We start from the raw sequence: 55,635 nt of genomic DNA, 5'->3' as shown, positions 1-55,635 counted from the left end.
ATGTTTACAGAAATTACTAATCACGTATATAGTTGTGCAAAGCCCAGACCCAGAAAAGCACTTTAAGAACATGCTTACCTTTAAGCATGTAAGTAGTCCCAATTGATTTCAGTGTTACTGCCCACATGCAAAAGTGCTTTGCAGGATCAGGGCTTAAATATGCATAGCACTATATAGATAGAGGGTAGTGCCAAACAGACAACAGTCTGAAAAGAAATGCAAGACCAAATGCATGCAGTGTGGGGTGTGTCAGAAGTGTAGTCACTGTAAAAGAATAGAAGTTTCAAAACCAGATTCCTATATACTTGCTTATTGTTTTTAAAAAGCTATTCAATATGGTAACTTATTTAATAACTAGGTCGTGAAAACAAACACTTTACCTACTTTGTCCTTTCCTCTGCGAATGCATTCCAATTGTCTATCCCTTGTTGCGCACCAGTCCTCCTGGAACCCAAAAAAGATCCCATATTTAGCACACTGTGATTTTTGGTCTAAAATTCTAAATGTAAAATCAAAACCAAAATAAATCTACATTTTGGTTTAAAGAGCAAACCCAACTGCCCCCTTCATGGAGATTCCCCTAGCAGTGGTGCTGGTGTGATGCCACTGCATCAGGAGAGGGGGCTAGATTTAGGAGTTACCCCAGGGGTAAGTGCCCCCAGAACACAGACCCCATGTAAGCAGGGGCTTTCTGATTGGGCTGGGCAATGAGTTCCTGGATTTGGCCTTTACGGAAGGTCTTTGGGTTGTCACGTGGGACACAAGATGCTAAAAGCACATTTTGAAAATGAATTACATCCAATGACTTCACTAGAATACTGTAGTGGAGGTCACAAAGCACAGGCAGTTTCCCCTATAGACTCCGCAACATGCTCAGCCACACCCAAATCCTGTAAATTGTTCTGTGTGAGCAAATGCCTCACTTTCATTGGGGTTTTGCACAGGCATGTAGAATTCACCTACATGGAACAGCTTACAAGATGAGGGCCCCAGTTTATACAGAAACCCCACAGAACACACAACTTCCTCATCAGAAGGCATGTCTTTCAAATCGGATCTAAATTTATAAGCCTCATAATATCTTGGTGTCCTTTCACTTCTATTCTTGTAAATTGTTTACATAAAAAAATGCCATATCACAAAACAGGTTTCATGAGAGAGGAACCTAAAAGAATCATTAAACCCGCTTCACTTGAAGTCAATGAGAGTTGTGGGTACGCAGCACCTTAAAAATTAAACTATTACAATCTAAAGGCACAAATCAGTATGATACAGAGCTGCACAACAGAAAAAATAATACAATGCTATCCAACAGAGCTAACTCTGAGTGGCTGCAGACTTTATAGATTTGTATCTTTCATGGCACAGCTGTGTCTTCAGTTTTAAAAACAGGAATTACAAAGAGATAGGTAGGCAATGACTGATGCATATTACCACCTTGAACAGAGGTATCTATTTACCTTGGATTTATGAAAATATTTCAACAAAAATAATAATCGTGTTGTGTCATTTAGGTCATTGTTCCACATGAGGGCATTGGTGGGTTGAGATGCAATCTACAGTAAGAGAGCCAAGAGGTTTTAAGTGGTAGTTACTGTGCTGCTAACAGCACCCCTGAGGTTTTATAACCCATAGCTTTATCACTAACTAAGATGACTTGGGTCCTGATCCTGCAAGGAGGAGAGTAAATCAACTGAGGTTCTGAAAAAAAACAACAAGGAGTACTTGCGGCACCTTAGAGACTAACCAATTTATTTGGGTATAAGTTTTCGTGGGCTAAAACCCACTTCATCAGATGCATGGAGTAGAAAATACAGTAGGCAGATATATATACACAGTACATGAAAAGATGGGAGTTGCCTTACCGAGTGGAGGGTCAGTCAACTCCCATCTTTTCAAGTACTGTGTATCATAGAATATCAAGGTTGGAAGGGACCTCAGGAGGTCATCTAATCCAACCCCCTGCTCAAATCAGGACCAATCCCCAACTAAATCATCCCAGCCAGGGCTTTGTCAAGTCCGACCTTAAAAACCTCTAAGGATGGAGATTCTACCACCTCCCTAGGGAACCCATTCCAGTGCTTCACCACCCTCCTAGTGAAATAGTGTTTCCTAATATCCAACCTAGACCTCCCCCACTGCAACTTGAGACCATTACTCCTTGTTCTGTCATCTGCTACCACTGAGAACAGTCTAGATCCATCCTCTTTGGAACCCCCTTTCAGGTAGTTGAAAGCAGCTATCATATCCCCCACTCATTCTTCTCTTCTGCAGACTAAACAATCCCAGTTCCCTCAGCCTCTCCTCATAAGTCATGTGCTCCAGCCCCCTAATCATTTTTGTTGCCCTCCGCTGGACTCTTTCCAATTTTTCCACATCCTTCTTGTAGTGTGGGGCCCAAAACTGGACACAATACTCCAGATGAGGCTTCACCAATGTCAAATAGAGGGGAATGATCATGTCTCTCAATCTGCTGGTAATGCCCCTACTCATACAGCCCAAAATGCCGTTAGCCTTCTTGGCAACAAGGGCACACCGTTGACTCATATCCAGCTTCTCATCCCCACTGTAACCCCTAGGTCCTTTTCTGCAGAACTGCTGCCTTAGCCACTCGATCCCACGTCTGTAGCAGTGCATGGGATTCTTCCGTCCTAAGTGCAAGACTCTGCACTTGTCCTTGTTGAACCTCATCAGATTTCTTTTGGCCCAATCCTCTAATTTGTCTAGGTCCCTCTGTATCCTATCCCTATCCTCCAGCGTATCTACCACTCCTCCCAGTTTAGTGTCATCTGCAAACTTGCTGAGGGTGCAGTCCACGCCATCCTCCAGATCATTAATGAAGATATTGAACAAAATCAGCCCCAGGACTAACCCTTGGGGCACGCCGCTTGATATCGGCTCCCAAGTAGACATGGAGCCATTGATCACTACCCGTTGAGTCCGATGATCTAGCCAGCTTTCTATCCATCTTATAGTCCATTCATCCAGCCCATACTTCTTTAACTTGCTGGCAAGAATACTGTGGGACACCGTATCAAAAGCTTTGCTAAAGTCAAGGAATAACACGTCCACTGCTTTCCCCTCATCCACAGAGCCAGTTATCTCATCATATATCTTCCTACTGTATTTTCCACTCCATGCATCTGATGAAGTGGGTTTTAGCCCACGAAAGCTTATGCCCAAATAAATTTGTTAGTCTCTAAGGTGCCACAAGTACTCCTCGTTGTTTTTGCTGATACAGACTAACACGGCTGCCGCTCTGAAACCTGACGTTCTGAGCAATCTCATTTCCAACTAAACTCAGTGATGCTCAACATTTTGCAGCACCAAGAAGCAAAACATACAAAAAGGTCCTTACTTTTATTGTCATTACAACATGCACTCATATGCATTAAGCACATTGAACCCAATCTGGCAAACTCTTACTCATGTGAATAATGATAAGTAGTCCAACTGCTTTCAACGGTTCTACTTACATAAGGGCCAGTCACAGGAGTAAGAATTTGGCCTTTGCTCTACATTTTCCCAGATCTGAAAGGTCCATTATCATCACTGAGCACTACACTGAATTTGTAACCTCTTAAGTACAGTGCTCAATATTCCTACCGGAAAAACTTCACAGCCAGTTGTAATTCCCCAGATCATAGGAGTGAACATCTATCTCATACTAACATTTGCAAGACATTGCTTTGTTGTCTTTAAAGATCTGAAAATTAAATTTCAGAAAAAATATAGCCTTAAGCAAGACAGGTTTTTTAAAAAGGGATAAATAGTTGTTCAGCTTACACTGGCTATTTCTCTTGAGATGTCATTCAAATCAAGTGCAAATATAGCATCTCTGGCTCCAACAAATAAGATATCAGTTTCTTCACTCACCAAGAGTGTGGAAAAATTGGATAATCCTGGTTTCATAAAAGTTTTTATATTTCCATCTAAAAACATACAAGTTATAAAGTTATTTTAAAAATTATTTGCTGCTAAAATACCATTGCCATGAAACAAAAATACCAGACTGAAAAAGGGATAGCAGTGAGACAAAGGCTTATATTTTATTCACATTTTCCAGGATCGTGTTTTAAATAATTTTCATTATATATAGATATTTTATTTCCACTGTTATATAGAAACATAACCAACACAAAATCATTATTAACTGGACACCAAAGTCTCCAGCCACGAGATTTAATGTTAGGGTAAATCACAGCAGAACATGCATACAAGAATCTGGGGGAGAAAGAGTGACCAATGGTGTTGAAAACTGTGTTGTCTTCAAGATTATCACAAAGGGTTCTTTGCATGAAAAGCGAAACTCTTCTACCTGTTAGATCTCACAAGTTAAGTAGATTTGGAATGTGTCAGTACTTGGATGGGGAAATGCTAAGGGATGACAAAAGATGGGTTGGTTATGCAGTAGGTGGCATTCTTTTCTCTGAGCCTTTACTGAAAATCAATGCCTCAACTTGGTGTTAGGTGACACTGTGTTATTGAAAGTACCATCTTTCAGATGACACATAAAGCCTAACATGTGAAAACATCTTGTGGGGATTAAAGATAGGATATCATAGCATTCAAGAGACTGGAGTTCATAATACTAGTATCCTGGTCCTGGTCAAAAGCTAACTGAAAATAAAGTAATTGTTGTTTCAGTCAGTTTAGCTGGCAATTCTTACATCCCTACCACACAGAGGGAACCCTACTACTCTTCAGCATGTATCTTTAACACAAGAGTTTTATCACACTTACTTTGGTATGTTACTGTTTTTCTGGGAATGCAGCTCAGGACAGAGGCTTCCATCTGTTGCATTAATCCATAAACAAGATAGAGACAGAGGACAGCGGTGGTGCCACTCATTTTCAGAAATCCAGTTAGAATATAATCTATCTAGTTTTAATTCCTTGAAATTTGAATATTTACAGTCAGCATTTTCTGTATGGTTCTTGAAAATATCTTGTTAGGAGGTCTCAGATGTAAATATCTGTAGTTTTTAACATTTTATGAAGCTTGTGCAAATCAAAACAGCCTTTTAAATTGTTCTATTTGCAAATAAACTTTTTCACGAACATCCAATAGACATACCCTAAAATTAAAAGCAGTTTAAGATCAATTCAACTGATTACCTTCGACTGATTAAACAAAGATCAATTACCTTAGCGTTCATAACAAAAATGCATTCTGCACTCTTAAAAGGCTTTTTTCGTTTGTATTTTACAGCTACCTTGTACATGGGTAGCCATTCCTACCTGACACTAGTCAACCTTTGTCTGTATGAATGAATGTTTTGATCAGATCTACTGCATCCTGCAATAAGCAGGCACAACAGAGGTAACGTAACAATGTGCGCAGCTTTCGTTTAGATTATTTTTGCTTTTGTGTGTTTCTGTCTCAGCTGTGTTTCAGGTCTTTGTTCCACAGTGGTAGACTTTATCTGAATCCATGGTCTCCTTTTGGGAGAGAAAGGATCTGAAATATGTTCTTTGTGCAATTGTACCAAAGTGAACGGAAAGGCGTGTGGGTAGGTGGGAGGCAGGGCCGGCATTAGATTGCTGGCGCCCAGGCCAGAAACTAAGGAGTCCAAGCCCGAACCCCGCCACCCGGGGCTCAAACCAAAGCTTGATCATCTAACCCTGGCAACTGCCCCACTTTCTGCCCCCTAATGCCACCCCTGGTAGGAGGGCATCACTGGACAGAGCTCAAAAGCCTATGTTGTGTGAAGTCCACAAGGTCTCAGTTACTCAGTAGAAGTTATAACAAACGATCCCAGCCTCCAGTTCCTTCTCCCACCCATTTACTCCTTCACCAGGCTGCACCCGAAAGGGGCTCTGGGCTGTGGGAATGACGCTCGCCCGCAGGATGGGGGCATCTCCAACACAGTTTTCCCCTCGCAGGAGAAAGGAAGGCCAGGGCACGCTTGCCTTCCAGCAGCCAGGACACTGCCTGGTGTGTCTGGGGCCTTCGCCATCACCCAGCTCCCCCAATCCAACCCCTTCTACGGCTCCTGGGGTGGGGGCCGCTGCTAGACGGTAATGGAGCCTCAGTGACTTGCAAATACACTGCAAAGCAGGTCCCAATGGAGCCTGCTAGACCCCTCCAGCACCCTGATACCCCCCCTCAATCCCCCAAGAACCTCCACAGCCCCACCCCTCCCTCCAGGAAACCAGGGCCACCCCCCATCTCACATCCTGACCCCCCCAAGCTCCCCTTCCAACCCTCAGGGAACCCCCTCAGCCAGCCCCACCTCACTCCAGCACTGGAGCAACCCCCGCCCCCCAACTGCCGCATTACCCGGGAGGAGACGGTTGGGCCCCCCCACGCGCCCCGGCGGCCCAGATTCCCGCGGCGCCCTTCCCTGTGCGCCACAACCCCGCTCCCAGCCCCACTCCCCTCGACACGGGGCCCCCTGCCCTGCCCCACTCGCCCTAGCCCAGCCCCCTGATTGCACCCCCCTTCCCGCCCGCTTCCCGCCCGCAGCGGCGGCTCTCCGGCCCCGCACACGGCGACCCCAAGCCGCTCGGAGCGCTCCGGACGGGACAAGCTTCCCCCGGCCCCCGCGGGAAAGGGCAAGTCATTTCCGTTCGCCTCTGCCAAAAGCAAGATCGAGGCACCCGCTGCACGTGTCAGGGGAGCAGATTGAAGGGTTGGCCGACTGGCTCTTAAAAGTCTCCGAGCCTCGCAGCAGCCCCGCCTCCTCCTATTGCCCTTAAACCCGAACAACCCCGCCCCCGAGGGGTCGCTGTTGGTGCGGTAAAGGGTAAGAAGGTGTTTTCAAATATTAATTTGCAAAAATAACATCAAGGAGCATCATAAATGAGGTTAACATTTCAGATTCACTTTTTTTTTTTTTGGCTTGCTGGCTGCAACTGCCACATTTAGGGCACCTGCACGTTTCAGAAGTGTTTCAGCTACAATTTTTGCTTTTAGTCTGCACTTTTAAATTGGTGACACTACCAAACTGATCAGTGCTGAAGCATTGTAGGGAGGGGAGGTAGGTAACATACTACATTTAACTAAGTGGAGCTTTGCTTGAGCGAGTGTGAATTTCTTTTATAATTCTTTAAATACCCTTTTTTCCTCCCTCATGCCTGGTTGCTGTACCCATTCTGTAGGAAAGAACACTAGAAAAGCACCGGGGAATTATACCAAGAAACAAACAACAAAATGGGACAGCAACTTAGACCGTCAACTTGTTTTGTATAATCTTTTTTAGTACTCATGGAAAGCAACTAAAATACACGTGATGAAATAAACTTTTATCCACTCCAGCTTCATCTCAGAAGAGCCAATGGATAGAAAACCTACTTTAATAGCTGTTTGCAGTGTGGTTGTAGCTATGCTGGCCCCAGGACATGAGAGAGACAAGGTGGGTGAGGTAATATCTTGTATTTGGACCAACTTCTGAGAGAGACAAGCTTTTGAGCTACACAGCACTCCTCTTCAAGTGATAAATCCAAATACCTTCAAAGGTTTAGTCAACTAAAAGGGTACATTTTCTCCCACTTGAAATAGAACAATAGAGTAACTAAGGAGTCCCTCAGGAGAAACTGACACCATTGCATTTATATTTACCAAAGTTTCCCTAAAAATTTGCGGTATTAGAACCCAAGGAAAATCAATTACAGATAAGAGACCTATTAGTCATCCACTCCACTGACTTAATAATGTAGAATTTTTTTCTCCACTGTACTATATTGTCTAGTGTTTTGACTCTTCCAGTTAAGTGCTTTAGTAGATGGTATTTTCCCACTCACTTCTTGTAAGATATTATTAAAGTAAAGTAGACAGAGTGGAAAAAGTTTTTCCTAGTATTTAGCACATTTCCTTTTCAGCTTTATCCCATCTCAGGTTATACACCTGAAATAGTTTCTCTTCCTTTATATTTACACCCTTCACATTTTTTTAGATTACAGCAATACATATAAATGGTTTGTGCATAGGTTATGCATTTAGATACTCCTAGTCAGCCAGACCTAATGTGTTACAGAATAGGACAGAATACAGCTGCAATCTGTATTTGATATATGGGGGTATGTGTGTTGAGTGGGGGGTGTTGCACGTCAGAGTTGACCATGCATTACCAGCACAGAGGAAAAAGATAATATGTAAATAACCTAGCTATTGATCAGACTTAAAATAACACCATAGCAGGTGGCTCTTATTTTCCACTGATTGTACTGTGATTTGACTATGTAGCCTCCATAAAAGTCAGGAAATTTTTTAAATAGATTATGTTCCTAATGCTATGTATGGAAAAATGGTTGTATTTTCTGAAATAACAGGTCCTACAATTCCTTCAAATGGGGAATGCTAGATGATTCCGACTGTCTAAGATGTTTCCACCATTAGCTTCTGCCTGAGCTGGTCTTTTTTAAACTAGGACATGTAGGCAAAGTGACAGAATAAAAAGATACATGCAAATCATTTTTCTTTATTAATACTCAATGAGATAGTAGCTGGATAATGCTTCCCTTAGCTACCAGCCCTTCAGAGTTAAGGCTTTGCCCATGCAGTAGTTCAAGGGCAAAACTGCAATCTTTTAAATACATTCTTCTGGCACAAAGCTAAAGAGAGCACACTAGATGTCAATGCTTTTTAAACAGCAATGACTTTATTGCCCAGAGCTAATGCAAACATTTTCCACACCTGCCCTCATTTAGCAATTTATCCAAACAAGGTTCACAAAAGCTATTTATTTCAAAAGTAATCACATTATGTTGTCCTTAAATGTATTCTCATTTAAACTGATTACTGTTCAACCCTGCAATCTGGCTGTGACTCACCAGCCACAGCCATGAAATACGGTGAATGAGGAGGATAGTACAGAATCTTCATGCATGCAAGATAGAAGATGAAAAACTATCTAAGAATGTATTTTTATGCATCAAAATTTGTTATATTTAGAAGAGGGCCAGACTTATTTTGGGCAAAATGAACCACAACTAACTTTAGCCACAGCAGAACAGAACATCAATACAAATAAAAACAGTGTGCTGTATTTAAGAAGCTTAATATTTCTTCATTTTTAAATATTTATATATTAATGATGCTGTAGATTTTTGTAAATTTTATAAACAGGAAGAAAATATATTATTGGTATTACATACCATTTAAGATATGCAAGCAACAGAATAAGAACAGTTGTATTAGTCCCACACATCTGTTTCAAATAACAGTGCATTATTTGCACAGGAGATTCTTCTGCTCCATTAGGGCACCTTTCAAGCAAACAAATGAGGAGTCTCCCTCCCCTGACCCTACACTTAGTACTCCCCACCTCCGTACAGCTACCAGGAACTGTCAGTACCGGAGCAAGGGACAGCTCTTATACTGGGGTTTGTATCTCTTTCCCAAATTACCAAACACTGAATAGGCTTTACTTCTCCAATGACTCTTGTACAGCAACTATTACTGATGAAATGTTTCACTTTGCTGTGGCTCCACCCTGCCCCCCAAATGGTCAGATTTTAGTTATTTTTTTATATATATAAAGCTATTTTTGCTTGTTGTTTGAAACAGCTCAATGCTCCAGCGATAATCACAGAGATAAGGTTTGGCTCCTGGGATGTAGGAGCCCAGAACATAACTCTCACATTCTGGCTGGTACAAACTGGAATTGGCATTCAAGTCAGAGGTAACACCATGGTGCCCTTGTTTAATGCACTGGAACCCTAGGAAAATCAAATAGCTCTGAAATAATCCCAAAAGCAACCCTGTAAATGGGTGATTTTGTAGCGATATAACACTATATAATCCCAATTTCATGTATCAGTACCAAAGAAGTGGTGCATATTTCCCACATTCACAAGCAAAACATCATTGAAACCAGAAGGAAACTGTTTACCTCTACATTTATTGCAGATTTTAAAAGATTAACAATGCTAACATCTTTACTTGTACTAAAAAGAAACTTTAGTTATCCAATAATATAAGCATCTACTTATTACTAGCTTAGCACTACTGCCAATTTGCACAGAACAAAAACTAACAAATTGCTCTACAAGATCATCAACAGTAAAAACAACCAAAAGACAGCAGACACACCACTGAAGTTAGTTAAAATGTTCACTGATGCTTGTAGTCTTCATGGAAGAGAGCCTGGAAACTAAAATAACAGAAAAGAAACTAGTAAACAAGGCAATGTATCTGCACAATGTTTCACATATGTACCTGTATTTAAATTTTCAAATCAGAGCTGCCTGCAAAAGCAGGTTAAAATAAAGGGGGGAGGGGAATTCCTTTTGCCAAAGGAGAGTAAGGTCATCTCTTGGTAAAACAAGATAAAAGTGGTACACAGAAACCCACTTGAGAGCAACACTGGAATCTTAGCACCAGTGCTGCTCTGCTGATATCTTGTCCAAAATTAACGCTTGGCACAAGAAAGATTGACCATACTAGTTATCCAGGGCAGCAGATTAAGATTCCCTTAGGAACTACTGTTCACATTCATTTTCAAGAGTGCATAATACTCAAGGAAATTGCTCTAAATTGAGTTGAAATCAGCAGGGAATGTACCATTTTCCAATCTGGATACTGAATTTTTCCAGACTGGATAAGTAGGTGTTCAGCAAATGTACCCCAAATGGTACTGTGCCCAATCTGTTTAAACCAGAACAGCCCAGAATGGTGATCAGGGTTGAGGGGGCTGAGAAAATGCATCCCAACATAGTGTGAAGCCACACATTGATTTGTGTCTTTTTCTGCAAATAGCACAGCATGTAGTCAAGAGATTTTCTTCCAAAATGTAAATGTGAAAGAAGAGGTGAACTGGAAGCATGTGGGAAAAAAATAAAATAAAATAATTGTAAAACAGCAACAATGGCAGCTTCATCAATGAAACAAAGGAAAGTTAAACCCATATTAGTGGGTATGAGAAATAACTCTGGGGCCAACACTATTGGTTCCAGAGCATCATTCTACAACAGACCATGAATGGTGGAACTCCTCTTTTAAAAAAAAAACAAAAAAACCCCTCCGTTTTTGCATTCAACACAATGTCTAATTAATCATGGGAAAGGGAAAAAGTGCAGTGGAAAACATCTCCAAATAGGAACCTATCAGGTAAGTGTAATACTGCCAAATATTGTACCAGCTGAACTTAAAGGCAGCCTTTCTCCAACATGATTGTGCGGTTTATGCTTCTAAACATTTCCAAGCAAAGCCTATGGGATAAATCTTTGTAGTATTCAAATATCTTGAATAAAGTATGATGAATCAGGCAAGCTTTGAGAACATACATTTGTATTTAAGGTCCTGGATGCTCTAACTTCTTGTAATGTAAAGGTGGAGAAGCGTGACGTTCATGGAAAAATTTAACTGTACCAACATGACAATCATTTCTCTATTTGCTGTTTTTAGCGGTCATGTGCTTTCAAGCTACTGAAATTGAGTGATCAGAAAATTACACTGTGGCATGATATTGTAGCTTATTGCTTTCACACACACACACACAAAGCAAAGAGAAATCTTGCTTTCATAAACTAAGTAAATTGATTTTACAGGAATGGAAAGGTTTTGGTGCTAAAGAATGAAAATTAAGATACTCCCTTTCAATTTCAATTGGCAGGTTTTTTATTTTTAGAACGAGGAGATGACTGTCCTTTGCCCAATAGGCACAGGTGAGTTGATAACTAGAGATCAAGTTTTCTTGCATATTCATCATTTAGGAATGCCAGACACTGCTGCTTTACTGTAAGGTACTTGTATTGACTGTACCGTAAGCTGTTTGCATTACAAGCAGCATAGTGCCAGATGAAATCATTAACAAACCTGCACACCTAGTAAGCCAAACATACATCAGATCAAGACAAATTCTCTTTCAAGAGGAAGTAATCTGCCATTGTCACATTAAAAAAAAGTGAAGGCTCAACTATTTTTAGAAGTGGAACGATGGAGAAAAAGTGCAACTGATATTATTAAATTGTCACTTCGAGCAATCCAGTCATGGATTCTTTACTGACATGCAAACCTGGTGAAAGATAAATGATCAACTAGACCTTGAACATTTGTCTTCAATACTACTGCTAAATCTTCCATCATTTCTTCAGAACTGCTTCACCAAGAATGCTTTTTTGTTGTTGTTACTGAAGCACAGAGTATACTACTGGAGTCTCATCTTTGATTTAAATAAAGAGAGAACAATGGAATACAAAGTTCTTTAACAACTTCAGGTTTTGTTTCATTTTCCTGGAGTCCTGCAGTCAAAGAACTTCTGAAGAGCAATATTCAATAGGATTAGAAATATGCTGACTCCCTAAAGTGATGCTCTGACTTACAAAACAGATGTTCGGCTTCCAGATGATCGTCTATATTTGACTTCCAATACTATTTTAAAACATAGTTCCAATCTTCTGCAGAATCCAAGTTACACCTTGTTTGCAGATTTATTTCTTTGAGGGAAAGAAACTATACAAGATTTTATTGAGCAAGACCTGTAAAGTCACGTAAAAACAAGTACACTTGAAATTGGTACTGCTTGCTTGTTACCGTGAAAATCTGAGCAGCTGAAATTTTTGTTAGGCAGTATAGTTGGGGTGTTCTTATATGGATTCATTATGTTAGTCCTACATAGGTAGGCATGGATTCCTACATGCCTGCATGCTTATTTTAGAAGGTTTTGTTCTTAAACTGTTCTATGAATGGAAAAAAATATCAAGAACTGCTTTGTCCAGATCATAGCAGCAGTTCAAAAGATGCAGCCATTCAAAAAAAGCTTAGTAAAATAAAGCAACATCTGGTAGTGAGGAAAACCGTCTCTCAAAGAGATCTGAATTTGAAAATCTTCTCAGCCTGAGAAAGGGGCAGACTGGTTTTCCAGCTCATATTTTTTGTGTTGCTTACATTGTTTGGAGCAAACCATCTTGTCACATAGTAGGCATTCTTGGCCAAAGCGAAAGGTAAACAGGCACATCTGAGGAAGAAACAACTGATTTGCTCTCAGAAGATGACATCCAAGTTGTCAGCTTGCACATCTAAGTACAAGGCTAACTTTAATCTTGGAAAATGTTTTTGGTACAATAGTATTCAAGTTCACTGCCACAGCACAAAAACTGTTCTTCATACTGGCAGCATGCCGAAAACCTTTCACACAACAGCTTTTGCATGTCCATGTTTTCTAGCAAATGAGTCTCTTGCGTCAAACCTAGAAAGTAAGATGTTGGGTAATTCAGCAGTCCAAAGTAGTTCTGGATTTTCATGAAATAATAAAAACCCAGGTGCATTTGTGGAAACACAGTAACACTTCTGTTCAAAGGAAGGCTTTTTAACTGCAGTATTTTAATATTTGCAGGAATTCATAAACCAGACTTGTCCATTGCACATACCTATTTACTTGCTCTTTTCTGCCTGTACATTTGTATCATTCTTTGACGGAAAACATCAAATGTATCTTCTTTATTTTCTTCCCCTGCAGCACCCAAGCCCTCCCCTGCAGAGGTAGTACCCCTAGGGAGTAAAATGGATAGTTAGCACAATTTGATTCAAATACATTATTTGACAAAGTGCAGCAGAGATGTAAAATAACAATAGTTTCAAAGAGAGACAGTTACAGAGTAAGGATCTAATTCAGTTTCTCTGTGTCCCTTAATATGCCAGGCCAACTGTGTATAGCTTTTCCTCCCCACAGACAGAAACAGAAAAAAGCCAAGGTCATGTGATATTGCTGAATAAATGGAAATATAGGTAGTTCTCTCGATCAATTTCACAAACTCCTCTGGATTGATCACCTGATTCACGACACACATGGTCCCTATTCAAAATGATGGCACCCCAAAGTAGCATTGTTTCTAAAATCCAAAATGGCACAGAAACCACCAGATCTCTTGGGAACTAAGCCCCCTTCCTTTATGTTGGAGAAAAAATAATTAAAGGGCAAGTTATCAGCCCTGAACACAAACACAGGGTCTGGTGAGCTGTAGTTGGGCTTGCTGTGCCACAAGTGGAAACTCAGGTGGCATCAAGAAAGAAACCATCCTCACTATCTAATTTCTGTAACTATATAGCCATGGCCACATAAACCAAGTATATGGTCATATAGCCCTGGAATATTTGTGCACTCTTAATAGTAGATTGAGCCTTTGCAGTCCGCAGGGACTTCTGTGCCTGCAACCAAGTCCTAGGAAGATGTTTTTTTCCTTGCAATCCCTGCAGTATTAGAATCTGCCTTGGGAGCTGCAAGATCAAGTTAGAAAACTCTCTGTAGGAAGAGCATAAAACCAATTCAACAATTCTGTGGCTTCCTGGCAGGGATAGGCCACTGTCCAAAATGTGCCTTTTTCCACATGCCCCACAGAAACATGCCATTCCCATCCTAGTTCACTAAGTCACCACTTTAAAAATCTTCCCAAAGATATTTCTGTGATGCCCACAATAGGGAACAAATAAATGTGTCTGTAACATGTCATAGCTTAATCATTCCTCTGGACCTCCCAATGCATTCCTTCTGTTTCATCTTTTAGGTTGTCAGCACTTCAGGGCAGGGACTGTCTTCATTTTCTGCCTTGTACAGCGCCAACCATTGGTGCTTAGGTAATAATGGATTTGTGAACCAGGAAGACTTTATTGTAGATATGATAAGTATTGTAGAGTCCCCCTTCTGGGATAACTTTCAGGGCAAGAGTACAAGTGACTAATCAGAGAAGGTAGAGATTAGACTGGTTATAAGAGTGATCATCTAAAGCTCTTCTGCCTTCACATTTTCCTTCCCTCAATTCAATCTCAGGACTGGCCAAATCCACAGCTGACACAAATCACTTCTCTGAAACAGAAAGAGGAACGCAAGACCAGCAGGGGCTTCCCATAACTGAACTTTCTGTAACTACTGGCTCCAGCAGAAGGCATCATGTTCCCCATCTCTTATCTCCGCTATGGAAGAAGGAAGAGAAACCCAAGAGGAGAAAAGGGATGTTATTCTGAACCTTTCCAAGACTAGTCATTATCTTTTCCCTGTCATAGGCAGGCCTCAAGCTTCTGTTCCATCTCCACATACAAGAAGACTGACATCTCTGTGTGCATCAATCCTGGAGGCAAATGTTCTTGTTGCTGTAACACAGCAATAAAAGGCTATGCTAACATTACATTGGACTGCCTCTAAACCTTCACACATTACTTCTGTCCATTTCTCTTTGGTGAGATAAAATGACCCACATCTCAGCTAGTACTTGTCCACAGAAAGGCTGATGGTTTCTAAAGCCTGCAGCATTTCCAAAGGGAGAGTCATGGATCACCTTGAATAAATGAAAAGCTGCACTGGACAGCAATTAAGGTCACTACAGTGATACACAAAAAGGTGAATTGCCCAGGACAGCCTCACTCACATTGAGATAATCTCAGATTTGGGCCTGAGACTTGCCTCCAGAGAGAAAGGAAAGAGCACTGGAGACCATTAAAGAATCTAGTGCTTTGGAGTTACCTAGAGACATAGCTGCAACTCCCTCTGTACATTAGACCAAAAACGGCAGCACAATTTTCCTGAGAGCTGTGTACAAGGAGTACATGCACAAACAGTTCTCACTTGTCTGTTCTGGGCAAGTGCCTTTCCATAAGTGACAGAGCAGCTAACTTTAGTTGGGGAAAAAAAACAAAAACCAACAGCATATTTTCATATCTAAAACACTTCCCTTTAGAGAAGATCTAAACCTTCTTCAGAACCTGGTAGGTTCGCAGCTGGATTGACCAAACAGGCTTTAACACTCAGCTATTAATTGCGTGCTGGGGAAACCAAGGAACTGCATGTGCTCTTGGCTTCTCCAAGTGTGTTGGGATGAGGAGTTCTGGAAGCTAAGGATCCAGTATCTTGGCAGAGAGTAGAAAGCTATAGACCAGATGGGGTGCTTTCCCATAGGGCATTCCCATCTGAAGGAAGGAGGTGGGAGACTAAGGTGGTAGGCCACCTAACCACAGGGTGTCCCAGAAGTACAAAGAAACACACACTTGGCTAAAAGACACCCAACTAAATTAACTAATTCTGTTGGAGAAAGATGGGAAAAATTTTCCCTAAGAAAATAAACAGTAAACCAACAAAGTACTTCAGTCAGCTAGAGTTTTTCCCATGTAGTTGGTGGAGTGAAATCACAATTTTTTTTGTGTTCTGTGTTTCTATTTGCAGCTTGGAAGAACTATAACCTACTATCTGGGCTGGAAGAGGACACTGGAGAAGACATCCTTAAAACTTAGAAAAGACTGTAAAATAATAATGTATGCATTTCAAGAGAAAAGCATGCTTACCTTCTAGGAGATGCACTTACCTCTTTGCAGGATGCAGTGGAAAGAATCTTATGTTTACAGTGGAGATGGTGTATTACCTTAACACGTAAGTACTGTGTGTGGAACTCCTATGAAGTCTATTTATATATTACAATGCACACATCACGGCAATATCCAGGCACCAATTGGAATTCTGCATGCAAAGAGCTTGCAAGGTCAAATCTATTTGTTTTCCTTCTAACGGAGCACCCCTATGTTATTACAAGGCTTCCACACACAGCAGGGTGCTCTCCAGAGTTTAGGTGGTGTAAATAGAGAGCCTCAGGAAGCATTTCCTCCCAGCCTTCAGCAATGTCCATTCAGATGGCAGGAAACAGCCTCCTCTTAGAACACCAACTTCCACCCAATCTGATTCGTAGAGACACAAGGCCTCCAGTCTCAACTCTGACCAGCCCAAGGAGCAGACCAAGAGTGGGAATAAGACACAGGACCGATCCCATCAGGACAGGGATCCACAATTGCTACTAGAAGCATTTTCCAAATATGTCTAATATTTCTGCAGTTTGTTCCCATTACATACACTTTCACAGGCTCTTTGATTCCTTTTCCTTGTGAACCAAGACCACGTCCTTCTTGCCAGCCCATCTTCTGAAGCATCTGGAAACCCACATTCTTAACTGTTAATTTCTTGTGTAAAAAGTCTAAGTCTTTTGGTTTCTGCAGAGAGAGAAAGTAGGGGGAGAGTTTTTGGTACAGAAAGCAGCCACCAGTTTGATCTCTTCACCAGAAACCTTCTGCAAATTGAGTGTGTCCAAGTTCCTGAATGTACAGAAACAGATTTAAAAGTATATGCTTAAGTGACAGGTTTCTTCATCTGGATGGAAAATGTCTTCTGAAGAGTAATTGTTTGTGTAGCCAATTTACAGAGTACTACACTAATGTACCTGACAAACTACCTTTATTTTGTGTCATTGATTTGTTTAATCACACTATCAAAAATAGGAAAGCATTAGAGCACACTATTTTCTTTTTTAATAGTTGTTTTCTGATAACAAAAGCAGGATGAAAAATTTGAAACATTAACCCACTCACTATTACAAAAACTCCATTTGAACACATTTATATCAGCCTTACAAAATTATTCTAAGAGGTAAGAGAAAGCTACCAGATTAACAAATGATTTAATTCTTCAAGAAGGGCCCTAACCTGTGGGGGTGTTGAGCTTTGTCACCTTCCACTGTCTGCCCTGGGAGTGGAGGGAAGTTGGCTACTCTCAAACAGTGCACTGTTCTTTGCAGGATCCAGGCCTAAGGTTCAGATTGCCATGAAATCAATGGCAGACATTTACAAACTGTTTTCACAAGATAGAGTGAAATTACACATAGAGTTTCCTCACCTTCTTCTTCTTTGTAACTGGGCGGCCTCGGGGTCTGTCATAAGCAATTCTGACAGGTTCATGAACTGGGAATTAAAGCAAAGACAAAAGTCAATCACAAAGATGACCAATTTTAATATGGAACTAGCAAAATACATCTTCATATGCATGACTCCCATTTAATGCCTTAATCTAATACTACTACTACCACCAAGGACATTAAGGTTAGAGTGCACAAAAAACAAAGATTTTCAAAGGCACAAGTGGGAGCTAGGCAATTAACTCCAATGGGAATCAGGCACCTAACTGCTCTTTGTACATTTGACAATCTCCCCAAAAAGTAATAGTCCAAGATCAAATTCTGCAAGGACTTCGTATCTGTTTCAGCTCCACTGACTTTGAAAATGTTTTGGTGGAAAGCCAAGTCAAGACTGGCACATAAATCAGTTCATTGTGTCTCGTTCCCACAGCACATATGGAGTCATCTATTCATAGACCATTTTTATTTATGTGTGGTAAGACACTCATGAAAGTAGTTAGTGAACATGTGCAGTAGTCAGTTTTCAACATAAGTATCACTCAACTGTTAGAATTTGTTCTTTTAGAACACAAAAGAGATAACATGGCCATACCGTCAAACTACTTGACAAATTCCACTTAACTTTTGAGATACAAATATCAAACCAAAATACTTCCTGATTAACTGTTATGAACATTTTACAATGTGAAAGTATTAATCTGACATTCTAAATACGTTCATTGCCAGATTTGAGACATTGCTCAAAACTAGAAACAAGTGATGGAAATCCCTCCCAACCCACCTTTTTATCACTTTGTTTAATCAACAGCAGAGAGGTGTGTGGGTATGCAATAGCTACATATGCTCACTGAATACAAGCATTGTTGAGTCAACCTTACAACACACACAAGTTAGAAGCAAGTTTTACTATTGCACCAGAATGCAATGATTGTCCACCTGTTCACTGGGATGTGCCAATGGCTACTAGTAAACAGACATCTGAAGTGCATATTTTTTTAATTCACTTTATTAAACCAAGAACTACAAATATATAGGAATTCAAGGACTCTTGCCGAGAGCCAGAAAACATCCTTGAAATAATACTTACCTTTTGGTTCCTCTATGAGGCAGACCCTCTTAGATGCAGGAATCATGCCAACTTTCAGAGATTTGCTGCTGATTCTTTTGCGAGGGAAAGGGGTACCAGGAGCAGAAGCTGGCACCTGTGTTGACAGATTTGGTGTAGTACTATCAGAAGCTGAGCTTGGCTGCATTTCACCTGTTGAAGTTTCTTCTCCTGTTTTGGACAGCATCTCTTTGGATGCGATCTCCTCAGCACCACCTGCTGAGACCTCTTCTTCCCCCTCCTCTGCATGCTCCATTTCCACGTCTTCCAAGGTCTGGGAGATATTCTCAAGTTCAGCTTCTTCTTCTTCCTCCTCATTGTCCTCCTCCTCCTCTTCTTCCTCCTCCTCTTCTAAATTATCCAAATTTCTTTCTTCAGGTTTATCACTTTCCCCAGGTGCAGCTATTTCTGAAACAGCACTAAAGTTGATAGATGGGCACAATTCATAGACTTTCATTCGATAAAATTTGAAAGCAGAACTGTTTTGGTCTTGCAGAAACCTGGAAGCATTGCAGAAACAAATTGCATTGAAAAGCATTTGAATTCAACAACTAAAAGAAAATTCCTATGAGTTACCCTAAAGTTAGATATTAAAAATGGATTTAGTAAAAAAGATTAGATGTAGTCATTACACTGGTACTTTTGTACTATTATGAAATACTATAGGAACTCCCAACCACATGTAAAAAAATGTCTCTTGGTCCAATTAGACAAACACAAATGGCATTACACCAACAAAAGATTTGGCACAAACTGGCACAGCCCCACAGAAAGCAGTAGAGCCGTGCCAATTTACACCATCAGAAAATTTAACCCATTGTGTTTAAAGTCCTAAAAAGAGTTCAGAACATAAGAATGGCCATAATTGGTCAGATCAATGGTCCATCTAGCCCCGTATCCTGTCTTCCCGTGCCAGATGCTTCGGAGGAAATGAACAGAACAAGGCAATTTATCAAGCAATCCATCCCGTCGTTTAGTCCCAGCTTCTGGCAGTCTGAGGTTTAGGGACCCAAAGCATGGCGCTGCATCTCTGACCATCTTGGCTAATAGCCATTGATGGACCTAACCTCCATGAACTTTTTTTTTTTTTTTTTGGAGTCCTGTTATACTTTTGGCCATCACAACATCCCACGGTAATGAGTTCCACAGGTTTACTGTGCATTGTGTGAAGAAGTACTACCTTATGTTTGTTTTAAAACTATTGCCTATTAATTTCATTGGGTGACCCTCCCCCCCCCCGCCCGGTCTTGTGTTACATGAAAGGGTAAAGGATACTTATTCACTTTCTCCACATCATTCATGATCTTATAGACCTCTGTCATATCCCCCCTGGTCATCTCTTTTACAAGCTGAACAGTCCCCACTCTTTTTAATCTCTCCTCCTATGGAAGCTGTTCCATACCCTAATCATTTTTGTTATCCTCCTTTGTATCTTTTCCAATTCTAATATATCTTTTTTGAGATGGGTTGACCAGAGCTGCAAGCAGTATTCAAAGTGTGGGCGTGCCAGGGATTTATATGGCAGCATTATGATATTTATCATCTTATTATCAATCCCTTTCCTAATGGTTCCTACCATTCTGCTAGCTTTTTGGACTGCCACTGAACACTGAGCAAATGTTTTCAGACAACTATCCACAATTACTCCAATATCACTTTTTGAGTGCTAATCGCTAACTTAGACCCAATCATTTTGTATGTATAGTTGGGATAATGTTTTCCAATGTGCATTACTTTGCATTTATCAACATTGAATTTCATCTGCCATTTTGTTGCCCAATCACCCAGTTTTGTGAGATCCCTTGGTAACTCTTCACAGTCAGCTTTGGACTTGTAAAAAGCAACAAAGAGTCCCGTGGCACCTTATAGACTAACAAATGTATTGGAGCATAAACTTTCGTGGGTGAATACCCACAGGTTCACATCAACCTCCCTGTACACACAATAGCAGATTTAAAGGTAGCCATCCTACAGCAAAAAAACTTCAGGACCAGACTTCAAAGAGAAACTGCTGAGCTTCAGTTCATTTGCAAATTTGACACCATCAGCTCAGGATTAAACAAAGACTGTGAATGGCTAGCCAACTACAAAAGCAGTTTCTCCTCCCTTGGTGTTCACACCTCAACTGCTAGAAGAGGGCCTCATCCTCCCTGATTGAACTAACCTAGTTATCTCTAGACTGATTCTTGCCTGCATATTTATACCTGCCTCTGGAAATTTCCATTACATGCGTCTGACGAAGTGGGTATTCACCCACGAAAGCTTATGCTCCAATACATTTGTTAGTCTATAAGGTGCCACAGGATTCTTTGTTGCTTTTTACAGATCCAGACTAACACGGCTACCTCTCTGAGCTTTGGACTTAACTATCTTGATTAATTTTGTATCATCCGCAAACAATGCCACCTCACCATTTACCCCCTTTTCCAGAACATTTATGAATATGTTGAACAGTATAAGCCCAAGTACAGAACTTTGGGGGACCCGACTATTTACCTTTCTCCACTGGGAAAGCTGACCATTTATTCCTACCCTTTGTTTCCTACCCTTTAACCAGTTACTGATCCGTGAGAGGAACTTCCCTCTTATCCGTTGACTGACTACTTTGCTTAAGAGCCTTTGATGAGGGTCCTTGTCAAAGGCTTTCTGAAAATCCAAGCACACTGTTATCCACTAGATCACTCTTGTCCATGTTTGTTGACACCCTCAAAGAATTGCTCTGGGGTGCAGGATGACTGGCTGTGGATGTAAAAAAAATTACATCTCCCATCTATCACGACAACTGTGCATTCTGGAGAGATTTTGGCCTCCTCTCAAGCGTCAGATATTGTCTCCATTAGTGGTCAATAAGTTAAACCAGCAGCTCTCAAACTTTAGCGACCCGAGGACCCCTATTTTGATTTAAAATGTTTCGTGGACCTCCAAGACAGCTTCTAGTTTTCCCCGGGGCTGCTCAACTCCCACTCAGCCCCAGCCCCCAATCCACTCCCCACCTCCACCCCTGAGCGCGCCCTGTGCACGCTTCTCCCCCTCCCCCTTAGTACCTCCTGCATGCCATGGAACAGCTGTTCAGCAGCGTGCAGGAGGTGCTAGGAGGGAGGAGGAGGAGGAGTTGATCAGCGGGACTGGTGGCCCTGGACATGACTCACGGACCCCAGTTTGAGAATCGCTGAGTTAAACAAGATGGACAAATAATCTGACTTGGTAAAACAAATCCAAATCCTACATTCCTAAAAATATTTAAACATTACAATTTATATCTTCTTTAGGGACCAAAAGACAGTGATAAACAAAAATCTATGTAATTTAATGCTACCAATAGCCAAAAGACAGATCTATATGTCAAACAGTAATTCTACATTAAAAGCTTGGTGTTGTAATTTCTCTTATTAGACTATTTACACAGATGGATATATAGGTTACTCACCAAAGATCTGGGTTATCTGCACTATTATCTATGCTGAACTGCTCAATTTCTGGTCCAACCTGAGCAACAAACTTGGCCAGCTTCTCAGCAGTTTCCATTGTTTTAGCATCCACTGCAAGTAAGAAAACAGTATGTTTGTATAGTGCCTAGAACAATGGGATCTAAAGTAACTGAAATCTCAAGACACTATGACATGGTAAATAATTATACCAAGTAAAGTATTTTACTGACATCTGAACTAATGCCTTGCTCATACTACTAGAGCTAATAATTAAGATCTGATTTCAGACCTTCACCTACCATCAGGAAATTGAGACAACAGTGATTGGGACTGTCCAGTGGATGCCAATAAATCCTCAGTGTCTGCCACTTCTTCCAGTGACAGAGAAACTTCTGGACTGGTGGCATGCTGTGAGGATCCAGCTGTGTCCAATGATGAGTTCTTCTCAGACATGCTGATTTCTGATATGGAAGATTTTGACTGAACCGAACCTTGGGTGAGCTTGTCTTGACGTTTCAGCATCGTACCAGCTGAAAGCACAGTCTGTGTCCCTATAGTTGATTTTCTCACTTTCCTGCCTCTAACTCCATGTTGTGTAAAAATTCCAAGTCTTTTTCTTTTAAAGAGCCTTTTCTTGATACTTGCTACTTTCCTCGCATACAACATTGCCCTCACTGATTCTGTTGCAGATTCTTCTGGTGTTTTCCCCTCTCTGCCTCCCTCCTTTGTAGATGATGTCAATCTTTGCATCTCTGATAACTTCAGTCTGTAATATTTGTATTCTAGACTATCCTCCTCAGACAAGAACCTACATTAGAAAAGAAAAATGCATGCAGCATGTGTAATGAAAACATATACTGAAAGCAACCTTCGATATTTCAAGAACATCATGGTAGTTGGTAGTATATAGGATGCCCTATCCTGGTAAAAACAACCTGCAGGTATGGGTTTTCCTCCGATAAGCAGTAGTTCCATTTCCTAAGCAATAAGCAAAGATAAGTTGTGTCAAGCTGCAAAATCACAGATTGCTTTAAGATAGAGCTCAAGTTGCCAGTAATGAAACAGCTATACTGTGGGGATCATATTCAAAGGGGCACTATCACCCTTCCAACCCTGATATTCTATGATTCTAAATTGATTTATTAATTTTTTCAAAGTTGACTAATTTAAAATAATTCCATTTTAAGAAAGAATGCTCTTTAAAGAGTATGTCTCAGATTAAAAAAAAAAGTTTTCTTCTACTTCACACGATGTTTATAAAAGGTCTTTTCAGCAAGAAAAGAAACTGAGTGCCTGTACAGAAGCAACAGTTAATTAACGATACACAAACTATACTTCCTGGATTTAGGAAAGTACTTAAGCATGAGTAGTCCCATTGACATTAGGGCTATTCACATGCTTAAAGTTAACCATATGTTTTAAGTAACTTCTAGAATCAGCGCCGAAGTGCTGTCCAAACTGCAAAGCGAACAAACTGGAAAAGTATAGAAAAATAATTTTCTCTAGCTGTAATTTGTGACTACAGAAGCCAATTCTCAAACAACCTTCAACTAGACAGTGTCGCTTTAAAATAAAATGACATTGTTAAAGATCTGGACAAACTGACTGGATTGGAGTGATTCAAGTTCATTTTTGCTCATATGAAACCTAAACCAGGATTTAAATTCAGATCTTTTCTAACCTTCTGTAATTTAGACCCTAACCCTGCAGCGAGCTCCCCGCAAGCACATCCCTGTGCCTGTCTGGAGCCATGGGAACACATGTGGGGGCACAAGGATCTGCTCACATAGAGGTCAATGCTGAATCAGGGCCTCAGCCCTCTTCATCTTCAAAAATAACATTCATGTTAAATTACTGAAATTAAATCAACTTCATATAATAGGATTTTAACCTGGACTAACAAACTTTAATAGAGCATTACAAAACTTTTCAATCTCAGTTTAATGCAAGTTGCAACTTAAATGTCACACCCAAATTGCTGTTAAAACAAAATTAGATTTACTTGAAAAAAATTAAGACTATACCATGCTTATGCAATTATGTGTCTCAAGTTCTGTTTTCAAACATTGAGCATGGGACTAAATACATAATTAATACAAACATACATTCATTATACCTAAATGTCTTATGGCTTTCTACTCAAATTGTTTTTGCCCTCCTGCATGTGGATTGACAGATCAAAAGGAGTCTAGTCTGTTAGACAAAGCAGGTGATTATGAATTAGGACTCCTGGGCAGATATCACTTACTTTCCAAGTATGTTAAAAAGCTTAATTAGCATTTATAAAGTGTTTTCAGCTATTCAGATGAAATATCCACTATGGACTTGATTTTAAGTCCATTGAAATCAATAGCAAAGTTGCCACTGACTTCAATGGAGCAGGATCAGACACTAAATAGGGCAAAGAAGTATTATGCTACAGTAGAACCTCAGAGTTACAAACTGACCGGTACACCACACATCATTTGGAACCGGAAGTACACAATCAGGAAGCAGCAGGAACAAAGAAAAACAACCACCAAATACAGTACAATACTGTGTTAAATGTAAACTAATAAAAAAAAGGGGGAAGCAGCATTTTTCTTCTGCATAATACAGCTTTGAAACTTTACTAAGTCAATGTTCAGTGGTAAACTTTTGCAAGCAGCACCACAATGTTTTGTTCAGGATTACGAACATTTCAGAGTTACAAACAACCTCCATTCCCGAGGTGTTCATAACTCTGAGGTTCTACTGTATATTTGGAATTAACTTCACCAAAATACCTACCAATATTCAGGGCAGCTTTTTTGAGCAGTTCTCTCTTTTGCTGACAAAGTACCTGTAACAATACTGTTCACTAGCTTTTCAATCGTCTCTACAACTCTCCGATCAGCTCGCTGTGGAACTGTAACAACAAAAAAGCATGGTCATTGTATTATTCTTGTCAATAGGATGTAAAGATGTCCCCCCTCCTTTTGGGGGGAGGGATAGCTCAGTGGTTTGAGCATTGGCCTGCTAAACCCAGGGTTGTGAGTTCAATCCTTGAGGGGGCCACTTGGGGATCTGGGGCAAAATCAGTACTTGGTCCTGCTAGTGAAGGCAGGGGGCTGGACTCGATGACCTTTCAAGGTCCCTTCCAGTTCTAGGAGATGGGATATCTCCATTAATTATTATTATTTTTTAACCATTTTTATAGCAATATTCCAGGAGTAAGCCAGCTATTGTTAACACACTACACAGGCCCATTCTCGGTAGACTGACATTTTAGGTGTAATCAGCATAATAAAAGGGGGAAGTGATCATGCAATAATTAAAGAATGTCGGGTTGGGACATACATGCCAGGATCATATTAATTATACTAGTTTTATAGCATGACAATTACTAGCTGTAAGTCTAGTTTCAATTCCCAGTCAAATACCGGAGCAAATATTGAGGAAAGTCTCACAACACATCCATGATGATGAAATCAACAGCAATTGGTATTGTAAAGAACAAATCTTTCAGAACTAATAAGATAACTTTTTATCTTAACAGAAAAGCTATTGTTTGCAACATAATCAAATTTTAGCACATAATTTGATAGAAAACATCTCAGAATCTCACTCAAAATTATTTCAAGTTCGCTTGGATAGGAAGTGTCTCATGAACTAATATTTGGCTGAATAACTAGAGCCCTGCAAATCTGCGGATATCCACTTTATATCCATGAACCATTTTTACGTATTGCGGATCAGATGCAGATTTATCCAGGCAGGGCTCTATGAATAACCATAAACAAAAGGCCATGACAAACAGCAATGTAATAAATTGGTGAGAAGCGTCTACTGGGATACTGCAGGGATTGGTGTGAGGTCTCATTTTATTTAGAGGAATCTAGTCCAACTTGAAACTTAAGTCAAAAGTAGCTTCAGCTACTATATTTACCTCTTTGTCTGCCTTTCAATATTTGTGGTTTTACAGTTACATTTTCCTATCTTTTAAAATATTAGCAAAAAAGATGCAAGTAGAAATTAAGAAAGGGAAAATTAAGGCTTAAAAAAAAAAAAAAATCAGGAAAAACTTCAAGGATCGATCTCTTAGGTCTGGAACAGTGTCATTATGAGAAGCAGTGTGGATTAAGGGACTGAGCATGGGGCTGGAGCCACGACCCTGCAAAATCTAATTGTGGATCTGTCGCTGACCACCTACATAGTCTGGGCAAATTAACTCTTACACAAAATGAGAAGTACTTATATGCATCAAAAGGGTGTTGTGAAGACGAGTTATATTTGAATACTACTATGAAAATGTGAAATGTAAGTTATATGTAAGTCAAGGCAAGTGTTGGAAGTCCCACCATTTGGAACATTTAAATCTAGACTAGACAAAACACCAATGAGTGAATTATAGGGAATAGTCTTGCACTGGAGACTACATGGTCTAATAGGCCTTTTCATCTCTAACTTCCATGATTATATGGGGAAAACAAATCTAATAAATATGTATCAGAAAAATATTTTATGGCATTTTACTTACTCTTCATTTTAGGTCTTGTATCAGGAGCAGTTTTTTTAAGCTGTATTGTGGACTCAGGTTCTATTTTCTTCATCTGAATTGGATAGCCACTTTTCTCAAGCCAAGCTTTCAAGTTCTCTATGTACTCTCTTCCAAATAATGTTGAATCATCAAAATTTGGGAATGACGTTGGTGCTGGAGCCATTTCCTGGAGACCAACAGCTTCAAGTATTTTCTCTTGCCTGAAAGCAGAAGCTAATGCAAAGGTTTGGCCCAAAAGTGCCAAGGACTTACGACACAGAGAAATGGTGGTCTCAAAAGCACCTGCCATTTCTCCAGAATTACTGAAACCACTTGTCTTGATGCTTAATTCATAGGCATTGCAGGCCATAAGCAGAGGTGTGACACTCTTTAGAAGACGATCTTGGAGCCTCATCATGTACTTATCAAAAGGCTTTATTATTTCAAAGAAGCAGTTCTTAGTCTTCATGGCACCCTTGTCCAACAACATATTTAAGAACTCATTGTCTACTTTGGGAGTCTTCAAAGCAGCATGTTGTAAATTTTTGATGGTAAAGAAACAATAATCTCGGTGTTCTGGCTTTAGTGAGCATTTGAATGAAGCAAGCATTTTTGCACATGTTTCTGTCTCCAGCTCGAAGAGGGCCCCAAACAGCTGTTGAAATTCTGCATCATTTTTTATTGTGTGAAATCCAGCCCATTTTATTATTTCTATTCCAAAGGTTGAGAATATGTCAGACTTGTCCACAAGATCAAAATTAAGATGTCTGAGAACATGCTCAGACTTACGAACTCGGATGACAGGCCTTTGGGTTGTCACAGTTGACCTCTGATTAGGTCGTAGGATTAGCTTCTGATTAAGGCGCTGGGCAATTGCAGACCTCTGGTTAGGTCGGTCTGTAGTTTCTGGCATCTGATCAGGTTGCAGAGTTGACTTTTGATTAGTCACCGGTAGTGTTTTTTTAGTGTTCCATTTCTTTAGAGGAGTTTTGATATCTCCTTTAAATACTTTATTTTTAATCAGGCCTCTTGTAATATTTTTTCCTCTCAGAATCCTTCCTCTACTGATGTTGCCTCTGCGTCCTGGCGGTCTGAACTCACTCTCAGATTGAAGTCCATATTCCAGGTCATAATCCTGACTTTCTATGTTCCCATACTCCTCTTCCACAAGTCCTGGTGACCTAAAATCACCCAAGAGCTCAGAAGAGCCAAAGTCAGTGTCATGCAATCTGGAGGATTCCCGAGGGTGAGGGCGGCCATAGTCCCGGTCCCGAGAGGCAGGGCGGCCATAGTCCCGGTCCCGAGAGGCAGGGCGGCCATAGTCCCGGTCCCGAGAGGCAGGGCGGCCATAGTCCCGGTCCCGAGAGGCAGGGCGGCCATAGTCCCGGTCCCGAGAGGCAGGGCGGCCATAGTGGTCATGGTAGTAATCATCTTTCCTCATGAGAGGGCTACTAGATCTATAAGAAGGCCCTGGATAGTCCTCTCGAGTGTCTCCTCTCCAGTCGTCATGCGGATGGTGTTGGGGACCATCATGTGAATATCTTCCATCATCATGAAAACTGTCTTCATACCTGGGTCTTGAAACTGATCTTGAATGAGCTGCAAGAAATAGTTTAAAAGAAGAAATGAGTACAACATAAAATGCGTTAATGTACTGAGAGGTCAAGCACATTTAGAAATCTGAGCAACCAGCACTCCTACACATCTCCTTGAATTAGAGCCCAAGTCCAATTCTATGAACTATTTCTCTCTCTCTTCTTGCACTTTCCACCTTGTAATAGAAAAACAAAAAATGTTAAAAAAGTCTGGGTTTTTGCACAAGAAATAATTACTTAAAATATCTGATTCGTAGATTCATAAATTTCAAGGACAGAAGAGACTACTGTGATCATCTAATCTGACCTCCTGTATAACACAGGGCCTAGACATTCCCCAAAATAATTCCTAGACCATATCTTTAGAAAAATATCCAATCTTAATTTAAAAAAATATCAATGATGGAGAATCCACCACGATGCTGGCAAGTTGTTCCAATAGTTAATTACTTTCACTGTTAAAAATTTATTCATTTCCAGTCTAAATTGATCTCATTTCAACTTCCAGCCATTAGACCATGTTACACCTCTCTCTGTTACGCTGAAGACCACATTACTAAATATTTGTTCCCTGTGTAGATACTCAAACTGTAATCAAGTCACCCCTTATCTTCCTTTGTTAAGGTCAACAGACTGAGCTCCTTGAGTCTATCACTATAAAGCAGGGGTAGGCAACCTATGGCATGCGTGCCGAAGGCAGCATGCGAGCTGATTATCAGTGGCACTCACACAGCCCAGGTCCTGCCCACCGGTCCGGGGGGCTCTGCATTTTAATTTAATTTTAAATGAAGCTTCTTAAACATTTTAAAAACCTTATTTACTTTACATACAACAATAGTTTAGTTATATATTATAGACTTACAGAAAGAGACCTTCTAAAAACGTTAAAATGTATTACTGACACGCGTAATACATTTTAAATCAGAGTGATAAATGAAGACTCGGCACACCACTTCCAAAAGGTTGCCAACCCCTGCTATAAAATGTGTGGGCCACGCCTCTTTGCCCTTACACAAAAAAAACGCAGGGAAAAGCTATATTAATGAAAATTTAAAGTAGAAAATTTAAAGATATAAAAAAATTATGATCTGTACAGCAACTGCCATAATCCACAGGTGAGGCAAACTGAGCATTGATTTGGGCCTTACCTTTAAAATGATGGATTGTCTCTTCTATAGCATCATTTCGGTCCATCCGATACCTTTTAACTTTATCTTGCACCACAGCATCAAAAGTCTCCCGCGTAATTCGTCTCGAGGCCATTTTCACTCTGTAGCAAGAAAAATGCTCAATCTCTGACTGAAATACATTCACTGCCTGCAAATGTACTTTCTTTGCACAAGGGAGAGCAAGCTGCCTCTTGTAAAGGCAGGGCTAAGTCGGGTGCATTTACAGTGCCACAGAAGAGTGGCATGTTCCACTGAGAGAAGGGCTGGGCAGCATTTTCATAAGAACAGTGTGTGTGTGTGTGTGTGGGGGGGGGTGTTTCTGTCCCCCTTGGGCACAATTGGCCGACCAGAACGTGAGGCCCCATACAGGAAGGGACGTACATACAGACTGAACTGGAAGGGACGTACATACAGACTGAACTGCTAGCCTGGAGGAAAGTGATAAGTGCCTCGAAAGCAGCCCTGGGTGGCTTCCCACCGATCGCTCCACAACTCCCTGAGGCTGCCCCGGTCCCCAATCCCCCACAAGCGCCGCCGGCCGGGGAGAGGCCTCCAGACACCACACTCGCGGGGCAGAGGGAGGAACGCTGGTCACGCGTCTCTAAAGGGGGATTTCCTAAATTCCCGCTCAGACTGCCCCCCCCGCACCAGGTTTCTCCACCGCAAGCCCCACCCTCACCTCGCCCCACTCCCGCAGGCAGGATGCGCCCAGCCTCCCGCTCGCGCTCGGTGCGGGACAGTAAACTCCCAGCAGCCTCTGCGGGTCACCTGACGCAGGCCCCCCGTCGCGCATGCGCCCTGAGTATTGCCCCCCCCCAGTCCCTCCCTACGCACGCGCAGTCACTCCCCCTCCCCTGACACGAATTTCGGAGGTTGGGGGTAATTTTATTTTTTATTTAAAAACTGAAAATTTGAAACCCCAGGGAACTCCCCAAACACGGGTAGCTGAGGTGACGGGACTAACTAAGAGCTCGCGCAGCCTCTCACCCCCGGGCGGTGCAGGCGGCGGCTCGCCAAAGCCCGGCAGCAGCGATTTATCCACCAGCTCCGATCAGCTCGTCCAAGTTGCGACTTTTCTCCACGGGGCGCCTGGCCTGGCTGAACGGTCGCGCACCGCGCATGCGCTGGAGAGGGTAAGGCGCTCGCTGAGCACGGAAGATAATAGGCACGCGCAGGACGGTTCTGCGCGTGCGCAATACCTACCTGGTTTAACGCCGGAGGAACGCGCGTGAGTTTGTGGCGCACGCGCACTGAGATCCCTTTCGGACGCCTGCGCAGTCCGCATTCTCCGTGATCTTTTTGTGCAGTGTGGGATGGGGTGAATTTCTTCATACTGAAGTGGTGCCCGTGGTGCGCATGCGTACTCTGAGCTGTGTGGCGCCCAGCTGAGTGGGGCCGGGGAGAGCGTGGTGTGGTGAGGTTCTCTGCGCTGTGGAGGGCGTATGGCGGCCGAAGTGGGTCAGTGCGGTAGCCGCGTTCTCAGAGCGTCTCTCGTTCTTTATTGACCGGGGCGGAACCTAGCTACGGCGAGCAGCGAGGCCCACAGGTGAGGGGGGTAGGGATTGAGATGGGCTTCACCAGAGGACCCAGTCCAGTGGTCCCCCGTCCATGGGGAATCGCCCCCCTCCCCGGGGTAGCTCCCTTCCCCCTCCCCAGTCCATGGGGGATCGCCCCCCTCCCCCAGGGGGGCGCCACAGCCCCTCATAAACCCCCACCCAGCGCCCTTTGCGTTGTACCTTAGCAATACCCCGCTTGCCTTGCACACAGCCCTGGCCAGCCCCTCTCTCCCCTAGGCTGGCACCCGTTCTTTCTAATCTCTCCCCCGGGGCCACACGTGCCTGGCTCCTCTGCTCCTGCTTCTCCAGCTTCCATGCAAGCTGCCCCCCCCGAGGGGGGGGGGCATCCTCTCCTGTGCAAGGCTTGAGCTGCTCTTCATTACCGACCAGCTGAATGGCATTTTCGCGAACACCCCATTCCTATCCATCCCAAGCTACAGGGCCCGATAGATTGTGGAGACCCAGGTAGGGAAGCTGGAGCCTAGCACAGAGGCTTATCTTTAAGCTAAGGATAAAAGCTGAGCGTACCTGCTGTTAGTGACTGAAAGACCAGTCCTGGGGGCCAAGCACTGGCTTATCCCAGTTCTCCTTGACCATCCTTTGCATCCTGGTGGATGCATCTGTCTTATGGCTTTTTGATAATATAAATATCTGCCCAGGCAGGTACTCCGAATGCGGTGTCATATCTTCATGCAGTCCGCTCTTTCTCCCATGACTGGTTCGCCAGCGCAGCCTGGCCAACTCCGCAGTTTCTGTTCAGAGCTGTGAAGAGGTAGAGCTGCAGTGACATCCGTGCCATATGAACCTTCGCATCTGTAGTCAGGAGCAAAGACCCCTTGTTCCAAGGCTTGTGGCTTTGCATTTCTCGCTGTCTCTCTCTCTTTTTTTTTAATTGAATTTTAAATAATAACTTATAAAAGCACAGCTTCTCCTTGGAGATTACTCTTACCTATTGAGTGCCATGGTGCAATGGAAACTCTACAAAACAGAGGAAAACCTGGTGCCTGCTCCAAAGAGCTTACAATCAATAGGATAGACATGTTACCCTGCTAATGTTTAAAATATGTAATGTTGTAACTGCTGGGATCTGGTGCCATGGTGAAATGGCTAGAATACAGGACTGAGAACCAGGACCCCTCAAATTCTGATTCTGTGTCTGAATCAAATTAAAAATATTTTATGGAATGGTAAACTACACAAATGTTGCCACAATACTTTAATTAAAAAAAAAAAAAAAAAGACACTCTTGTGTTCTGAATCAGAGGTATCACATACAGAAACTTTCTGGCTTTGATCAAGTCACTTATCTTCATTGCCTCCGTTTTTTTTAAAATGCTTATAAATGGACAGTGTCAACTTAAAAAAAAATTAACTCGTGTGAATTTGATCCATCAGTGTTACATCCAAGTTCAATGTAACTAAAAGAGATAAAGGAAATATATATCTTTTTCTCTCTGTCTTGAACTTTTAGTGGTGCTTTCTGGGTCATCTCTTTCGGTATAGTCCATTTCCCCGGTTGTTTTTTTGAGGCTTTCACACAGCAACAGGAGAGAAAATATGTTTTAAAAAATGGGAATATGTGATTGTAAAACTGCAGAAACTGATAAGAGGATTCAGGAGCTGAGTGAGAATTATAGAATATCAGGGTTGGAAGGGACCTCAGGAGGTCATCTAGTCCAACCCCCTGCTCAAAGCAGGACCAATTCCCATCTAAATCATCAATTCCCAACTAAATCATAGAAATAGAGTTTAGGGAGCCCTGGTTCCCAGTCCTGAATTGTAGTCACTTCACCATGGTGAATCTAAACCTGCTTTAAATATTTTTTTAATTAATTAGATTTCAAGTTGATGATGGCTTTTTAAAAAAAACACAGAGCAAATCATGAATTGTTGGGGTGATATCAGGATTGGTAGGCTGGTGAAGGAAGATTAGGGCAGGTTCCAGATTGAGAACCACTGGTGACTGAAATCCTTTGTGTATCTCCGCAATAGATGCAGAATAGGTAGCAGCAAATTAAGCTTCTCCATGCTCCTCTCTGACGGTATGCCTGGCTCTTGAGCATGAAGAGCTCCCTCTAACAGAGAGATGGGCGTTCAGTCTCCATGGTCAATAAAGAAACTTGGCCTCCGTTGAGACTGCCAACAAAGGGGCCTCAATTAGCACCAAATATGATGGTTTGCTTTGTGGCCACTCCATTGGGAACTGGAATGAAAACCTCAAACTCCCTTCAACCACAGCCACTGAACTGGTGTCAGATGGTAATACCTTCTGGTCATTACCAACTTGGGCCAGATTTGAATTGAAGACCTATATAGGTGAGGGGCTCTACATCCTATTCCCAGTCCCCTTAGCCATCTTCATCACAGCACGGGAGGTTTAGGCTGGACACTAGGAAAAACTTCCTAACTGTCAGGGTAGTTAAACACTGGGACATATTGCCTAGGGAGGTTGTGGAATCTCTGTTATTGGATGTTTTTAAGAACAGGTTAGACAAACACCTGTCAGGAATGGTCTAGTTATTATGTAGTCCTGCCTTAAGTGCAGGGGATTGTACTAGATGACCTCTTGAGATCCCTTCCGGTCCTACACTTCTCTGATTCTGGGTTCTGTGCTCACCCTACTATCTGTCAAAAGGAAACATTTTTGTTTCTTGCTGTCAAAAACTTCATAATATTTTGGGGCAAGTCTAATTCTGTGCTTTCCTGATGACAGGTCAAGAAGCCATTCAATTCCTGTTTAATAACCAAATAAAATGGCATCCAAACGGATCACACAGGAAACATTTGATGATGTGGTGCAAGAAAACATCACGGAATTTGAAATGGATCCAGATGAGGCTGCGAAAGAAGCTGTCCAGCAATTTGAATCTCAGGGTATTGCAAATCCATCTCACTCTGAAGCAATAAGGATATGACAGATATGTAATTAAAATGCTTTCAACATATTAAAAATCAGGGGTCTGCTGAGCTTTTGGGTATGTGTTAGAAATGCTAACTTAGCTCTCATATAAGCCAGTTATGGGTGTTAAAGAATCCCAAAATATGTCCTCAGTTCTTTCTGGAAACTGGCTGCTAATAAAGGGAAGCACTTCTCTAAACCATTTTGTTCTTTTTCCTATGGCACTTCAGTCTGAAAGATCCCAAAGCTCTTCAGAGAATCTGCATGTAAGGGTCAGTTGCCTGCCTCTAAAATGCAACCTCTTGTGAGGTGGGATGCAAAGTTGTTTACAACACCCCATTTTTAAGGAGTGGTCATGGTAGGAAAAACTGCTCAAGCTGAAACAGCTGGAGGGAATTTAGAGAGGCAGAATGAACTTTTTCCAAGTTGGAATTTAGCCTGAATTGCCCCTTACTTTTAAAAAAAGGTATTTTCTGATTGCAAATGGCCAAGACTTTGGTTTTGTATCCCTTCCAAAGGATATAACAAACATCCTAATAATCCATGCCTGTGTTTAACCCTCAGTAAAAAGACATAAGCCTAATGTTCTTCACAGTTTTCACCAGAGTTCCTGTACACCTGCCTCCTTACTTCTCTCTTGCTTTTTAGGAGTTGATCTGAGTACTATTGTAAAAGCTGCACGGAAACCCACCTCTGAAAATGGCCAAGAGCAAAAACACGACATTTTGCAGGTAGAAAATGTTAATTGTAGCTTTTCAACAAGCTGTGTGGTCTAGTGGTTCGAGTAAGGAGCTCTGGCTTCCACTTCTAACTCTGCCACTGACTCTCTATGAGCCCTGAGGAAGGGCTCACCTCACCGTGCTTTAACGCTTCCTCACTTGTCAAATGGGGATATTCATGTACCGGGTTAGCTCTTGAAGCACCTCAGGTGGAAGGTGCTATGTAAGTGCAAAATGATATTTCCTGGCCAGCAGGAGCAAGGAGTGCCTGGAGTAGCTTTCAGGCAGCCCCCTCTTGGCCAGAAGGAAGGGTCAGCCTGACATGAAACCTCTAGAGATGTTCTGAAAAGGGCATGAATAACATACATGGGATCACTGGCTAGTCTGAGGATTGGTAACATGATGTGGAGCCTTTCCCCTCTCGTCTTCGGTTCCAGTCTAGCCCTAGGTCAGCAGTGAGTATAACTTTGCCAAGAGGTGAACAGTGGGGTCCCTCAAGGATCTATGTTGTTCAACGTATTCATAAATGATTTGGGAAAGGGAGTGAACCGTGAAGTGGCAAAGTTTGCAGACTATTCAAGATAGTTAAATCCAAAGCAGACTGTGAGGGGTTACCGAGGGATCTTGCAAAACTGGGTGACTGGACAACACAATGGCAGATGAAATTCAACATTGATAAATACAAAGTAACCTACTTGGGGAAAAAATAATCCCAACTACACATATACAATGATGGGTTCTAAACTAGCCGTGGCTTCCCAAGAAAGAGATCTTGGCGTCACCATGGATAGTTCTCTGAAACCTTCCACTCAGTGCGCAGCAGTGGTCCAAAAAGGCTAACAGTGTGTTAGGAACCCTTAGGACAGGGTAGAAAATGAGACAAAGTATCATAATGCCCCGTTTAAATCCATGGTGCACCCACCCCTGGAATATTGTGTCCAGTTCTTGTCTCCCTATCTCAAAAATGATAGAGTGGAACTGGAAAAGGTTCAGAGAATTGCAACAAAGATGATCAAGGGTAGGGAATGGTTTCCACATGAGGAGAGACTAAAAAGATTAGGGTTGCTCATCTTAGAAAAGAGAAGCCCCGGGGGGGGGGGGGGGGGTGGTAGAGGTCTATAAATTCACGAACGGCGTGATAAATAAAGTGAGCAGAGAAGTGGTGTTTGCCCTTTCTCACAATACAAAAACCAGGGCTCGCCCAATGAAATTAGTAGGCAGCAGGTTTAAAACAAACAAGAGGAAATACTTTTTCACACAACACACAAATTGTTGTGAATGAAACCCATTGCCATGGATGTTGTAGTGGCCAGAGTATAACTGGGGTTCAAAAAAGAACTGGTTACATTTATGGAGGATAGGTCCATTAATGGCTATTCGCCAAAGTGGTGAGGGATGCAGCCCCATGCTCGGGGAGACCCTACGCATCTGACTGCCAGACGAGGATAACAGGTGGATCGCTCCATAATTGCCCTGTTCTAAACACTCCCCCTGAAGCTCTGGTACTGGCCACTGTCAAAGATGCGATACTGGGCAAGATGGACCATATTCGGACTCAGTATGGCAGCTCTTATGCTCTTATTTACTGATGCCTGTTTGTTGGCCTGAGTGAAATGAGTTAGTGGGATCCAGTCCACTTGCTAATGGGCAAGTTCGTCCACTTTACAAAAATCACCATTAGAAGAGGCATTTTCCAGGCAAACGCTGCAGAGAGGCCAAGAGCTGAATGGGCCGTGGGGACTGAATTCCCCTTTCGTCCCTAGAGGTGGTCCCTGCAGCTCAGGAGTGAGGCATGCTGCAGGGGGAAGAGCAGTGCTAGGCCACCTCTGACCCCATTGTAGGGATGTAAATACCCATTAAAAAAGTTAACTGTTTAAACTATTAAAATGATCATTTAGTCGGTTAAAGGGAAAGGGGTTGGGGCTGCTCGGGCTGGGGTCGACGGGGCTGGGCCAGGGCTAGGGGTTAATGGTTAGGGTTGGTTAACCAATAAGATTAATGCTTACCTGTTAGCCATTTAGTATTTTACATCTGTACCCCATTGTGTGCCTAAAGACTAATGGCTATCTCTTGGGCTGTCTAGTGTTTCTCATCATGCCAAATTTGCTTAAATTTAAGGGGCGAAATGGTTATAAATATGCAGATGTGATGATCCAGTGGATTTTTTTTCTCAGGAGATTTTGGGCAGAACACTAACCCCCATTTTCCTTCCTTAGACATTAGACTCACTCAGAAAATCCATTGCTGACTCTGCACTCAGTGAGGTCGGTGAGCAGCTAGTGCGCTTCAGTGAGCAATGCAGAGAACAGCTGGCTGTCCGCTACTTGGCTGGGCAGAAAGGTGCCTGTCCTGTGGTGCTGTCTGCCTGCAAGCTGGCCTCAGGAGACAGAAGTGCCATGCTCAAAGCCCTGCATGCTTTTTCTGCCCTCATGGATGGGCAGCCAGACCTGCTCGACTCTGCTGGCCAAGAGCTGTTGCTGCAAATGCTGAAGGAAAATGCAGATGACGCTGAAATGACTCTAGCTGGGATCCGGTGCATCCGACACGCCTGTCTGAAACATGAGCAGAACCGCCAGGAACTGGTGAAAGGTGGCATCCTGCCATTGCTGACGGGTGCCATTGTCCGGCATGGTGACTGTGCTGGGGTGGTCCGAGAGGCCTCCTCAGCGCTCAGGGTCATGACATTTGATGATGACATTCGTGTGCCCTTTGGCCAGGCCCATGATCACGCCAAGATGATTGTATCAGAAAACAACGGTTTAAGGATCCTCATAGAGGCTGCCAAAGGTAGTATTAACCCTTTGACTGCTGGTTCTTATCTCACGCCCTCTGTGCTCTCCTACCCCAAGGTCATGCTGCTTAACGGCAGGTTTAATTTTTAGTTCTTTGTGTGGCTGTTTAGTGGTCAGAGCAGAGGCCTGGGAGTTAGGACTCTGCGTTCTTTTCCCAGATTTACCGCCAGCTTGCTGTGTGTGACCTTAACCTCTCTGGGCCTCAGGTGACCCCTTTATAAAATGGCAGTAATAACTTGCTCACCTCCCAGGGAGGGTTTTGAAGTTTGCTGCTGCTAAAATGCTTTCAGATCCCCTGAAATGTGCTGCAGAAGGGCAGAGTATGGTAATTGCTCCAAAGGCAGCTGATGGGTCAGGATTTCAGTTTTCAGAGCTAACAGTCACCTGGCTAGAGAGCAGTGAACAACCCAGGCAATAGCTGTGTAAATTTATTCCACACGTGACATCCTGCCAGTGTGCCTCTCCCTAGGCCTGTGAGTCAAAAGGGAGGTGAAGCTCCATGGCTCATTCAATTCCTAGTCTGCGGTTTTTGAGTCTCAGTCAGTGTCAGTTATCATGGTGAGTTTTGGATCATGGACTCCTGCCCCACTAAGAACTGGCCTGAAACCTACCAGTTCATGCTTGGTCCTTCTTCTAAAACCCATGTGAAACTGATTCTGTCAGCTCCTCCTCCCCAGCTCCTATTTATTTTCCTCCCTTGTCTTCCTCCTTCTGCAGCATTCACAGACGACTCCAGTGTTCTCCGTGAGCTTTGTGCCACCTTGGCTCGCCTGTCCGTCCGGAACGAGTTCTGTCAAGAGATTGTGGACCTTGGAGGCTTGAATTTCATGGTGGCCCTGCTGGCTGACTGCATTGACCATCAGGTACTGTCCCTCTTCAGTGAGTGGGACCCTCTCTTCCAGGAAAGCATATTTATGGGTGGGGGTTGGGAATAATGTTGCCTAGTACGTAACATGGTGCTTTTCATCTTCAGTGCACTTTCCAAACATGAATGAGCATTAGGCTTTGGTAACCTCTACCCGTGGGCTCTTACCACACAAATGGCACTGCTGATGCCCACTTACCACCTTCTACATTCTGGCACGCAACCCAAGGTTGCATGTGCAGAGTTGGAGGGAGAGCCAAGAAGAGAACCCAACACCCCGGTTCTAGCCTCTGTTCTATAAAGCCTCCCCGATCCAGGAATAGATCTAGTTCTCAGGAAAGCTGGAACATTGGCTATGCTCTACATACTCCTACTATCGCTGATTTTTCTAGGGAGTTGGGTGCCCAAATCCCACTGAATTTCTATGGATTTGGATATTTAATTCTCTTAGGCTTCTTTGAAAATCCCAGCTACTCTGAACGGGGCAACTTGGCCATTCTGCCTGGGGCCAGTGGAAAATGGCATCTGGGATGTGAGGGGCTGGGAGTCCTGAGGAAAATGTTGCTATTCAGGTAGAATCTTTGACCCCCATTGGTCCTGCCTGGGGTTCTGAGTTTGAGTCTCAGGGCTGGGAGTGAGGTGGAAGGTGCTGCCTTTCAGGCTGAGTGGCAGTGATCTGTTTTGCCTGGCTTACACGGGATCTGGTGGGTTTTGTTCCTCTCTGTTCTCTTCGTCGTTGAGTGCAGGAGCTGGTGAAGCAGGTGCTGAGCGCCATGTGGGCCATCGCAGGGAATGATGACGTGAAAGACGCCATAGTCAACACTGGAGGAACAGACCTCATTGTGCTGGCTATGAGCCATCATCTTGCCAGCCCTCAGGTATACACCAGTATGTGTGCTGCGGACTCCCTGTGCTTTGGAGCTCTGCGTCTGTCTGGGTTTGGAGGTCTGATTTTTGGCCCATTATTTCAGTTCTGATAACAGCATTAACGGTTCCCTCACCTGCGTTTCCTCCCCAGGCAGTGCTACTCGCAACCCCCAGAACTACTTCTGACTTGGAGCAATGCCCTGCTGCTGCTGGGATCAGAACTGTGCTAGCTGCAGTCGTAGCGAGTAGAATTCTGCTCCCAGCATGGACAGTGTAGCAAGGCATGCATTAACCCCTTGAACGCTCCTGTTTTCTAGACCGGTTACATGTCTACTTTGCAAGCGTTTGTATGACATCCAAACAGTTAACCACTTTCTACCGTACTCGTACATTTATGGTCCTGGACCAGATGGCCGAGGGATTGGAAACTGGATACTGAGCTTTATACATCTAGGTCAATAGTTCAGATCCAGCCATCACTGAAAATCATTCTTCTCTGATGTCTGTGTGCTGGCCTCTGCGTCAAAAGAATATATGGGACTAGTTACCGGCCAGCAAATGTTACCATCAAAACCTCCCACGTCTTTCTCCAGTTGCCTCTTTTATTGGCAAAGCTGAGGTCTCTGTGGACAACAGGGGTGGCGTCAGAAGGGGGTGTTTGCCTGGCTGTTGGCCACGCTGTACCTGTTCTGTGATAAACAGGCTGTCGTTCTCTAGGCCCATCAAACGGATGTCTCACACCAGCACCAGACTCACTGTGTAAATCCCCTGGGAGATGGCATGCTGGCTCGGTGGGAGACTGGCCTCCTTTCTCCCGGGGGAATGAATTGGGGGTAGGGAGGCTTCAGACTCTCTTTTCTGGTTGCAGTTGTTTCAGCCAATGATTCCCCTCTTCCTCTTGGTCCCGCAGATATGTGAGCAGGGCTGTGCAGCCTTGTGCATGCTGGCCTTGCGCAAGCCAGAGAACTGTAAAGTCATCATGGAAGGTGGAGGGGCCCTGGTAGCTCTTCAGGCCATGAAGGTGCATCCAAGAGAAGTGGCTGTGCAGGTACCTGCCTCGGAGCTCTTTATTACTAATCCAGTATCATAGGGTTCCCTGCCTCCCTGGGTTTCTCTGTCTTTCACCCCGAATCTGTACAGAGTTTGCAGCTGTGTGGTGAAGATAATGAAGAAGTTGCGGGTGGAGCAGCGTTCTGTAGTTCTTTCAGAGGCATCTGTCTGTCTGAGCTGCTTGATGCCAGATTCGGACTGGAAATTGTCCTTTGATTGTGTTCAGTCCCAAAGACCTTGCTGTGCAGTTTGCATTCTTCAAGCCGTACCTGTGTCACTAACACCTCTTCCTGCCTGTGTAAATATAGCCCTGCGCCCAGCCCCGTGGATGGGGTTACATTCCTTCCAGAGTCTGCCAACCCTGCTCAAATTGGTCACAGGAAAGGCAGGCTGCCTGTCCCCCAAGACAAAGTGAGACCCTTTAACAGGAAAAAATCAACCCCCATCTCATTCCCTAAGCCCTGTAGGATCCTGTACCTGCTCTATAGCTTTTCTAAATATTTTACATCATTTAAAAATGTTTTATTTAAAACCTTTTTGCGCTAGAGTGTGTTATGACCTCATAAGAATGGTCACACCAATGGTCCATCCAGCACAGTATCCTGTCTCTGACAGCGGCCAGTCCCAGAGCCTCAGGGGGAGTGTACAGAACAGGGCAATTTGGAGAGATCCACCTGCCTTCTCCCCAGCTCTGGCCATCAGAGGTTTGGGGACACCCAGAGCAAACCTAGTTATACTTTTGGCCTTCACAACATCCCCAGGCAATGAGTCCTCACATTCCAAAAGTATTCCCAGCGCTCAGTGAATTCAGGGACCAGAATGGAAGGCTGATCGTTTTCCCTCCTTGTCTGATGTCCTCACCCATGTTGCAATCAATGGGCTAACGTCTCTGGCGGAAGGGTGCTCCTGGGCCCAGCTCCCCAGACCGTGCCCTGTGTTCCTTGTTTGAGGGTGGCTGATCTAGAATTAGGAAGTCACTTTGGGATGTTTGGGTTCTGTGTGTTAAGGGAAGGATTTGTTCAAACTGGATTTAACCGTGTGGTCAGACCCTTGTGCTTATCTCTTGAGTCTGCCAAAGAGGCAGTGAAAGGTCCTAGGGGTGGTGAAGGAAGCAGTCAGGGATGACCCTGGGCAGTTGGCTAGTTTTCCCACTGAAGCAGGTTTTAATCTGTGATCTGAACGCAAAGTAACTGCCACTTCTGTATCTGTGGTTGCTACCCGGCCAGGATCCAACTCGTGCAAAGCAACTCGTGCAAAGCACGTTGGAATCTTTTGCATAGGAAGCAGGCACTAGACTAAGCCCAGCCTTGCTGTGCGTGCACCATCTGATTCCCTTCTGCTCCTCCCCATGCTCCCTCCATGAGCCATGAACCGTTCTCCTGTCCCTCTCTCCTCAGAAACAGGCCTGCATGCTGATCCGGAACCTGGTCTCCCGGAACCGGGACTTCTCTCAGGCTATCCTGGAGATGGGAGCTGAGGACTTGATTGTGCAGGCTCGTACGGTGCACCAGGACTGTGACGACATAGCCAAAGCTGCCTTGAGAGACCTTGGCTGTAAAGTGGAGCTCCGAGAGCTGTGGACAGGCCAAAAGGGAAGCCTGGCTCCCTAAACCACTGCCCCCGAGATCCCTGGAAGCTTGGGACATCTCAGTATGCAGCATCTACAGGCAAACGTGGCATCAAATAATCTGCACTTAAAACTGGCCCCGAGCAGCTGAAGAGAATTCCTGGCCTGTGAGGCTATCGTGGTGTGGGCTGTACTACACAGGGGCATCTAAGCTGTTGCTGAGATGGCTTTGTCTGTGTGTATATAGGCTACAGATATACAGAACTTGTTGTAATGATCTACTCTCTCTACAACTTGATGCCTGGGAAAGACCTACTTCTCCCGTCCCCCCACATTGCTGTGTTACTTATTTATGGGCTGTTCCTATGTGTGTCTGTCCATGTTGTGATCCAAAGTAGATCTCTTCCTGCAGCAGTTTGGCATCTACCATTTTAACCAGCCTCGTCCTACCTCCTGACCCCTGCTCTGTGCCACTGGTGGCTAGCTGTCCCAAAGACTATTTGGGGGAGATGACACCAACATAGTGAATGTCCCGTCCTATCCCAATGCTGTTACTAGCGTGCTGTGCATTGTCTCACTGGGTTGGCTATATCCATTTCCATCCGATACAGCATTTTAAACAAATGCAAGGTATTGGCTGGAAACGTCATGGCCCCGTGCGTCACATTTATAATCGCTGAGCTTCCAGAAACAAATGTAAGACGATAGGATTGTTCCACATGTGAACAATCAAATGATAGGTGTGAGAGAGAGCTTTGGGGGGAGGGGAAAAATAGCTTGGTGTGCCACAGTGTTGTGCTACCAGAGAGCCAGCCACATTTTGAGTCCTTTGCTGGGATCACCAGACATACTCTCCCAGAGCCAAGACTCTTGTAGCGTAGTTGCCTGCTCTTATCAACAGGCCGTAGCTCCCCCGGGAGAGGGAAGACACTATATTTGGAAGAAAGGGGGGAGGGTGGAAAAGATGACTAATGCTTTTGGGCATTTTAAACTGATTATGCCAAGTGTGTAAGTAAATGCTGCTGCAGCTGTGTGGTGTCTGCCTGTAAAGCAGCAAAAGACTTGACAGCTTTGAAAGCCCTACAGGCACTAATTCCATGTGCGGTGTATGTATGCAATAAGCTGCCTACATCCCTTTCTCAATTGCTTTTTCTGGCGAAAGCTGCATCCATCTGTCTGTCTCTCTGCAATCTCAGTTCAATAAACCCTGCCAGGCTGCACTTGATCATCTCTCCCTAGGACAGGCAGTGACTGGGCTTAACAAAGACGCCAGAATTCAGCTGTGACCTGGACATTCTGCATGTGAAAGGAGGCCTGGGAGCATTCTGAAGGGGGCATTTCTCTGATGCTGGCCTGCCCTTTTGATACTGCTTCAGCAATGGGTCTGGGATGGGCTGGAAGGGCCAGAGTTGCATCTGAGCACAGCAGGGCATTAGGAAGGATGGATTGGCCTGGATGGATATGAATTCTCCTTCTGTCTTAGACAAGTGTTGGTATGATGACTCTTTTCTGCAGAGTAGCCACAGTCTTTCTCCCTTTACTCCTTCCTGGGTCTGAGTCCCTGGCTCCTATTCAGCTGAGGAGGGCTAGGCAGGGTCTGTGCTGCCCTGTGTTAGTTACGGGGGGGATTCCAAACATGAGGTGTTACACTTCCCTGGGGAATGAGTGCATGCAGCAGTGCATGAGGGCCCTGGATCCAGGGTGGCTTTGAGAGAGGATACCCAGGCCCCTCCCAAAAAGAAGCAAAGCAGAGAAAATCAGAAGCTGTTACAGAAATAATATATTTTTAAAAATACCCAGCCCTGGGTGTGTGGCAGTACGCGTTCATCTTCCTGAAGTTCACAGAGGCCAGTTACTGGTGGGAAGGTGGATGTGAGGTGCTTTAATGGGGGTGAATGCGGTTCTGCCTGCGGGAGATCCACCATCTCAGCCTACTGCCCACTTGTCCCCTGGCCTCCTCTGTCCCCCAGCTGCTGCCAGCCTGTGGCTTCACCGTAGATGACCTCCTGAAGATCTTTCGTACCCAGCTTACCAAGGAGCGCAGGCTGAGCCGGGAGGGGGTGAATCGTGGCTCTTCACCACCCCGGTTGCCAGAGGTTGTGGGACAAGAGTGTGGTGATGGCTTCCCGTGCCCTCCTTCCTGTCCGCTTCCTGATGCTTCAATCTGCAAATATCAATGACAGGAAGGAGTTGATGGGAGGAGCCTTCTCTCGCCCCTCCTCCTGCACATGGGCTGGACTGTCAGCTGTCACTCTTGACAGCAGGGTTTTGTGGGACCATTACAATATTCCTTAGCTGGAGCCATCCTCTAACAGTTCCTGTTGGAAAGGCGCCTTGTGCCCCAATGGCTTTGGGCTGGACACAGGCACCAGCAGGGGAGGTTTCATGCTCCTGCATTTCTCTGCAATCTTTCTTGCTTCTAGGGAAATTGAGAAGCACTATAGTCCCCTTATTTCACTGCCAAGGGCCCTTCCAGACTGAGGGGCTCTGGGAGGCTTTATTTTATTTGCCAAAGAATCAGTTTTCTTCTCATCCCCTGTAATAAAGGTGTGACAGCAGAGAAGTGCAGTGACGGAATGGATGTTTATTTCCTGGCCCATGTCACCTGCCATGGGCTAGGGCTACAGGATGTTAATATCCTGCTCCATGGCAGGGGGTTTGCACTTTTAGTAGGGAGTCAGATGTCACCAGCTATGGAGCCTTGGGCTGGGTCAGTACTTGGAGAAGAGCCCTTTAAAGATCAACCAACTCCTTCAAAACTAGAGTGAGTCTTCCCTTGGCAACAGTACCCCAACACCAGGTTAGAAGGCCTGAAACGGTCTATGGAAAAGGGGTGGTTTTGACAAAAATCTCCCAATCCAGCGGTTCTCAAACGGGGGGGTCGCCAGGGCTGGCATTAGACTTTCTGGGGCTGAAGCCGAAGCCTGAGGGCTGAAGCCCTGGATGGTGGGGCTGAGGTTACAGGCCCCCCACCTGGGGCTGAAGCCCTTGGGCTTTGGCTTGGGTTCCCCCTCTGGGGGTCAGGTAGTAATGTTTGTTGTCAGAAGGGAGTCACACGGTACAATGAAGTTTGAGAACCCCTGTCCTAATCCAACAAAAAAAGTTTTGAAATGATCAAAATCTCCCTTTTTGACATTTTCAAAATGATTTTTTGTTTTGGAATTTTATTTAATTTACACTTTTAAAAGGCCAAATTGAAATGACCTATTTTAATTGACCTGTGAGAAATGTTTTTGGCTGATCGGTTTGTGTAAAATTTTGATACGATTTTTGTTCATCCTGGTTCAACCTGGGAAGATGATTTTTTTTTTTTTTTTTGGAAACACAAAAATTCTTAGGGCATGGGAAACCATTTCCCTCCCAGCTGTATTCTTGACTCCACGTGGTTATGAATGAGCTCATGCCACTTCTAAAAAGAGTCAGGGTATTAACCCTTAGCATGCTGGTCCATATTCCAACTCAGGTCACTAAACTGGGCCTCCCTCAATTCTTCTGGCAGTTTTTCAGTTTGAAGTGCTATTTTCTTCACTTCCTGCCCTAGAAGTACTGTTCAGTACTGCTCAACAGCTGCTGTGCTCCACACGGGCAATGGCAGTGGAGTGCAGTGTGATCCCGCTGTCTTTTATCTACCTTGCCGAGTGGTTTGGGAGGCTCACTCTGTTTTTAAAGCACTCAAAATCTGTGCATGAACAGTGCTGTAGAAACGCAAAGTGGTGTTATTCCTTGATGTGCTTAATATTTGATGTGCTTGATTATTCCTTGATGTGCTTAATAATACCTTACATTTCCACTGCCTCTTCCATCCAAGGATCTTAAATCACTTATATCTTAACAAATGACTCCTCGCAGAGCCACTCAGCAAGTATTATTTGCACAGAGAGATTGTACTTTCCTTCAAATCACACAGGGAGTCATTGCCAGAGCTGGGAATGGAACCCAGGAATTCTGTCGTCTCTTCCTCTGCTCCAGCCATGAGCGTGCTCTCTTTCCATGCTCTCTGGATGGAGAATGTGCAACAATGGGGCGTTACCCTCCCATCCTGTTCAGATTTGAGAGCAGGCTGGCCCCTGACAGCACAGATGTTCCAGCACTCCAATGATTAAGTACCATAAGTTGGAAACAACCCAGGAGTCTGGGGCTAGGGAGCATTAGTAGTTATTTCTAGTGTGGTGATGCTGATGGGCCCCAGCAGTGTATCGGAGCGCCATTGTGTTAGGTACTGTACCACTGGAACAAAGACGCTGCCTGCCCCAGAGAGCTCACGCTGTTAGTATGAGATAAGTGGCTACGCCTGGCAGAAGGGGAGTGTAAGGAGATGCTGCTGCATGATAACCGGCGGTCGCAGCACACCAGCTGCCGGGCTGTTGCTTTGCACAGGCGTCCCAGCACAGAGGAGTTTGAAGGAGGGCGAGGAGGTGACTTTGTGGACGTTTACAGGGAGCATCTCCCCTGTGGGATGGGCGGCCAGGGAGAAAGCACGAAGGTGCTTGTTTGAAAACGTAACCGAGTTAAGTCCCATAAGCTGGGAGCAAAACAGGTGTCCGGGGCCAGCTGGCATTGCTTCTCAACCTCACACGTACCTCACAGTGCCCCGTCTCTGGGCTGCGCCTACGTGGAAACCAAGAGCCTCTTTTCCGCCCAGGCACTGCATCCCCTCGGCCCAGCAGCGGGGCGAGCTTTGCACGGCCACCCTCCTCCTCCTTCCTGCATTGCTTTTGCTGTTTCTTCGGGGGGGATTTTTTGGTGGTGGTTGCAGAGTGTAATGATGTGGGCGCTTTGCCTTTGCTGGGCAACAGGCTGCTCTGAGGATCTGCCCCTGGCAGTTGTCCCAAGTCTTTTCCCACAAACCCTGAGGGTGTGCGCCCTGGCACGAGTAACTCCGAGGCAGCCTCCTTTGTGAGGGCGTCTTCAGGCTCCTTCAGGTTTTCACTCACCTCTGGACCAAATCCCCTTAGTTTCTCCAATGCTAGATGCTGTTGACTAGAATCTCCGTCCTTTCGACCTTCAACTTCCTTCCCAGATGGTCTGTGTCTGTTGGCTTCAGCCAGTGGTCCCCCGCTTGGTGCGGTGGGATTGCTGGGGACGGTCTCACAGGTCAATGTTTCACCTCGATCCCTGGAGCCCTGAGTGGTGTCACTGGCTCTTGTATCTGAGACCTTCACGTCCTCCTCGGGGCACCCGCTGCATTGGACGCTGGCATCACAGCTGCTTCCTTCCCTCCCTTCTGCGTTGCCCGGTTGAGAACTGGCACTGCGGGGCGGCTGGTAGCGTGGGAGCTCGCCATACGTTCTGTAGCAGGGGAAGTAGCCGGTGGAGACAGCGGAGTCGCTCAGGATGGAATCGTCATCTAAGGGGCAGTAGCTCTCCGAGTCCCCAGAGCTGTTCTCAGGGTGTTCTGGCCTGGAGAACAGAGGGGTGGTTTTACCCTCTATCTCGAAACTCTGTGAGATCGAGCCCAGCTGGAAGGCAGAAACAAGACAGCTCAGACAATATAATCGTCCTTCTCAAACCACACCTGCCTTTGACGAGATACTGGCTAAGCACCACACTTATTGCTTCTTTTCATCAGGCCCAATCCTGCAACTTTCCTCCCCCACTACGCACGCCACCCCCTGAAAGCCCATTTGCCATTGCTGTGAGCAGTGGTAACTCCAGTCTTTGTTTTCTGCCCTAATCTGCTGGGGAAGGTGACAGTGAAACTGGGTTAGCCCAGAGGTGGCTGTACTGGGGGGGAGTTAGCAAAACGATTCCCGTTTGTAACTTGCATATTAGCTTGTAGAGCTGTTTGGGATCATTTGAGACAAAAGGTGCTATTTACATGTCAGGGGTTTATTGTTATAACCATAATCTCCCTGCACTACTTAAGAGTTACGCTCCCGTTGACTAGGTGAACTTCCTTCATATCTATCTGATCAGTGCGGTGCCTTGGGACCATTAATGCATGTTATCCTTGCAACTCCCCTGTGAGTTAAGGAAGTGCTCTCCCCATGGGGGCAGGTCTTTAACCCTCTGATCACCTTTGCCTTCTCTTTAGTTTATCCATATATACTCCATGGGAGGGGCATAACCCTATAGACACTACTTTTTCTTGCCTGTTTTTTCAGATGGATTTGTTTGCCGAACATGATTGTACTGAAGCCTTCAACCAATATCTACCTTCCTCCCTACCTAGTTGCTCTTCCCTTCCTCACTGGAGTATCTGAGCACCTCCACATTACACACGTTGAATCTATTTCCCCATGTTAAGTATTCTCACACCTCTTGTCAAACTGTCTGTAATGGGCTATCTTGATTATCACTACAAAAGTTTTTTCTCTTAATTAGCCTCTTAGAGTTGGTAGGACAACTCCCACCTTTTCACGTTCTCTGTCTGTGTATATATATCTCCTTACTATACGTTCCATTCTATGTATCCGATGAAGTGGGCTGTAGCCCACGAAAGCTTATGCTCAAATAAATGTGTTAGCCTCTAAGGTGCCACAAGTACTCCTGTTCTTTTGGCGGATACAGACTAACATGGCTGCTACTCTGAAACCTAACAAAAGAAACAGGGTACCTCACTCATTCTGGACTCCAGCTGTTCCTCTGTATTGCTAGTGAAGGGCGTCCAAAGCTCCTGGTGTCCACCATCACCAGAAATCTCCTTCTGTGCCAGCCCTGAACATCCATCTGCAGTGATGTTGCCTGGGACATCTTGGTGTGGTTCCCCTTCCTCCTCCTCTTCTTCCTCGCCCATCTCATGCAGCTATGGAGCAGAAACATGCAGAAGGATAAGAATCGCAGACCAATCCTTTCCCCATTTTGCATTCCGTCCGCCTTCCAGCCTGTTTGAGAACTGCCACGGCCATCAAAGGAAAGGAGAACTTGTAGAGCAATGACTCCTAGCCCATGGCTCTCAATTCGTGTGTGTGTGCGCAAAGGGTAAGCCACATATGAAGCACTGAGCAAACTAACCAGTGCTGTGGAAGCAACTTGGGGTCTTTCCTGATGGAGATGAGCAAAGGGGCCTCAACAATCCCCTGCCCAGCAGCCAGGTGGTAGATAACACATTAGACCGAGACAGAGGCAGGGCAGCATTTGCGCCCTGACATCCCAGCAATCTGCAAATATGTCCTGTCCCAACCACCCCACGTCCTGACACAAACAGTGTAAGACGATGTCAGGGCCTCTCGCTGGGATTAGTCTCTGGGGGTGTGATTCTGCCTAAAAGCAGCGAAACAGCTTCCTCTGAGAGCTGTGCAAAAGGATGAGGCTCCAGCTTGTAGAGAATTGACCCAACATTCTTTTATTTGCTTTCAGGGGTTTCCAACCCTTAAGGTTCACCATGAGTTTTGGAACCAGAAAACTCAAAACAAAGCTCAGTCTAAGCCATCAGTTTCACTTGGCCTCCCCCTGAAATCGGATCTAAACTCAGGCTCCCTGAGACGCCCCTTCTCTTTCCCCACCCTCATTTGAATTTGGCAATGGAAGCTTTGCTTGGCAAGGGGGGGCCTCGCTGTCATAGTGGGGAAAATTTCAAACCCAGGCGGATGCTCAGCCTGTCACTTGTAATTTATATATATGTACATTTATTATCCTAAGTACCCCGACATGAGTGATGCCCAAAGGAATGCACCTGCTACCTCCTCTTCTCCACCAAGGCAGAGCTCCTCCCATCTGTGGGATGACTGGACTTTCTCTGCATGAGCTACACAAACCCCATCATGAATAGAGAGGATTCTTGCACTGGGGCTTCGGTACAGGAGCAAAGAGCAAATGTGTCTCTGAAATATTTCTTACTCCTCCCCGTCCTGTTGTCAAGATGAGGGGGAGTGGAGCTGGGGAACAGAATTTCTATGAACCGCTGTGTAGCCCCAACCACTGTCTGCTTCACTTTGGTGATCTCCCCAGAGAATCCTTCCCCAGGGGATGGGTTGGCTATTCTGTTTTCCTTGTTCCCTGGCTGAGGTATCTGAGTGTGCACCTGCCTACCCCTCCCTCCCCAACGCTGCATTATAAAGAGATACAGCTCCACCTACCCATCCAAAATCAAGCAAAGATATATACACTGGCTTCTGCTGCGGCTGGCTTCCTTCACCCTCCTTGCATGCTCCGCTTTCCTCATGGAGCTTGCATTTGTTCTCTATCCCAGGCTCCTCTTTACGGCCATAACCATCTCCATCCTTGTGCCATTTGTATTCAGCAGCAAATTCCTGACGTACAAAGGACACAGTGTAAGAGTCGCCCTGCTTTAAATCTGGAGCTGCCTCCTCCCTTCCTATCATCCAGGGTTTTCCCTTCCTCACTTTCCCTTCTACACAGAGAGAATCTATACTACGAATGATCCAGCAGCTCCAGTGGAGTGATTCTGCAGGATGTCTTTGCCAGGTAAGCTATTCAGCAAAGGAGCAGCAAGGTCCAGTGAGATACGAGCAACGTGGGCAGAATCATTTCATGGGACCTGGCAGCTGAATTGAGTGAAGGAGTTTTGGCCACCAATGTAAAGTAATTAGAACCCTGAGATCCCAGACTAAATGAAAAAGAAGAGGGATGTTTATGAGCTCCTATGAAAGGACCAGTAACCAGTACCTCTCTTCTCTCCACAGAGTCTGCTAGACTGTTACTCTGATGGGATTCTTCATCTGCACTTAATGGGCTTGTCAACCTCACATCCCTTCTGGTACGAAAGGTGTTTTTTCCAGTTGGTGGTTTCTTGAAAGTGTCCTCAGAGTCACCTATTAATATTTCAGGGAACTGTAGAGAGAGGAATTAGGAGCATCAGCTAAGTGGGCCTGGAGAAGATACTTTGGGAGAAGACTTTTCCGCATGCTTCCCAGACGTGTGAGACAGAATGAAAGAGGACGCTGCTGGATTGCATCCCAAACGGAAGACTTGGGGATTACACAAAACATATCAGATCCAATGTAAGTAGCTGCAATTTCCATTGACTTTGGCAGGGTTGCATCCACTTACTCGAGGGCTAAATTTGCTCCATTATGGCTAAGGACAAAGGCAACCAGGCCAATTGGAATAAAGAACTGACCTGAACGTTCACCCCAAATTCAAACCATAGTACTCCCCAGAGCCAAGACAGTTTGGTTAACTTTTCATTGTCACCTCTGGCTACATCTCCTGGGCTGAGGCGAGACCAGAAACAGAAGGATGGAAATATTGTCAGAGAGGCTAGTCACTAGGTAGTCCCAAGACAGAACTGGAAGCCTAAGACAAAGCCATGTTCTTGGGAGCCCGTGGCCTTATTTCTATGGGAAGGAGCTTGTGATAAATTTGGGTTGACTGCTTCTCCATAAAGAACCTTGCAAATTTTTGAGGTTCCCCCATCTCTGTTTATCATCCTGTAAAGTCCTGCTGGGGACAGAGTGGAGAAAGTGTCCATCCGGGGATCATTTCCAATTGTGTTTGTAAAAATGCAGCTCACTCTGAATATTACATTGGTAAGATGGGCGAATAAGGGATGATGGGACTGTCGTTTGCTTGATCCCCCACACCCTATGGGGACTAACTGTTTTTAAGAGGCAGGTGGAAAGCCAGAATAAAGAGCCATGTTCATGCCTGGAGTCAACTCCACTGACTTTAGGGAGGAATTTGACCCACAGTGTTTAAAATGCAGAATTTTTTAGCCAAACATCCATCAAGGTTGCTGGTTTTTTGGTTAATAGTCTCTGTATCTGTTTTAGGTTGAATATAATAGACAATGTACTTACCATCTTTCCTGCCATACCTCTGAGGGGACTGAGAGACTTGGTCTTAAAATGATCTAACTGTAAGGAATGTTCTTGTGGGGCTTGTTTCTCGCTCACTCCTTGAAGCAGCCCACCCTTGAATTTCGTCTACAAAACAGAAGTCAACATCTCTTTGCCCCCCCTGGCTGAGTTCCCCTCCAGGCTCTGTCCAGCCTGTGGAGGGGACAACTAAGCGAACATTCCAACATGACGTCATAAAGGTTCTGACCGCATCCCCGGGGGATGACACAATAAGCAGACATCAGGCAAGATGTTCCTATGGAAACCAGCAAAGGCAGGCTCGTGCCCCCAAATTTAGATCTTGAGACAGATTTCAAAAAGCCTAAAGGTCAGGGATGCTCCAGATCTGGGGGTTTGGCTGAGCCTGTATTTGAGGTAAAGGGGCCACTTGCAAAATTCAGACCTGGATCTAGGTTTGGATCCAAAGCGCAGGAGCGTTTGGATGGGGGCTTTGGTTTGTGGCCATCTCTAGAAATCAAATTATGGATAAACCCAACTCATTCCAACCCAAGAGTGGCCCAGCCACATGGTTTATTGTTAGACGGGATCAGTGGTTGCATCAATGGGTTTTCAGAGATGGACCTTCAGGGAGCAGCCACATTGTCTGGCCCTTTTCAACTAGGAATCACAGAGTTTCTAGGCAACTATTCAGGGATGCTGTTGATTGAGCCCTTGTGCCTCTGCTGTAATGTGCAACGGATATAGTTATGCAGCAGTACAATACAAACAACTTCTGAGAACCATAACCCACTGTACTTGTCAAAAGTTCTCTGGAAATCCATTAGCAGGGAAATAGAGCAATAGATTAAGAACACAAGAATGTCCAAACTGGGTCAGACCAAGGGTCCATCTAGCTCAGTATCTTGACTTCCGACAGTGGCCAATGCCAAGTGCTTCACAGGGAATGAACAGAACAGGAAATCATCAAGTGATCCATCCCCTGTTGTCTGCTTCCAGCTTCTGGCAAACAGAGGCTAGGGACACTCAGAGCATGGGGTTGCATCACTGACCATCCTGGCTAATAGCCATTGATGGCCCTAACCTCCAAGGCCAGAAGGGGACCATTTTGATCATCTAGTCTGACACCCCCTCTCCCCCCCCCCCACACACACAGATATCACAGGCCTCCCAAAATAATTCCTAGAGCAGATCTTTCAGAAAAACATCCCGTCTTGATTTACAAATTGCCAGTGATGGAGAATCCCCCACAACCCTTGGGTAAGTTGTTCCAGTGGTTACTTACTCTCGCTGTTATAAATTTACACCTTATTTCCAGTCTGAATTTGTCTTGCTTCAACTTCCAGCCACTGGATCATGTTATATCTTTCTCTGCTAGATTGAAGAGCCCACTATTAAATATTTCTTCCCATGTAGATGCTTACAGACTATAATCTAGTTGCCCCTTTACCTTCTCTTCGTTAAGCTAATTAGATTGAAGTCTTTGAGTGTTTTCTAACTCTTTAATCATTCTTGTGTCTCCTCTCTGAACTGTCTCCGATTTATCAACATCCTTCTTGAATTGGGGGCACCAGAACTGGACACAGGATTCCAGCAGCAGTTCCACCAGTGCCAAATATAGAGGTAATAAAACCCCTCTCCACTGTGAGATTCGCCTCTTTATACATCCCAGATCGCATTAGCTTTTTTGGCCACAGCATTGCAATGGCTGCTCATGTTCAGATGTCTTTCCACTACAGCCCACAAACCTTTTTCCCACTCACTGCCTCCCAGGACAGAGCTCCCCAGCCTGTAAATGTGGCCTACAGCCTTTGTTCCTAGATGTACACAGTTACATGTAGCTGTATTAACACACATGTGGTTTGCTTGTGTAAGCAGAGTCAGGATAAGCTCTACCCCTGTCATCTGTTGGTGAATTATGGCGAGGGTGGAAAAGAACTTCAGGGGCTGATCTTGTTTGCATAGGCACACCCACCCGCCTAGCCTGGGACAACAACAACTGAAAGTGGTTACTTTGGCTGGTGTGGGATCCCCACTTTCTCTGTTATTGGGGCAGGAAGAATAAAGTGTTGTTACCCTGATTCTGTGAATCAAGGCCAGTGGAACTGTTGTATGACAGAGGGACTCACCAGTAACTAAGTAGCACTTGCTAGAAAAGGGTCATGGGTTACAAAACCCAATGAATTGGGAGAGGTTGGGGGTAGGTATGTGTACCTGATAGTATGGGCTCCTTTTAAGGGCCTGGAACACCAATTGCACTACCCCTCTCTCTCCACTGTTGAATAGCAGAGCTAAATTTGTTTCCATTAGGAATCTAGCTAGAAGTTGCTGAACTGAATTCACTTTGGGCTAATGGTGCACTAGCACTGGGGCTCCCCTACTACAAGCTGAAATCACTAAAAGAGCTAAAATTGCTGAGCTGAGATCACTGAGTCCTGTGTTAACCAGTGGGAGAGCTGAGCAGTTTGTGGGACGGTTGGAGCAGCCCATGGAACGGGGAGCAGAGCAGTTTGCGGGGACGGCTAGCGGCGTGGCGCGGCTGATGGAGTGGAACCATTCGTGGTAAAGGCTGCAGCAGAACTCCACGGCACGTAAGGTGCCCCTTAACATCCTGTGTGCGGCCCCACCCCCATTTCTGCCCAGGCTGGGGGGGGGGGGGGGTTAAAACTCTGCAGATAAACTTTTGAACTCTGGGGCGGCACGGGACAGAGACTTTGGGGTTGTTGGACTTTGGGGTGATTGGACTTAAGACCCTGAGGGGAAAAGGACACTGCCAAACTTACTTGGAGGTGGGTCTTTTGCTCATGGTTTGTGTTATGAATCCTGTTTGTGGTGTTTCCCCAACATAATGCCGCATTGTTTCCCTCCTTTCTTAAAAGGCTTTTGCTACACTCAGACTCCGTGCTTGCGAGAGGGGAAGTATTGCCTCCTAGAGGCGCCGGGGGGGGGGGGTAGTATGTAATTGTCCCAGGTCACTGGGAGGGGGCTCGAGCCGGTTTTGCATTGCGTTATTGAAACGGAACCCCTAGATACTGAACCCGGCCCTTGTTGCTGCCAACTCAGAGGGGCAGAAGGATTACACTTGCGCTCAGTTTACCAAGTGATCCTATAGCTCAGTATCAGTGGTCTGTCCCCTTCATTATTTCTCCACTCCTCCAATTTCGTGTCATCTGCAAACTTGATCAGTGATCATTTTGTTTTCTTCCAGGTCATTGATAAAAACGTTAAATAGCGCGAGGCCACGAACCGGGGCGGAGACCCAGCATCACTCTCTCCACCTCAGGGTCAAAGGGGACTGACTGGCTCAGAGGATCAAGAATGGAATCTGCAGCGTTATTTTTCCAGGTTGCCATTTCACTTCCCACCTGGGCTGCGAGAGGCTCCTGGTCAGTTCCCTCTGCTGGCTCCTCCATGGCTCCTGTATGAACTGAGCTGGTGGGTCTCATTCTATTTCCTAAGCAATTAAAACCCACATCACACACTAAAATCCCCACCTGCATTGGCAGACTGTGCAAAGAGGCCACAGATTGAATGGACCATGGAGAGTGAACTCCTGTTCCCCTCAGGGTGCATCTACCCTGGGGAATTCCAGACATGTAAGTCCCCTTTGCTCACCCCCCCCCCCCCTTGAATGCCTTGCCTAATCACAGGTGGGGATAAATTTGGGAGGAGCCTGCCCTGCTGCTGCCCCTGCTTTGTGGATAAACAGAGGACATCAGGCTCCAAATCTGCCAAGCCAGTACCCTTCCCCAGCCACTAAATGAAATTTAAAGTGGTCCTGGCCACGATCCAGTGAAGAAGAATGGGACCAATGGGGGAATGGAATTAGATATGATATTGCAGCCACGTGACCTTTAGCCCAGCTGGACCCATCCCTGAGTTCTGGGGCACTCCTGCAGGAATTCCATCCCATCCCATCTCTGACCATGGGGCCCCGGGGAAGCCTTTATTCTACTAAGGGCTTTCACCCCTTCCATTGCTAGGCGATGGGGAGTGTTTATTTTGCATGGAAGCTCTTCTCACAACAAGGAAGGAGTGACAATCTCATATTCCCCAGCTGGGAGGAAGGAAATAGAAGCAGCTTTCAGACCATGGGAATGTGGGAAGTTAAATTTATCACCTGAGAAATCAACTCGACTAGAGCTACCGACAGAGACAGCCGCGGCGGGGAAAGGGGCTTGTTTCCAAGACTGGTTCCTGCCTTACACCAAATAACA

At 44.5% G+C, this 55,635-nt stretch overlaps 3 protein-coding genes across 4 annotated transcripts in view; 1 reads left to right on the top strand and 2 right to left on the bottom strand.

Annotated features, from left to right (window-relative positions):
- The window catches only part of LOC135894167 (semaphorin-4E-like), an 18,133-nt gene extending 13,281 nt beyond the window's left edge, over nt 1-4,852 (bottom strand). The window contains exons 1-3 of the mRNA XM_065422219.1: nt 4,744-4,852; nt 3,787-3,932; nt 385-444 (exon numbers count right to left, since the gene is read on the bottom strand). Coding sequence (XP_065278291.1) covers nt 385-444; nt 3,787-3,932; nt 4,744-4,852 — 315 coding nt within the window. The remainder of the gene's footprint in view (nt 1-384; nt 445-3,786; nt 3,933-4,743) is intronic.
- A 4,924-nt stretch (nt 4,853-9,776) lies between these two features.
- Nucleotides 9,777-30,161, bottom strand: SUGP2 (SURP and G-patch domain containing 2). Its single transcript, XM_065422067.1, has 11 exons — nt 30,085-30,161; nt 29,385-29,506; nt 26,642-28,240; nt 24,913-25,030; nt 22,443-22,951; nt 22,143-22,254; nt 18,698-19,215; nt 17,592-17,656; nt 16,776-16,912; nt 13,315-13,435; nt 9,777-10,097 (listed from the first exon to the last, which is right to left on the bottom strand). The coding sequence occupies exons 2-10, from the start codon at nt 29,497-29,499 to the stop codon at nt 13,315-13,317; spliced, it is 3,294 nt and encodes a 1,097-aa protein (XP_065278139.1). The 5' UTR covers nt 29,500-29,506; nt 30,085-30,161; the 3' UTR covers nt 9,777-10,097.
- A 301-nt stretch (nt 30,162-30,462) lies between these two features.
- ARMC6 (armadillo repeat containing 6) lies at nt 30,463-42,935 on the top strand. 2 transcript variants are annotated; one of them, XM_065422069.1, is made up of 8 exons: nt 30,463-30,538; nt 33,675-33,835; nt 34,509-34,591; nt 36,796-37,366; nt 38,089-38,234; nt 38,983-39,114; nt 40,014-40,151; nt 41,551-42,935. In XM_065422069.1, the coding sequence occupies exons 2-8, from the start codon at nt 33,715-33,717 to the stop codon at nt 41,761-41,763; spliced, it is 1,404 nt and encodes a 467-aa protein (XP_065278141.1). In that variant the 5' UTR covers nt 30,463-30,538; nt 33,675-33,714; the 3' UTR covers nt 41,764-42,935. The 2 variants fall into 2 exon arrangements, with proteins under 2 accessions (XP_065278141.1, XP_065278140.1); XM_065422068.1 differs by lacking the exon at nt 30,463-30,538 and adding an exon at nt 30,706-30,951.
- Nucleotides 42,936-55,635: the final 12,700 nt, after the last annotated feature.

Source organism: Emys orbicularis, chromosome 24 (assembly GCF_028017835.1).
Source record: "Emys orbicularis isolate rEmyOrb1 chromosome 24, rEmyOrb1.hap1, whole genome shotgun sequence".
Taxonomy (NCBI): Eukaryota; Metazoa; Chordata; order Testudines; family Emydidae; genus Emys; species Emys orbicularis.
This window is presented reverse-complemented; position numbering and strand designations above follow the sequence as displayed.

What these genes read in the sequence shown, in the direction of transcription:
- ARMC6 (XM_065422069.1), top strand. Translation starts at nt 33,715, where the DNA reads ATGGCATCCAAACGGATCACACAGGAAACATTTGATGATGTGGTGCAA. An exon ending in CCAGCAATTTGAATCTCAGG is followed by an intron (nt 33,836 to 34,508) that starts GTATTGCAAATC and finishes CTTGCTTTTTAG; the next exon opens with GAGTTGATCTGAGTACTATT. An exon ending in CCTCATAGAGGCTGCCAAAG is followed by an intron (nt 37,367 to 38,088) that starts GTAGTATTAACC and finishes CTCCTTCTGCAG; the next exon opens with CATTCACAGACGACTCCAGT.
- SUGP2 (XM_065422067.1), bottom strand. Translation starts at nt 29,499, where the DNA reads ATGGCCTCGAGACGAATTACGCGGGAGACTTTTGATGCTGTGGTGCAA. An exon ending in GCAGATAACCCAGATCTTTG is followed by an intron (nt 19,216 to 22,142) that starts GTGAGTAACCTA and finishes CAATGCTTCCAG; the next exon opens with GTTTCTGCAAGACCAAAACA. An exon ending in ATCAAAGAGCCTGTGAAAGT is followed by an intron (nt 13,436 to 16,775) that starts GTATGTAATGGG and finishes TTTACTCCCTAG; the next exon opens with GGGTACTACCTCTGCAGGGG.